Below are 72089 nucleotides of genomic sequence, written 5' to 3' on the forward strand. Positions count from 1 at the left end.
ACGAGTGTTTTGGCAAGTCCCTGTTTTAGACACGTGACCAGAAAATTGTGTCGGAAAGGCTTGCAGAGGTTAGTCTGGTCTAGAGAGGGTTTCCAATCTCGAGGAAAGCATAACTCCTATAGGTGGCGTGTGGCTGAACATGGTATAGTCAGTGTATTCAGTGTCAGCTGTCCGTCGAAGTAGATCCCTGGTGCATCTTGTCTTGCTGGTCTTCACTTGTCGAGAGGGGTGAGAGAGAGAGAGTAGAAGCACAGAGGAGAGTGCCTAAGGGTGCTATAGTGCGAGTGCAATCAAACAAGTGTTGGGAAAGTCAACTCAAACATCAAGATGAGGCAGGTAATATAACCGCATGCTTGCTGCTTAAAGCAAAGGCGCAACCCCATGAACCCTTTTGGTTCGTCACACCCCTCCCGGTGGTCCCCGGTACCCTCCCGGCACTCTCGGTACACTACCGATGAGCCCGAAACTTTTCCAGTGACCAAAACAGGACTTCCTATATATCAATCTTTACCTCCGTACCATTCCAGGGCACCTCGTGACGTCGTGGATCTCATCCGGGACTCCGAAGAACCTTCTCTCACCAAGACATATAACTCAACTATACTGAAACGTCACCGAACCTTAAGTGTGCACACCCTGCGGGTTCGAGAAATATGCAGACATGACCTGAGACACTCTCCAGTAAATAATCAATAGCGGGACCTATATGTCCATATAGGCTCCTACGTATTCTACGAAGATCTCTATCGGTTGAACCTCTATGTCAAGGATTCAGTTAATCCCGTATGTTGTTCCCTTTGTCCATCGGTATGTTACTTGCCCGAGATTCGATCGTCGGTATCTCCATACCTAGTTCAATCTCGTTACTGGCAAGTCTCCTTACTCTTTCCTTAATACATGATCCCGTAACTAACTCCTTAGTCACATTGCTTTTAAGGCTTGTTGCGATGTTGTATTACCGAGTGGGCCGCGAGATACATCTCCGTCACACGGAGTGACAAATCCCAGTCTTGATCCATGACAACCCAACAGACACCTTTGGAGATACCTGTAGAGCACCTTTATAGTCACCCAGTAACATTGCGACATTTGATACACACAAGGTATTCCTCCGGTGTCTGGGAGTTGCATGATCTGATGGTCATAAGAACTGATACATTGACATGCAGAAAAACAGTAGCAATAAACTGACACGATCATATGCTACGTTTATAGTTTGGGTCTTGTCCATCACATCATTCTCCTAATGATGTGATCCCGTTATCAAGTGAAAACACTTGCCTATGGCAAGGAAACCTTGACCATCTTTGATCAACATGCTAGTCGACTAGAGGCTCACTAGGGACAGTGTGTTGTCTATGTATCCACACATGTATTTGAGTTTCCAATCAATACAATTCTAGCATGGATAATAAACGATTATCATGAACAAGGAAATATAGTAATAACCAATTTATTATTGTCTCTAGGGCATATTTCCAACACATTGCACATGCATCCTTATGCAAGAACCTCGGGGAAACATACAAGCTGCTAAGCTTGAACTGGGATGCTACAAATCAAATGTCCAGCTAGATCATCCAATGGACTGGGTAGTGCATTTCTATATTAGGGAAACACATAGTATACCAATCCAATATCTTGCTTCCTTTCTACGAATCCGATCAAGTGATCCATCAATCCGGTCGATCACCATTGGACCCATCACTCTCAAAAATCAGATATTAATGGGGTTCTACATGATCACTTAGAATCCTCATAATTCACATATTACTTCAAGAATTACAACATAGTATATCCACCAACTTCCAATATCATGACCAACTAATCTCCAAGGCCATGCTTATACAGGTTCATAAGTTATTTCTACAACTCCAATTACTTCTACTCGTTATCCACCGAGAAACATGGTGTCATGATCGAGATCATCACGCTAAAACCAATTTACACTGAACCATGTGGTCTCTGTCATTATTGATACTCTATTGAGATTACCTATTTTAATCCAAGACTCAAGTCCAATAAGAACTCTTACTCGATACTCCAAGTCATAATGGTAAAAGCATCAAACCACATCAACTACTTGTTAAAGTCAATTATACCACCAAGAATTATTTCTCGCGATCATAATCGTCCTACTGAATCTGACTTACTCCAATAATATGTAGGTCTTGCTACTATATAAATTTGTTCCACCAAATTCACCTATCTTTATGAGGGTCTCATGATCCACCAAGATAGTCTAGCTATATCCTCCAGAAAAACTTTCGTCATCACAACAATCTTTAGTCTAATAATTTTATATCCGAGAACGGACCTTCTTATGGCATTTGGGTTATGGTGCTAGCTTAAGAATGAAGGATACTCGTTCATCGTGATCACTTGTTCCATAAGGAACCCGGTGCTAAGTAGGGGTTTATCGGGAATCTATGAGTGTTTTGGCAAGTCCGTGTTTTAGACACGTGACCAGAAAACTGTGTCGGAAAGTCTTGTAGAGGTTAGTCTGGTCTAGAGAGGGTTTCCAATCACGAGGAAAGCATAACTCCTATAGGTGGTGTGTGGTTGAACATGGTATAGTCAGTGTCTTCAGTGTGAGCTGTCCGTCGAAGTGGATCCCTGGTGCATCTTGTCTTGCTGATCTTCAGTTGTCGAGAGGGGTGAGAGAGAGAGAGTAGAAGCACAGAGGAGAGTGCCTAAGGGTGCTATAGTGCGAGTGCAATCAAATAAGTGTTGGGAAAGTCAACTCAAACATCAAGATGAGGCAGGTAATATAACCGCATGCTTGCTGCTTAAAGCAAAGGTGCAACTTATATCAAAGCACAAACAACAAAAACAAACATCACACAACATGGTCCCATCCAAACCACTTCCCGGACTCGACTTCGTAAATGGGGGGGGGGGTTTACGACCCTTCCTATTCTAGAGGTTCTCGGATTCGACAGTCGTGCTTGCTTCTTGTCACGAAGAGGAGTCTGCTAAGTCTTGTGGATCTTCACATGGTGTTGCCACGTCTCTTGTTGCTTCTCGCCGAACATATCGAGTTGAGTTGAGGGAATTCTTGATGACTTCTCGTGGGGTGAGTTGCCGATGAAGTTGGTTCTTCATGGCTATCGTTGATAGGGCCCTTTGTCATCTTCATAATCTTGTCATTGTCTTCTTGTCTTCTAAGGCTTCGAGAGTCCCAAGTGGACGACCTTTATGCAATGACACCATCATGGCATGACAGAGTTTCGACCCGTTAGTCACGTTGATCACGATATCGACACCTAGAGCAAGGGATGAAGAGAACAGTTTTCTTGCTCACTGAGGTGAGGCGGACCAAATGGCGAGGTTCTCCTCCACCAGTGGTGGTCGACAAAACCTTAATGTTGACAGGGTCGCTCTATTAGCGATGCAGGTCATGGTCATGCACACATTGCGTCCTGATTATCGTAGGTGAAGGTGGCATTTCTACGGAACAATGTCGAGGGTGTCGCCATCTTCTAGGTCTCGATGTCCTTGTTCCTCACGGAAGTTCTTCTGTTGTTGTTGTCTGGTCCTAGCATTGTCATCCTTTCCCTTCAGTACATGGGTGGTTGCTTGGGAAGGTTGCTTCCTTCTAAGTTGCCCTAGAGGATTCTAAATAATCCCATGGTCAGGCATAAGGGTGCTAGCGGCCATTTGCAGGTTTTGAAAAAGCAGACGCGGAGTGCCAAGAGAATAAGTGTGGAAGTGCTAAGACAAAAATCTTGCTTCCTTTGGAAATTTAGGAGAGGTGAGAAAGATACAGGTTTGTAAGTACTTTTGAAGGGTCTGGAAAGCAGTTTTATCCTAACTAACGTCCGTGTTAACTAAGGGCTTCCTACAATCAGTATGGCTCTCATACCAGCTCTGTGGGGACCCTGACTTACGAGTCGATATCGCCGAATGAACGTGCTCAGTTATCCCAGAGATCAATGCTCACCGAACACACATATACTAAATATTGAGAGTCTTACATCCAAGTAACGAATTATTACATCACATGACCAAATGGTCAAGTTCACAAGGTAGGGCCTATAAGGCCAAATCACACTGATACAACTAGTAGCGGAAACCTAGGGCTAGGCGGGTGCCCATGCCATCAGCGTACACCAACAGGCATTCTGGCTGGGAAGCGTCCTAGTTCGCAGGGCCGTCTCCAAAGACGTACTCTTCTCCAAACTTAGGTCCTTTCATGTCTGGTCAATAGTATAACCAGTGGCAAGCCAATGAGTACTTTTGAATGTACTCGCAAACAACCCATGATATGAACAATGCAATGGATAGGATAACAGGTAATATGCATCTTTGGTGGATAACAACTTGGTTGTAAATAAACATGATCATGGATGTGCAACATAAGCTAAATGTTGATTTGAAGAACGGGTCACAGATATCAACATATCTGTCAAGGGCTGAACACACCGGGTTCACACTATATGCCAAGTCATCAAATTTGGTCATATCAACTGTTTTTGAGATAACACCTTTGAACACACACACAGTCACACTTGGTTTATGCAGAAACTACTTGACGTAGTTTAAGAAGCACCACTCAACTGTCCTTGACTGTGGACACGGCTATTCGAATAGTTTTACACTTTGCAGAGGTAGTACACTGGACCCACAAGATCCGGGAAACTTCTGTCTCATCCACGAATCGCAGTATATAACATACCCGAGGTAAGTACCCGATCAATCCCTTTCCCCTGACGATACTACACAAAGAGGTCCACTCGATTGGTACCTAGCCCACATGATGTACATCTTACGAGCACCGAGTCTGGACAGTATCATCCATGCGGGGACGAATGGTGTGCCTGGAACATGTAAAAATGGCATAGTCGCCCTACCTGCCACGACCCCATCACGAGAGTGACCACTCATCACTCCTGCCACTAGTAATGTGGCTCTTTGCTAGCACCGACAAGAGTAATCAACAAAGCCCCGTCCCATAAAGGGGTAACGTGGTCGTACATGTAAGGTTGGGACGGTCGACACATCATAAATCTATTCCCATTTCCGAAACCATACACACACAAAATACCCGGTGCACCACTTCACCAAAAGTGGCCACCTATCTCATCATCACGCCCGTGCATTAGTGGCACCCGACGGGGTTTTCATAAACCTTTGATTTGTACCATAATCATGCTCATGCTTCTGTGCTTAGCTGTACTTGTCAACATGATATTAGCGTGACCCTCATAGGTGGTAGGATCATGCTCAAAATGCAAGTGCTCCGGAGGAGCCATCGGTAACATCACTTCAATGATTTACCGATGCTTATGATCACATGCAACGGAAATATTTGCTACACTAGCATGCAATATAACAAATGCTCAAACATGGTCAAAGGGCTTCTTGCCTTTGCTCTCATAGTTCTTGGGTCTTCGAGGTCTTCCGATCCAACTCCGAGAACTCCGTCTACTCGTCAACTATCGTTGGAAACAATCACAGTCAACTAGACAGCTAGCAAAACAGAAGTGCTATATAAAATAGAAGTTTTATTTTTCTTGGACCTCTCTGGTCATAAGAAAAATACCTTAAGCTTGATAAGGGAGAGTTGGACCATCATGGATTTTTGAATGGGTGAGAGGAGGAGTAGGGGATCCTTTATGAAGCCCATAGGAAATATTATGATAAAAATGAGTGGAGGCACTCATTTAACAGAGAACAATTTTAGAAATATTTAGGAAGTGGTTTCACTGGATTTGGAGTTGATGTGAATATACTAGGGATTTTCTAATAGTGGATAAATAGCAATAGGAAGCTGTTTATTTATTGCAACAAAAATATGTCACACAAAAATGTTGCCCAAGGCTTAAAAAATAGGATACAATATTGCAAGGCTCTGGAATTTGGAATCACTCCAATTGGAGTTGATTTGAACCTTCTAGGATTTTTCAAATGGGGCTAGAAGCACTCAAATCTTTATTTTAAATACAGATACAGTATAAAAGTGGTTTGGAAAAATGTGCAAAGCACACTTCTGGATATAGCCTAAATTGCGGGGCCTCTAGAAATTCGAATCAATCAAATTGGAGTTAGAATGATTTTAATACAGATTTGTGAATATTACAGATAAAATAAAAGGTGGAAAATGGAGGGGTTATCCTACGCTCTCGGCACCAGATAGCAATTGGGCCAGCCCAGCCGTGCGGGGCGGGGGGGGGGGGGGGGGGGGTGATGACGCTGATGGCGCACTTCGGGGGAGGCGACTTCGCCATAGAGAGGAGGAGTTGGCGCGAGGTTCTTTCACCTAAACGGTGGCCCCGGCCCTTCGCTCGCTAACAGGGGGGCCCTGGCCACCGGTCATCCCCTACCTCTTGCCCATGACAGAGGAGCTAAGGAGAGCGAGGTTGGGCCCGAGCCGGCACCTGTCCCGATGGCTCCGGCGAGGGCTGGCGGTGCTGCGACCACCCACGGACTCGGGGAAGGGAGCCGCGCCCTCCTAGGCTGCTCTGCCCTGCTGGAAGGCGCCGGAGAGCGCTAGCCCCTGCCACGGTGAAGGCGATGGTAGTGGCCCCAGGAGCTCTACTCCGTCCACTAGAAGAGCGGGAGAGGAGAGGGAGGAGACTGCGACGATGCAGGGGCTCGTCTCGGACCAGAGAGAGAGAGAGAGGAGGGAGGCCCTGCGTGCCCGGATTTGAAGCTGCTCCCGGCGAAGAGCTTCGGCCATAGCCGACCGTGGAGGGGCAGCGAGCTCAAGAGGAGGAGAGGGAGCTCAGGGGATTGCTGGGAGGGAGGAGGAGCTGAGTGGGAGCCAGAGAGCTCGGGAAAGAGGAGATAAGAGGTGGGGCAGTGCGAGAGAGCTCGGGAGCTCTTTGGATGCTCCTGGTGCATGGATGCCACATGCTCCATAGGGAGCTTGGAAGTTAGCTGATGGATGGAAATGCTTGGAACGGTCAAAAGGAGGGCTTTGACAAGCTGAGACAAGGTTTGGCTGCTAGGTTCAGGTTGTGGGGTAAGGTTAAGGTGCAGAGCACCAGTTCTGCATGCCAAGCAGGTGGTTCCCATGGCCACTTATGTCTAAAGTAGCATTTTGACCAGTCAAGGATGTCCTATAGGTAGGGCATACATGCAGGAGAATGACTCTGAAGTTTGGTAGCTAGTGAAGCTGGTTTGAATGGCTTTGGACTCTGATTAAGTTTGCAACAAGAAACTAGGGGCTGGCAAAAGTGGTTTCCAGAGGGGAAGTTTTGGGGTGAAACCATGTCTAGCAGCATCTGGTATGGAAGTACTACGCCAGTGCAAGGTTTCAGCTCAAGCAAGGGAGGGTAGCTAGTACTTGCCGTACAAAGCTACATTTCAGCGAGAAATCTAGTTGTAGATGTGCTGCTCATTTTCTCCACATGAGCATGCCATCTCTTGGCTTGAAATGATGCCTTGGGATGCTAGGGGCCCTTCGGAAAGAGATGGGGACTTTGGCTTAAGAAAAAGTGGGGCAAGAGGGGTAAAAATGGTGATTCCAAGGGTAAAATGAGGAATAGTTACATAGAGTCTCCCTCCAACAATTGTCTAGAGGCCATGGAAAGGCTACTGGAGGTAAAATGTAACTAAATAGGGTCGTGGTAGAAAGTTGAGCTCAAGGGTAAAAGTGGAAGGGGGCAAAGTAGCCACTTTAGTGAATGCACACAAGGTGTTTGATGAGTGTCAGGGAAACGACATGAACTTCAGTGGATATGAAACTTAACAAAATCAAACAATAGATGAAAATAAGCTTGGACACCAAATTTGCGATTTGGTGGAGAAGGTTTCCAATGTAGACTTGGAAAACACATGAAACAGGCAGAAATGGCCTTCTGCTTACAAAGTTATTCAAATCAATTCCCACAAATCCAATATTTGGTGTGGGGGCATTATTTGAGCATTAAAGCATGCCCACAACGTTTGGGGTGAATTGGAGAAACTTTATAATGTAAAGTGTCCCAAAGTCAGAAATCAACACAAAATGTTTTGAGAGTCTTGGGACAAGTTCTTCTATTCTCCTTGATTCACCACTTGGTGTGGATGCATTATTGCAGTATCAGAACATGTCTACCAAATTTGAGCACAATTAGAGCTACTTGACAATGTAGAGTGGCTCAAATTTGGATCTGGACAGATAGGGTTTTAGAATAATTAGGGGAGTCAAATCAACTTAGATTGAGATGAAACTGGGCAAGATCATCACATATATCATATGTGACATGCTATAATTTTACATGAATTTATTGAGAATATTTCTTGTAGTATTATTCCAAAAGCTTGAAATTGGCAGGAAGAGTTTTGGAGGGGTTTGCCCAATATTTTGAACATGACCATGTGTTGAAACTCATATATATGGAATATATATGTGAAGTGAGTTTCCCTAAAGTTTCTCAAATGTTTTGAAAGCAATAAAAATAACTTTCTATCATAAGAGACCATTTTTGGCCTCATAGGAAGGCATTTAAATAAAATAGTGAAATAAATTTTAAAATAATAATATTGTGGTTTTGGGAAGCCTATTGATAATAGGTTTTAAATAAAATAACCGGTGCAAAATAAATTCCCTAATTTGAGGACTTGTAGTACAAATCTCATCTTAGGGGTTTTGAAAGCTTAGTTCAAAGAAAGGGCTTTTTGGTGGAAATAATATTTGGTAAAAATAGTTTCTTGTCCTAAACACATGGCATGATCATTAGGCACGAGTTTTGGGCTAAGGAGGTGAGTCCGGAGAGTAACAAGAATTATTTAGAATCAAACACATGCATACCAGCAAGCAAGCAAACAACACTCACTTCAAGCATTACAAGCATTCACAGAAAAATCTGGTCCTAATTTTTGAAATAAGTTAATTAGTCAGGAAAGCTAATCATAGGGTGTGCAACACTAGAGAAAACTAACCGTCGCCGTTGCTCGAGGTTGCTTGGGGTGGTTTCACCTGGAGAAGCTTGCCCTGGAGAAGGGTTATGCGATGCGGCTCGGGAGTAATTCTGCACCAAAGATCATTTGCAATGTCTCATTAGCATGATGACTCTAAAAGGTTAATAATAGTAACTAACGACCATTCAAATGAAATTCACCATTCCTACCGTAGAAATGACTCGCATCTGGGGAGGGGTCTGACCGGTCTTCTCGCACATATACTCAACATTTGGTTTTGATGAGTCAGTCATATTAGTTAGTAATGAAACGGATATTACATGCATGATTTGGCTAATATGAAAAAGAAACTTACCACTAGGAGCTCGTACATGGCTCGGTTAGCCGCCTCATTTCATGCCCTCTCCTCCTCGAACAACCGAGCAGTCTTCTCCTCTACGGCTAGAGCCGTCTCCGCCGCCACCCGGTCCCTGTCGTGCTGAATCTCGTGAAGAGCAACCTGGTTCTCTCTCTCTCTCTCTCTCTCTCTCTCTCTCTCTCTCTCTCTTTAAAGAGCATCCTGCAACACCACTCCTCTTTAGAATTTTAATCATCGATGGCCACACACACAATGTAATGGAGAAACTTTTCCTGAGTCTGTATAACTAACCTCGATGGCGAGATCGACTGGCCGTGGACGAGGCCTTATCTCATGATAGGAGCTCGTTTGGCGTGCCTTGATCTCCGGGAGAGTGAGAGGACAACGTATCAGCCCATCTCCAATGGCTATCGAGCCATAGGGCCTCCCGCCAGCAAATAGCATCAATAGCTCTGGATCCAAAGGTTGTTGGCTGAGGTTAAAGTCTCCCCCTTTCCTCGCCTTCCCCACCTCCTTGTAACTCACGAGCTTGTGGTGGGAGGACATGTTGGTAAACTTCTCTGGATGACTCAGGTCAGACTAAGAGAAGGCCTTGACATTCTTGTAAGAGGCAGTATGTGCCATGACATAGAGGTCCTACACCTCTGGCATGTCCGTGTTATTACGATGCACCTAAAAGAGACCCGCAAAGTATTGATAAAGGGATCAAGCTAGCTTGAAGAATGAATTGCATGAATCATGAAGCAAACCACATACCGAGTTTCAGTCAAACTGAAATAAGTTGGTGCTGCCTTGATGGCGTGGCATACCAACCATTATGGCACGCCAGTCCTTCGCATTGTCGTGGATGGCTCACCGTTGGCATGTGCACCACTCATCCACCGATGCCTCCTAACAATCCATCTTATCCGCACACGATCTCAGGGTCACGTATAAGTTAGTAAAGAAAAATTTGAGCACTACTCCTGTGAATCAAATCAAGGAAGTTAAGTACAAGGCCTGAAGAATAGGTAATTACCTTCATGTACTCCTCCTTCCTTAGAAACTTTTCGCGACACGACGACTTGTCCTTCTTAATACTTAGTGACGCATAGTAGTCTCGAACAGCGTGTAGCCGAGCCTCATGGCGTAAGTTCTATAATAGGCGCTTGCACTCGGTATCGATAACCTTGGCCGAAGCCTCCTCGTATCCCTCCTCAAACCTGTAGAAGGTATGCAATCAAACGAGACAACACTGATTAGTACAATAACTATATATATTATTAAATTAGATTGTGTAAAAGTAGAAATTACCCAAAAGCTGTTATCACCATCTCGGCCCTCGTGTGGCACAAGACACCATCGATAGTCTCCTCCGATGGGGCCCAGGCAACCTTGTAGTGCTCCCAGCTAGATCGTAGTTGATGAAGTTGACCCTCACCGGGCAACGTGACAAACCAAGGTAAATTTTGCTGGCAAAGCACACCAAGGATGGTGTTCGGCTTGCAAACTCCATGAGGGTTATCCCAACCCGTGAAGTATGACAAGGTCAATGCACTAGATATTTTGAGAAGTGTGAAGGTAAAAGGTACAAAAAGAGTAATTGCACTTACTTCTCCTCATGAGGCTTAGTCACTAACCTCTGCTCGCGGGTCACCGGCTTGGGAGGGAGATGCGTACAACCACACTGGTACACTGTGACCCCCTAAATCAACTTGCCCTCACTATCAGTAGACTCATCCCCGCCACCATCAGCATGGTCACCCGACCCCTCGGTCTGATCCGGCTAGGTACCCCATCCAGACATCTCCTAGGACGTATCCCCCGGATCCCGAGTCTCGTTGGCCAAAGCCTCTGGGACCGAAGTCTCCTTGGACATAGTCCCTAGTACATGAGTCTCACGAGCTGAAGCGTTTGGGAACAGAGTCTCATGGGCCAAAGGCCTGTCGACCTGACGCTTGTGGTCCGGAGTTAGTGTAGCCTCCACCCCAAAAGGCTCCACACTAGTAGTCTCGTGCTCGTGTGAATGAGCTGGGGTGGCGGCGAGGACGGCGTAGTAGTCCAGTTACATCTCCCGCGACCATGTCCATTACCCTTCGCCTTCTTTCCTACCCGACCTCCTCTCCCGGTGGGCAATGACGCTTATGAAGAAACGCCCATGGGTGTCCCTAGATTGTCTACCAATGCTCTATGGAGATAATGGGGTGGAATGGAAGTACCCCTCCCGCGGGCCGTCGACGAAGATGTACCCACGGAGCGATCTGGACCCGCGCCCACCATCTTTCAATGGCTGCCATGACAAAGAGTAAAACAATTTAGTACAACATAAAAAATTGAATACATGACATGAATAATAATGTGTACGTAATTTAAGTTGGGACGCATACAAACTAATACTAGTCTAAATTGTCTATATATGCTTCGGGATCATAAATGCATCATCATCATCACCATCACGCGTGTCATCATGAATGACGTGCTCATCGGGTTCAGTGGCATCAACATGTGGAAGGCATTTTGTAGTCGGTTAAGCATTGACCGGTCATCCACATCAGTAACCTCTTCTAGTTCCAGCTGTGCTGGTTCCGGCTCAAGGGTGAAGTCATATTTACTATTGCTGTCTACTTCCATGTTCTGGGGGTGAACTAGAGCAGTTCTTGAAACGTTTCTTCAAAAGACATGTTTCCTGGAAGAATTCTTCGTCATATGTATCTAGGTTAATGTGAGGTTCCTAATCCTATTCATTCGGGGGCGGTGGTGTATCATGTGGTGGCACTTCATAAACAATGTCCCAACCATTCACATTCTCTTTAGTTTGGCAGGCCCACAATAGATAGAAAACTCGGGTCGCCTGTTGGGCCACAATATAGACACCGGGAACATCTAAATGGGTGCTTTGTTTGATTTCTACTAGCCCTATATGTTCATGACTCCTTCTAGTCTCCCTCGCCTGGAACCAATAACATTTGAAGACTACGACGTTCTGTGGGTTTTCTCCAAAGAATTGAAGTTCATAAATTGCCTCAATTCTTCTATCATGCTTGGTACCTCCTTCGTCGATAGAAGAGATACCACAATTTTTAGATTACGAGTTGTCCATAGATTGCTCTTTGCCAAAGGTACGAAAGCGATACCCGTTGATGTTGTATTTCTCAAATGAACGGACCTTATAGTCAAAACCATTAGCGGCTTGTCTCAATTCGGCGTCCATAAATTATGAATTTTCCTACAAGTTTAATACGAAAGGATTGTTGCATTAGCCGCAAATTAGAGCAAGAAATGAAATGGTCCATTAATGATAATTACCGTTTGTCTCAAACAAGAGATGAAACCGGGATAGCCGCCTCCATACTTCGCCAAAAGCTCATACTCTTCGACGGAATCCTTTTGGATCACCGGTCCATCCGATAATTTTGCGATGTATTGATTGTATCAAATATCCGGGAATAAGAGCAGTTCAAAGGAATAAGAAGTTGCGGAAAAATGTATCAAGAACTTACTCGATGTACGGCCACACTTTTGTTAGGTTGTTGAAGATATACAACAAAATGGTCTGACATTCTTCAACATCCAACACTATTGGTTTCGAAGCATCAGCTGGTGCGAGCTTCCCTTTGAATAGGCTGAGGTTGGATCCACCTTTTTTAGTGTTGCCAGCATTGTTTTGAGGCTTTGGATTATGCAAATGATGATTTCTGGCTTCATAGTGTGCTGTCACAAAGTTTGCCACCTCCTTAGTAATGAATTCCTCGGCCATGGATGCTACAATTCTACGTTTATTTTTACATTTTGCTCGAAGCGTCTTCCGCACCCTCTCATTTGCAAAGCACCAACGATTTTGCACGCCCCCCCAATATTGCCTCGGTCAGGAGATGTAAAATCAAATGTTGCATTGGATTAAAGAAGCCCGATGGAAAGATCTTCTCTAACTTGCAGAGCAACTCCGGAACCAACTCCTCCATGTCATCTATCACGCTAGGAGATAGTTCATTCATAGAAATAACACATAAGAAATAGCTCAGCTCTACCAGTACTAGCCATTCATCCTCAGGAATAAAGCCACGTAACATCATCGGCATTACCCGCTCAAGCCATATGTGCCAATCATGACTCTTGAGACCAAATATTTTCAATGTTTCCAGACTCACTCCCCTCTTTAGATTTGATGCATACTCATCGGGGAACATCAACTGCATTTTGACACACAAGGTAATTTCCCTCATAGCTCCCCTTTTTAGATTGAACCAGGCCTTTGGCTTTGACTAGTTCTGCTTTCCTTTCGATTGCCGCATGTTTTGTAACAGTCTATCACATATAGCCTGTTGATCGACTCTAGCCTTAGGATAATTCTTTGACTTCCCCTCTATGCCAAAAACGTAACAAAAATGGCCTCTCCAATATTATTTTCAGTGTGCATCATGTCGATGTTGTGTGGAAGAAGGAGGTCTTTGAAGTAAGGTAGATCCGACAAGCATGTCTTGTGAGTCCATGCCTGTTCCGAATTATACCCGCTGAAATACCCTGGACGTTCTCGATCAAGCTCAAGAGCGTTTAACTGATCCAGGATCTGTTGGCCTGTCGACGAGGTGGTGCCGAGTTTTTGAGAACTTTACCTTTGATAAAGTTCTTCTTGTCTTTTCTGAACTAATGGCGAGGATCTAGGAACTGTCTATGCAAGTCGAAGCAAGAATACTTCTGACCCGCCTGCAACCAATGAAACTGAAGAGCTACCTTGCAAGTGGGGAACGAGAACCTTCCATGCCCACACCAGCCAGCGAATAGCGCATACAGCAGCAAGTCATGCATCAAGTACATGTACCAGACATTCATTTTGAAGTTTTCTTTTCTAGCGGCATCGTATGTCTTGAACCCATTATCCCAAGCTTCTTGCAATGCATCCATAAGTGGCTGCATGTACACATTCATATTCTTCCCTCGATCGTTGGGACCTGGAATTATCAACGTTAGGAATATGTTCTTTCTGTGCATAATCTGTCTGGGGGGGGGGAGATTGAGTGGAATTACAAATACAAGCCAACTACTGTATTCGGTTGCCTTCATACCCAAGGGGTTTAACCCATCCGTGGAGACGCAAACTCGAGGATGCCTTGGATCTGCCGCTGAGTGTAATTCATCGGAGTGCTTCCACACAAAAGCATCCAATGTGTGTACCAAACATCTTATTCCCATCTACATCTAGTTCGGTTCTTTTTTCCAATGTGTGCCATGTCATCTTTCTGGCCATTTCTTCGACCATGAAAATACATTAAAGTCTTGGTATGATTGGCATATACCGAAGAACATTAACGGGGATTTTGGTATGCCTCTTCTCACCCATACCGTTGTCTACCACAACATACCTGGAAGACTTGCAAATGGGGCAATAGTTCAAGTCCGCAAACTCAAGCCTAAATAAGGCAAATCCTTTCTCACCGGCTTCTATCTTTTCATAGGCAATCTTAAGTACATGGAGTATTTTGTCCGACTGGTACAGGTTTGCAAGCATGACATGGCCTTCGGGTAGAAAGCATCCAAATAGTGTCATCCTAGCATCATAGCTTTCTCTGCCCAAGTTGAATTGAGCCTTCACAACCATTACTTCTGCAATGACATCCAACTGACAAACTCAGTGTCCTCATGGAGAGGACATTTTGAAGACTCCAACATCTCATAGAAGGCCTTTGCACATTCCTCCATATCATCATCTGAATACCGAGCATCATCAAAGTCTTGCACCATGTCTTCGATCCGGTACCATGCTTGTCGGTGCAACGACGAACCACATCAGCTCTGGTACATACGCTGGGAAGACTCACCATGAAATTTTCACACCATATAATCACACTTAAAACCCCTCTACTATAGGTGTTTACCCATTTCATCTTGTGTCATCTTTTTAAAGTTGTCGCATCCAGGACAGGGGCACCAGGTTTTACTCTAGCCATTTGCAAATGGGGCTTTGACAAACCCCTTGGTTTTTGTTAACCATTCTTTGGTCATCTATTCCTCACTAGTCTGACTGGTGTACATCAACGCACGATCACCCATGATGGTACTTGCACTCACAGTAGGTGCACCAAATTCATATTCATCAAGTTATGTAGAATGTAATTGCGACTAGATACAAAACTAATTACTTTTGTTATATATTTTACAACACAATTTTACTTTTTACCATACAAAAGGGAAATGGGCGTTCATGGATTTAATCTATCTCCAATAGGTAAAGATGGGTCCTAATCTCACTCGAGTACATGTAGATTGGGTTCATTTCCCATACTCTGTTCCAGATCCAAAGTAAAATTTTGGCAGCACCTCCCCACTGTTCTCCTGATAGACGTCTCGGCAAAAATCCGAGAGAATGTGTACCCAACAATGGGGTGGCTCAACTTTTTTTTTCTCATACCAAAGTAGAGCATGGGGAATGAAACCAAATCTACACGTACTCGGGCTGTCCATGGATAACATGGACAATTCGAAAGGACGATGGTTATAAATATGCAAAGGCATGCATCTCTATAGATGCCACCCTCTCGAACGGGTGACGCCTAGGTTACGAGACTTGACATGAAAATAGAATGAAGTGACTTTGGCATGACACCGAAACAGAGAAAATAGGTTAGGGTCGGGGATGATATGGCAATAGTTCTCACCACTAGACCATGTAGGTGAGATAGTCGTATGGGAAGGTCATCAAACACATAACCCTCGAAGCGACGAAACAACTGCACATTTAAATCCACACGATCAAAACAAATATCATATCCCCATAGAAAAATCTCTCTCTCTATAGCTACTTTTCCACTTTTATTTTCATATTTTTCTCCTCTATTTCTTCATCTTCTCCTCATCTTCTTCCATTTCTTCTCTTGTTGTTGTTGTTGTTGTTGTTGTTGTTCTTATTATTATTTTTATTTTTATTCGTCTTCTTCTTCTTCTTCTTCTTCTTCTTCTTCTTCTTCTTTTCTCCTCCTCCTCCTCTTCTTCTTCTGCTTCTTCTTCTTCTTCTTCTTCTTCTTCTTCTTCTTCTTCTTCCTTCTTCTTCTTCTTTTCCTTTTTCTATTCTTCTTCTCCTCCTCCTCCTCTTCTTCTTCTTCTTCTTCTTCTTCTTTTTCTTCTTCTTCTTATTCTTCTTATTCTTATTATTATTATTACTATTACTATTATTATTATTCTCTGTCTTCTTCTTCTTTTCTTCTCCTCTTTTTCTTCTTATTTCTCCTCTTCTTCTGTTTTCCTATTCTCCTCCTCCTCCTCCTCCTCTTCTTCTTCTTCTTCTTCTTCTTCTTCTTCTTCTTCTTCTTCTTCTTCTTCTTCTTCTTTTCTCCTCCTCCTCCTCCTCCTCTTCTTCTTCATCTTCTTCTTCTTCTTCTTTTCCTTTTTCTATTCTTCTCCTCTTCTTGTTATCCCATTTTCCTCTTCTCTTCTTCTTCATCATCATCATCATCATCATCATCATCATCATCATCATCATCATCTTCTTCTTCTTCTTCTTCTTCTTCTTCTTCTTCTTCTTCTTCTTCTTCTTATTTTCTTCTACTCCTCGCACTACAGGAATCACCTTCTTTGCCATCTGCCATTACAGACGGCAAAGACAAATACCCGGACGACAAAGACAGTACCACAGACGGCAAAGATTGTCACGGCCGGCAAATTTTCTGCGTCAGCCTACGACGGCATAGGACATTCTTTGCCGTCTGCCCCCCCAAAGATCGTCCTCTTCTTCTTATTCTTCATCATCATCATCATCATCTTCTTCCTTTTTTCCTTTATCCTCTTCTTCTCACAGTAACCTAATTAACACTAAACTAAGATTAACCTAACTAACCTAAACTAACAGTAACCTAATTAACACTAAACTAAAAGTGACCTAATTAACAAAAACTAAGAGTAACCTAATTAACACTAAACTAACAATAACCTAATTAACCTAAACTAACAATAACATAATTAACACGAAAAATAACCTAAACTAACACATGCAATTAACCTAACTAACCTAACTAATGCAAAAAACCTAACTGATGAAAAAAACATAAGGGGTGGGGCTGGGGCACGGGGCTCACCGTAGGGGAGTTGGGGCACAGGGCAGGGCAAAGGTGTTGGGGCGAGATAGATGGCGGCCGGCGCCAGGGAAGAGGGCGGCAGCGCGGGGCGTCTGGGCATAGGGCGGCGGCGGGTGGCTGCGTGGCAGGGAGGGGGAGCGTGGCGCTGGAAGGGCGGGGGAACGTTCGGGCGGCAGCGGCGAGGGGCGACAGCGAGAGAACGAGAGAGATAGAGAGAGCGGGCCGGTGTGGTTTGAGGGAGAGAGAGATTGACGGGGCTGGCCGTTAGGGTTAGCTAACGCAACTCTTTGGTGGGGCCCACCTCCCTCTTTGCCATCTACCATTCTGCTCTTTGAAGTCCGCTAGCAGATGGCAAAGAGGGGGACCGTTAGGGTTTGACAATACAATTCTTTGGTGTGCCCCACCTCCGTTTTTGATGTTTTCCATTTTGCTCTTTAACATCAGCTCATGGATATCAAAGAGGGGGACTATTAGGAATAGCCAAAGCAACTCTTTGGTGGGGCCCACCTCTCTGTTTGCCGCCTACCATTTTTCTCTTCGCCGTTAGCTGGCACACAACAAAGAAAGAACTGAGGGCAAAAATAGTCTGTCCATGCGTCCTTTCTTTGCCGTATGGTTATGTCAAGATGACGGTAAAGAAAATCTTTGTCGTCACCTCACAGATGGCAAACAACGAGTAGACAGCAAATATTCTGTTTCGGGCAGTGCATCCTTTGTTTGTGTTCTACGACCAGACCAAGACGTTATAGAACCCCACTTTCATCAATAAAGCTTTTCTCTTATCTTTGCAATATCCCGATTGCAATTCAATTTATTCCTTGTTCTTCGTTTGTGTGCATGAAATAGATCCTCGTGGTCAGGTTGATCGTGCTCCGTCGTGGTTAATAATCTCTCGGAGTTGGTTTAGCGATTGCTAAGGGGTGACATCCTCACATGTTCGTAGTCAGATTATGAAAGTCCACTCCACCAAAAATGATCGACACATCTCATCGAAAGACATGGACACCTTAGCCTCTATCACGTTCATTGTGTTCCTAAGAAACGAGGTATAACCATTGTTCCTAATGATAAAAATGAACTTATCCCACAATTTTTTTAATTGGTTATAGGATGGTAATTGATTTCACGAAATTAAATAAAGCTATCAAAACAGATCATTACCCCTTTCCTTTTATTGATCAAATGTTAGAAAGGTTATCAAAGCACACACACTTTTTGTCACACCCTCTCTTTTGACTCTCCTGACTAGATTAACATATCTCAAAAATCAGGACCAATCAATCTTTTTGCGAGTTCTTGTGATACTTGATGTGATTGTTGTTTACTTGCTCGGTTGCTTGTGTTTTAAATCACAAAAGTTCCTACTACTCTTTAGGCTCAGCTCATTCCCCAAAGTCTTTTCCCAATAATCATACCATGTATATAGGGCCTTAAAATATTTTTCCAAATAATATTTGACCAAAAAGCATTTATTTAATTTAGGCTTTCAAAAACCCTTGAATTAGGATTTGTACTACAAATCCTCAAATTAGGGAAGTTGTTTTGCCCTAAATATTTTATTTAAATCCCATTATCAAAAAGACTTCCCAAAACCACAAAATTATTATTTTAAAAGTTATTTTACTATTTTATTAAATACCTTTTTCTAAGGCCAGAAATGGTCTTTTATGAACGAAAAATTATTTTTCTTGCTTTTAAAATATTTGAGAAAATTTAGGGAAACTCGGTGGACATATATGTTCCATATATAAGAGTTTCAACACATGGTCATGTTCAAAATATTGGACAAAACCGTTCAAAACCCTTTCAAGTCTACATTGGAAACTTTCTCCAAAAAATCCCAAATTTGGTATCCTATCTCATTTTCTCCTATCATGTGATCGTGTTAAGTTTAATAGCATGTGGACTCCATTTTCTAGCCCTAACACCCATCAAACACCTTCTGCTCACTAACCAAATTTGTTGCTTTGGTCCCTTCTACTATTCTCCTTAACCTTAAATTTTTACCACGACTTTTTCTAGACCTCTACCACCTCCACTAACTTTGCCAAGGCCCCTGATCAATTATTGAAGGCTAACCGCCTCTCTTTCCCTCTCCTTTCCACCATGGCATGACCTCTTTTACCCCTCTTCGATTATTTGTTCTCATGCAAGTGCCCCCAAGTCTTTTCACAACACGTCTAGTGTGCTAATGCACCATATCATGCAAACATATGACATGCTCATGTGGAAAATATGAGCAACCCTTCTAAAACTTGATTTTAGGCAGAAATGAAACCTTGAACTACAAGTGCTAGCTACACTCGTCTCCCTGAGCTGAAACATAGCACTCTTGCAGTTCCTCCATGCCTATGACCACTAGACAAGGTTTCATTTCAAAAGCCTCCCAATAAAAACCCATGATGTGGCCCCTAACTTTGCTGCTAAAACGTACCCTAAGTAGAAAACAGTTCTACCGAGCTCCACATGGGTCCAAACTTCACTAGAGCACTTAAGCAAGCATACCTTGCATGCTAGACAATGTGTCCTGGCCAGAGGGTAGTCGTGGTCAAGCCTTGGCATGGTGACCACACCCCTGGCCTGAAGAAACAACACTCTGCCGAACAAAGCTGCCGTGTAGTCGACGTTTGGCTGTGGCATCTCCCTTCAACCTTGATCGCCGCTCCCCAACACCAGCTTGCTTCCAAATCACGTGTGGTGCGTGCTCTCCATGCCCAGGGCATCCGAGGCTTGCTGGGCCTCCCTCTAGTTCCCCCTCCCTAAATGCTCTCCCCAAGCGCCCTCTCCGCTCCCTCTCGCTCCCCTCCTAAGGCACCCCTCGGTCGACCCGCTCTCCCTCCCGCGTCCTCTTTCTTCTCCAGCAACCGATGGTGGCCGTAGTGGTCACGATTGATTTACACGCGTCCTCAAGCACTCCATCGACCATGGCACCCCCATGACCCCTCCTAGCCTCCACACAGCCCCTCCGCACTCCACACCCCCTACTCTATGGCCAGGGCATCATGCTCAACGTCCCCATCGGCCACCACCACCTCGGCCAATGCCACGATGGACCTGGGCCTCCCCCATGGTCAAAAACCACCCGGGCGAGTGCGGCCAGCCCCCCCCAAGCCCATCTATGGCCAGAGCTCCATCGGGGCTGGCTAGAGCCTGTCGAGCACGCACCAGCACTAGCTCGGCCGACCTCCCGTGCCCTCTTGTGTTTCGAGCGGGATGAGGGGGATGGAGCTCATGAGTAGGCCCCGCATGTAAGTGGCTCATCGGCCGCCCCCCACTTAAGTGGAGGTGACTCCCGCCTCTGTGCCTCCCAGTGAAGGAGGCGTATTTGACCGAATGCGCCTCTGAGGCCTCTCGCGCACTCATCTGGGCCGACCCGTTTGCTATTCTACGCCCGGTGCGGTTTAGCCCTAGTATTTTCCACTGTCCATTTGTTTTTTCGAGTGAGACCATTTAATTCATCATTAAATTATATGAACTCCAAAATAATTGATTCAAATTTAGAGGAGTTTCTAAAATCACTACCTATCCAAATATGTGCGTTGCACATTTTTCCACAGACCTTTTTTGTAGGGATCAAACTCAAAATTGAATTTGATCTATTCAAGCACCTCCTTGCAAAATTCCTAGAGAGCTCAAATCAATCCAAATGGATAGATTCCAATTTCTAGGTGCTCTAAATATGATGCCCTATTTTTCTAGCATTAGTCAACATTTTTCTCTGCAATATATCTGTTCCACCAAATATATAGCCTCCTTTTGCCGTTATTCCATATTAGGAAGTCTCTAGAATATTCATACCAACTCCAAATCCAATGAGACCACCTCCTAAATGCTTAAAAATCTTGCCCTATTAAATGTGTGCCTCAACTCATTTTAAATAAAATATTTTTTGTAGACTCCTTACAGGATCATAAAGTCCTCCATTTCCACCATTCAAAACTCTCAAGTGATCCATATCCCTTAGAACAAACTTTACCGTTTTTTTTCTTATGTCTAGAGATGTCCAAGAAAAATAAAGTCTTATTTGTTGAGCACCTTGTTTTTATGCTTATTGTGTGGCTTATTGTGATTGTTTCTGGTGATAGTTGACGAAGTAGACAAGCTGGTCAGAGTTGGACGAGAAGCATGAGAAGACCTCGAAGACTTTGCGGAACCAGGCAAGCAGCCCTTTGACGATGTCTGAGAAAATACTTTTGTGCATGTCAATTAGCAGTTCGTTTTGATGCATAAAATCATGTTGAGTCACTCACCACCTTAGTGGGTTGTCTTCGGAAAATCCTCGATGCTACTTGCACGTGGGCATGACCCTACCTTCCTATGAGGGTTGTGCCGGTGGGAAGTAGTTAGGTTGCTGGTAGTGCTATGCATGGGATTGGGTACATGCATGGAGACGGTTAAAGTAGGTGATTTCAAATGTTTTACGAAAACCCCGTCGGGAGTGACTTATGCCCGAGTGTGATGTGTTGAGCTAGGTAACCACTTGATGAGGGAGTGGTATACCGAGGCCAGTTGTGTGAGTGGGTTCCTAAAAACCAGATTAGATTTAAGATTTGTCGACCGTCCCAACCTTACATGTATCACCACAATACCCCTTATGGGACGGGGCTTTGGAGATTACTATGGTCGGTGCTAGTAGAGAGCTTGCATTACTAGTGGCGGGAGTGGCGTGGTCACTCTCGAGATGCTGTCATGCCAGGATAAAGGGCGACCATGGGCTGTTTTTACCAACACCGGGCACACCTTTGTGTGCCCTCGTGGATAATATGTGTGATGTACATCATGAGGGACTGTCACCAATGAGTGGACTCCTTCTAGTATCGTCATGGGAAAGGTTATGTTCGGGTACTCACCTCGGGTAAGATAAATAGCGCAAGTCGCGTTCTGACACGGAAGTTTCCCGAGACTTGTGGGTAAAGTGTGCAACCTCTGCAGAGTCTAAAACTATTAGAATAGCCGTGTCCACAGTCAAGGACACTTGGGTGGTGCTGCTTAAACTACGGCCAGGAGTTTTCATATAAACCAAGTGTATTTGTGTGTGGGTATGGTGGTAGTATGAATGAGGAGCTAAGACAATTGACTTGGCATGATGGATGAACGTGTGTTGTTCAGCCCTTAAATGATATTGATATATGCGGCCTATTCGTATGGATATCATTTACCTATTGATGCATGCTTTTACAAGCTGATTCATCATGATATTGCACTCAAAGTTAGCTTTCTGCAAATTACCTACTTAGTGCTATATCATGCATTGTTATTACCTCGTTCCAAATATGTGTTGCTTGCATGTACATTCAAATTAGTCATTGGCTTGCAACTGGTTATTTTATTGACCAGGTAAGAGAGAACAAGAGATGGTGATGAATACCTTGGCGACGTTCCTGCGAGCTAGGGCGCTCCCCAGTGATAATGCCCGTAGGGTTAAGGCAGATTGATGGGTTCACGCTATCTTTGAAGATTTTCGTTGCATCATATATGAAGACTTGTCCATAAGGTCCATATCCAAGTTAAGCGGTATGTAATGTATGTAAGACTCTTGTTATTCGGCTTCTGTGTTCAGTGAGCATTGATCTCTGGGATCACTGTACACATGCATTCGATGTTCACGACTTACAAGTCGGGGTCCCCACAAAGCTGGTATGAGAGCCATCATGACTGGAGGAAGCTCTTAGTTAGCATGGCCGTTAGTTAGGACAAAAATGTTTTCCAAACCCTTCAAAATCATTTGCAAAACCGAAATATTACTCACCTCTCCTAAATCATCGAAGGAAATGAAGGTTTTTGGCTTAACACTTCCACCTTTGTTCCTTTAACTCTTCCCATCTGGATTTCAAAACTGGCAAACGGTCGCTAGCACCCTTATGATCCTAAAAAATGGTTTCCTCGAAACCTTGGTGTGTAACTTGAAAGGAAACAACCTTGCCAAATGACCACTCACATGTTTGGAAGACAAGATTTGCAACACTACGACCAGACGACACCAACAAAAACTACTCTCTCGAGAAATGAGGACATCGAGACTCAGAAGATGGTGACCCTCTCGACACCGCCTCAAAGTGGTGCAATCTTGGCCTACGATGATCAAGACATAAGATATGCAAGATCATGATATGCATCGCTAATAGAATGACCCTGTCATTACCGTTGTTGTGTCGAGAACCACAGGTGGATGAGAACCTCGCCATTTGGTCTGCCTCACCATAGTGCGGAGGAAAAATGGTTCTCGTTGTCCCCCACTCTTGGTGTCGACATTGTCAACAACATAACCGACAAGATGGAACTCTACCCGGCCCTTCTGATGTCATTGCATAAAGGATCATCCACTTGTAACACTCGACGCCTTGGAAGACATGGAGATATTGACGGGATTACGAAGACAACAGAAGGCCCTGTCAAACGATGAAGAACCACTTTCGCCGACAGCTCATTATATGTGAAATTGTCAAGGACTCTTTCCAGCTCAAGCAGAGATGTCTTGACGGAGAACAACAACAAGCATACGACACATGAAGAAGACCTAGAAGACTAGCGGACTTCGCCAACAATACACGAAGTAAGCACGACTATTGAGTCCGAGAAACCCTAGGGTAGGATGAGTCGTGTATTCCCTATGCGAAGCAAGTACACATGATGTTTGAAATGGCACCATATTGTGTGTTGCTTGTTTTTCTGTTTGTGCCTTGATATAAGTCACACTTTTACCCAGGAAACAAGTACACGACTATATCACCTGCATCATCTTGGTGTTTGTGTTAAGCCTTTCAGCACTTGTTTGATTGCACTTGCACTAAACCACCCCTTGGACACTCCCCTCTATGCTACTTTTATCTCTCCCTCACCTTCCTCGACAAACAAGGGCCAACAGGACACGATGCACCAAGGATCCACCTCGACAGACTACTAACAGTAAAGATTCTCACTACAACGTGCTCAACCAGACGAACCCCGTAGAGTTAAGCTTTTCCCTCAAGGTTGGGAACCCCTCCCTAGACCAACCTAAAAACCTCGCAAGCTTCCCCATCTTAGACGTGTGATCTCATGTTCAATACATAGGTTGCGAGAGCAACTGTTGAACTCCAATAACCCCTGCTTAACACTGGATTCATCATGGAACAAGTGATCTCAGTGAACAAGTATCCTTCATCTTAAGCTAGCCCATCACCTTGATGTCATAGGAAGGATCATACTAAGAATATAGGATTTGTACACAATGATTTGATGTGACCACAATAGGTGTTTTGAGGGCATAGCTAACTCCTTAGGTGGATTACGGGGACTTTCAACGGGATAGGTGACATGATGGAGTAAGCTGATAAAGTAGCATAACCCACATATTCCTAGAGTAAGTTGGATTCAGTGGGACAACTATGATTACGAGCTAAAACTCTTGGTGGTATAATAAATTAACCTTGTGAAATAGGAGTCATGGATTAACAATGACTTGGAGTAGCAAGTAGGATCCCGTTGAACATGTGTTTTGGATTTAACTAGCTAACCTTAATATAGTATCGATGATGAATGAGATCACATGGTTCAGAGCAAATTGGATTTACTCCGGTGATCTTGATCATGATACCATGTTCCTCCATGGGTGACAATAGAGTCAATTGGAGTTGTCGAATTTGATTTACGGATCTATATAAGCTTGAACTTGGAGATTAGTTGGCCATGATATTTGAAGTTGGTGGATATACTATGACATAGCCCTTGCAATGATATGTCGATCATGAGGACTCTAGGAGAATAGGTAGAAATCCATCTATATTAGATTTGTAGGAATGGTGGGTTAAGTGATGATTGATAAGACTGATGTACCACTTGATTGGGTCCATAGGAAGGAGGCAAGATCTTGAATTGTTATATTACGTATTTCCCTAGCATAGAAGTGCAGTACATTAGACCTTGGATAAATTAGCAAAGCGCTTGGATTTGTAGTGTCTTGGTCAAGCTTAGCTGCTTGTATGCTTCCAGAGGATTTTCACATAGTTATATGCATGAGCTCATTATAACATACTTATGAGGTTTTGGTTTAGTCCTTCTCTCAAACCATGGAGTTGCGTAGCATAAGTGATGTTGGAGTTAACTTATATGGCATGGTACCTTTTATGATATTGGATTCGGTTTGGAGGATTTGGTAGGACTATTAGCAACTAACAAAGTGTACTCAAGGGGAATGTGATGGATGTTCACTCACATCCTCAGTTTCTTGAAACCCCGAAGCTCTCCCTAGCCATAAAATGGCCGGATTGTGACCGTAGGTCTTGGCTCTAAGTTGTTAGATTATAGCCAATACTCCACCTCGACCACTACTAAACCCCTAGGCAAGTGACCACTCAGGGCAAGTACCTGCTCCCACACATTCCATGAGCATAATGCTTGTGTTATGATTGGAGAAAAATGGTGTTGTCCTCATGTATGACAAGCTTATTATCAAAGAAAAGTGAGAAGCACCTTAGTCCTATTTGGATAAGCCCTCAGAAACACCAATCGCCATGCCTTTGAAGCTTAAGATTTTACCTTGGCAGAGATGGACTCCTCGAAGCACCCTCCAAGCAGCAGAAGGCAATCCCACCCCAGCAAGGTGAGGAACCACCACGACTGAGTGGCCACGACAATGAAGATGCAATAATAGGAGTCAACCACCAGTCCTGTGCCGGCTACATCAACTATGTCAAGAAACATCGATGTTCAAGCAATGAAGCCTTTAGACACCAAGATAAATCAAAGAGCTCTTTTGGTCCAATCAAGGACGTAAATCCCGACTCGACCATGATGAAACCCCTGCAAAAGGAAGTTCACTTCGCTTGCCAAGCCTCAAACCTTGGGGACTAGGTGACTATTCCATACCTTTGGGTAGCCATCTCATCTAGCACCCCACAAAAACTTTCCTAGATGATGGGACCCATTTTACAGAACCTGTCTCTAGGCTTAGTCTTATGGATGAGACCCAACCCAGGCTCTTTCATATGTATCCACAAAGTGGCTAGAAGGCCGAGCATCCAAAGACACCCGGAAACGTGCTCCCACGACGACAAAGACAAATGTCTGAAGAGAAATGAAGGGCATACTTGGGCCACTGCTCAAGTAGAAGATCTCGATGAGAAGCCTACAACGACACATTTCAACACTCTCGAGCAAGGAGACCACCTACGATGATAGATCACCTGCTTTAAGGGAGTCAAGGACTTCCCCGTCAGCAGGGAGGTACACGAACACCTTGACCCTCCTATTTTAATGCGAGACATCTAGGTGTTGCTAACCAACATGAATAACCCCCAGGACTAGCACACACACACACACACACTACTTTGTCATGTATTCTAACCTTGGGATACACATGCGAGCCAGGCCCTTGCCCGAACCTCGATCACCAAGCCCCTTGCCCTTAGTCAAGCCTAGCTCATCGCAAGAACCATGTTCACTCTCAAATGAAGTAAAGAGAAGCATTCAAAGTTGTATCATCAAGCACTTCAAGACCCCCTAGAGCAATCACATCGAAGAATGAACAACATAGGAACATGTATACTACCTTGGACCCAAATTTCTGTATCTCTCCAACGCCCAGCCCTGGAATCTTGGGAACGAGATTCTTGTAAGGGAGATAGGTCTATCACGCCATATGTTTTGACTCTCATGACTATATTAACATATATAAAAAATCAGGACCAATTAATTTTTATGCGAGTTCTTGTGATACTTGATGTGACTGTTGTTTACTTGCTTGGTTGCTTGTGTTTTAAATCACAAAAGTTCCTACTACTCTTTACACTCACCTCATTCCCCGAAGTCTTTGGCCAATAACCATACCATGTGTATAGGACCTAAACATATTTTTCCAAATATTATTTGACGAAAAAGCATTTATTTAATTTAGGCTATAAAAAACCCTTGAATTGCGTTTTGTACTACAAATCCTCAAATTAGGGAAGTTGTTTTGCCCTAAATATTTTGTTTAAATACCATTATCTAAAAGACTTCCCAAAACCACAAAATTATTATTTTAAAAGTTAGTTTACTATTTTATTTAAATACCTTTTTTTGAGGCCAGAAATGGTCTTTTATGAAGGAAATTAATTTTCTTGTTTTTATAATATTTGAGAAAATTTAGGGAAACTCAGTGGACATATATGTTCCATATATAAGAGTTTTAACGAATGGTCATGTTCAAAATATTGGACAAAACCTCTCAAAACCCTTTTTGCCTATTTCAACCTTTTGAAATATTTGTACGAGAAGTATTCTTAATATTATAAAACATGATATATGTGATGATCTTGCCAAGAAATATTTCTATAATAAATTCCTAGAAAAATATAGCCAGTCACACATGATATATGTGATGATCTTGCCAAGTTCCATCTCAATCCAAGTTGATTTGGTTAACCTAAATATTGTAAGACCTATCTATACAAAACCAAATTTGAGCAACTCTACATTGCCAAGTGTCTCCAACTATGCTCAAATTTTGTGGACATGCTCGTATACTCTAATAATGTATTCACACCACGTGGAGAATCAAAGGGATCAGATTAACTTGTCCCAATACCCTCAAAACCAATCTTGCTTATTTCTAGAATTTGGAAACTTTACATTATAAAGTTCCTCCAATCGACCCCAAACTTTTTGGGCATGCTCTAATACTCAAATAATGTCCCCACACCAGGTGGTGCATTAGTGGGGATTCATTTGCATGGATTTACATTCAGAAAGAGACTTCTCCCAATTTCTTGGGTTTTCAAGTCTACATTGGTAACTTTCTCTAACTAATCCCAAATTTGGTATCCAATCTCATTTTCACCAATCATGTGATCATGTTAAGTTTAATAGCAAGTGGACTCCATTTGCTAGCCCTAACACCCATCAAACACCTTTTGCTCACTTCCCAAATTTGTTGCTTTGGTCCCTTCTACTATTCTCCTAAGCTCAAATTTTTACCACAACTTTTTCTAGCCCTCTACCTCCTCGAGTAACTTTGCCAAGACCCCTGTTCAATTACTGGAGGGTAACTCCCTCTCTTTCCCCTCTCCATTCCACCATGGCAGCACCACTTTTACCTCTCTTCCATTATTTCTGCTCATGCAAATGTCCCCAAGGCATTTCACAACACCTCTAGTGTGCTAATGCACCATTTCATGCAAAGATATGGCATGCTAATGTGGAAAATAGGAGAAACCCTTCTAAACCTTGATTTTTGGCAGAAATGAAGCTGTGAACTACAAGTGCTAGCTACACTCCTCTCCCTCAGCTGAAACTTGGCAATATTGTATTTCCTCCATGCCTATGACCACTAGACAAGGTTTCATTTCAAAAGCCCCCCACTAAAAACACCTGCTCTGGCCCCTAAGTGTGCTGCTACAAACTTACCCTAACTAGAAAACACTTCTACCCAGCTCCAAATGGGTCCAAACTTCATCAGAGCACATAAGAAAGCATGCCTTGCATGCTAGAAAATGTGTACTGGGCACAGGGTTGTCCTGGTCAAGCCTTGGCATGGTGACCACGCCCCTGGCCTACACAAATATCGCTCTGCCAAAGAAAGTTGCCATGTAGCCCGCGTTTGGTTGTGGCAGGTTGTCCTCACGCGACTGGCATCTCCCTTCGACCTCCCTTGCCGCTCCCCAACACTAACTTGCCTCCAAAGTACATGTGGTGTGTGTGCTGTCCATGCCGAGGCTATCCGAGGCGGGCAGGGGCGCCCTCCTGTCCCCCAGCCGAAATGCTCTCCCCGAGCGCCCTCTCTGGTCTCTCTCGCTCCCCTCCTCCTAAGCTACTCCTTGGCCGACCCGCTCTCCCTCCCATGTCCTCTTTCTTCTCCGGCTACCGATGGTGCCCGTCGTGGTCATGCTCTAGTTGCGCGCGTCCTCGAGCGCTCCCTCGACCCTCGCACCTCCATGAACCTATCTCACCTCTGGAGAGCCCCTCCGCACTCCAGGCCCCGTCCTCCATGGACATGGCATCATGCCCAATGTCACCATCTTCCACCTCCGCATCGGCCAACACCACGATTGACCAGGGCCTCCCTCGTGGTCAAAAATCACCCGGGCGGGTGCGCCCCCCCCCCCCCCCGAGCCCACCGGTGGCCGCACCTCCGCCGGGGCGGGCTATAGCCACACGAGCACACACCAGCACTGGCTCGGCCGGCCTCCCCTTTGTTGGAAATATGCCCTAGAGGCAAGAATAAATTGGTTATTATTATGTTTCCTTGTTCATGATAATCGTTTATTATAAATGCTAGAATTGTATTGATTGGAAACTAAAATACTTCTGTGGGTACATAGACAACACTATGTCCTTGGTGAGCCTGCGATGGGATAGCTCGTTGTCAAAGATGGTCAAGGTTTTCTGTCCATATACATGAGTTTTCATTTGATAATGGGATCACATCATTAGGAGAATGATGTGATGGACAAGACCCAAACTATGAACGTAGCATATGATTGTGTCAGTTTATTGTTTTCGTATTCTGGGTGTCAAGTATCTGTTCATATGACCACGAGATCATGCAACTCACTGACATCGGAGGAGTGCCTTGTGTGTATGAAACATCGCAACATAAATGGGTGACTATAAAGGTGCTCTAAAGTCATCTCCGAGGTGTCTATTGAGTTGGAATGGATCAAGACCGGGATTTGTCACTCCATGTGATAGAGAGGTATCCTAGGGCCCACTCGGTAATACAACATCACAACAAGCTTGCAATAAATGCGACTAAAGAGTTAGCCACGGGATCTTGTATTACGAAACGAGTAAAGAGACTTGTCGGTAACGAGATTGACCTAGGTATGTAGATACCAATGATCGAATCTCGGGCAAGTAACATACCGATGGACAAAGGGAACAATATAAGGGATTGATTGAATCCTTTACATCATGGTTCGACCGACAAAGATCTTCATAGAATATGTAGGAAGCAATATGTGCATCGAGGTCCTGCTATTGGTTATTGACCGGAGAGTGTCTCAATCATGTCTGCATAGTTCTCAAACCCGTAGGGTCTACACACTTAAGGTTCGGTGATGATTTAGTATTAATGAGTTATGTATGGTGGTAACCGAAAGTTGTTTGGAGTCCTGGATGAGATCTCGGACGTCACGAGGAGCCCTAGAATAGTCCGGAGGTAAAGATTGATATAGGGAAGTTGGTATTCGGATTTCGGAAAAGTTCTTGGATTTATCGGTTTTTTGACAGAAGTTCCGAAAGTGTTCCGGGATCCACCGCGAGGGTCCATCTACCATGGAGGGCCCCATGGGTTGTGAGAGGTGGCGCACTAGTCCTTGGTGGGGTAGGCGCCCCTCCCACCTGAAGGCCCATGCGGCCAAAGGTCTAGGGCAGCCCAAGGTGGGGTGCCACCCCTTGCCTTGGGTGGCAAGGCACACCACCCTTGGCCGCCGCCCCTCCTAGGGGAAACCCTAGGACAGCCACCTCTCCACCCTTACCCTATATATATGGAAGGAGAGGGAGCGCTAAAATACAAACAAGCCACCACGCAGCCTCTCCCCCCTCTAATTCAGGCCTTCTTGTAGTTCGTCACGGTAGTGCTTGGCGAAGCCCTGCAGGGACAACTCCACTACCATCGCCGCCACGCCATCGTGCTGCCGAAGAACTGATCTCCTCTCCGCCCTTTCTTTTTGGATCAAGGAGGCGAAGAACTTCATCAAGATGTACGTGTGTTGAACGCGGAGGTGTTGTCCGTTCGGCACTACACCGGGACGGATCATGATGGGATCGCGGGACAGATTGCAATTTGGATCACGAAGACGTTCGACGACATTAACCGCGTTATATACGCTTCCACTTAGCGAACTACAAGGGTATGTAGATGCACTCCCCCTCTCGTAGATGTTATTTTCCATAGATTGATGTTGGTGAGTGTAGGAATTTTTTATTTCCCATTTGATGTTCCCCAACACCCTGCGCTCCTCTATTTCGAGCGGGAGCAAGGGGATGGAGCTGACAAGCAGGCCCCGCTCATAAGTTGCTCATTGGACGACACCCCTCTTAAGTGGAGGCGACTTCCGCCTCTGCGCCTCCTCGTTAAGGAGGCGTATTCGTCCGAATGCGCCTCCAAGGCCCCTCGCACACGCAACCATGGAGCTGGCCCGACCCGTTTGTTATTCTCCACCCGGTGCGGTTTAGCCCTGGTATTATTTCCTGTCCTTCTCTTTTTTCAAGTGAGGCCATTTAATTCGTAATTCAATCCTATGAGCTCCGAATTAATTGATTCAAATTTCTAGGAGTTTCTAAAATCACTACCTATCCAAATTTGTGCATTCCACATTTTTCCACAGACCTTTTTTGCGGGGATCAAATTCAAAATTGTATTTGATCTATTCAAACCCATCCTTGAAAAATTCCCAGAGAGCTCAAATCTACTCCAAGTGGAGGGATTCCAATTTCCAGGTGCTCTAAATATCATGCCCTATTTTCTAGCATTAGTCAACATTTTTCTCTGCTACATTTCTGTTGCATAAAATATACAACCTCCTTTTTCCATTATTCCATATTAGGAAGTATCTAGAATATTCATTCCAAATCCAAATCCAATGAGACCACCTCCTAAAGCTTAAAAAAACTTGCCCTATTAAATGAGTGCCTCCACTCATTTTTAGTAAAAGAGTTTCTATAGACTTCTTACAGGATCATAAAATCCTCCATTTCCACCGTTCAAAAAATTTGAGTGATCCAAATCCCTTAGAACAAAATTTAGGAAAAAACTTCTTATGACCAGAGTCGTCCAAGAAAAATAAAAATCCTATTTGTAGAGCACTTTGTGTTTTTGCTTATTGTGTGTCTTATCGTGATGTTTTCCGACGACAGTTGACAAAGTAGATTTGCTGCTTGGAGTTGGACGAGAAGCATGAGAAGACCTCGAAGACTTTGTGGAACGAGGCAAGCAACGCTTTTGTGCAAGTCAATTAGCACTTCGTTCTGATGTCTGAGAAACTACTTTTGTGCAAGTCAATTAGCACTTCGTTCCGATGCATTGAATCATGTTGAGTCAGTGACCACCTTGGTGGGTTGTCCCCGGAAACTCCTCGCTGCTACTTGCACCTAGGCATGACCCTACCTTCCTATGAGGCTTGTGCATGTGGGAAGTAGTTAGGTTGCCGGTACTTCTATGCATGGGATTGGGTACATGCATGGAGACGATAAAAGGAGGTGATTTCAAATGGTTGATGAAAACCCCATCGAGTGCGACTAATGCCTGAGGGTGATGTGTTCAGCTAGGTAACCACTTCATGAGGGAGTGGTATATCGAGGCCATCTATGTAAGTGGGTCTCTAAAAACCGGATTAGATTTAAGATTTGTCGACCAACCTAACCTTACATCTACGGCCACAATATGCCATATGGGACAGGGCTTTGCTGATTACTATGATCCGTGCTAGTAGAGAGCCCGCATTACTAGTGGCGGAAGTGATGTGGTCACTCTCGGGACAGGGTCGTGCCAGGATAAAGGGCGACCATGTGCTTCTTTTACACACACTGGGCACACCGTGGCGTGCCTGCGTGGATGATACGTGTGATGTACATCACGAGGGACTGTCACCAACGAGTGGACTCTTGTTAGTATCATCATGGGAAAGGTGATGTTTGGGTACTTGCCTCGGGTATGATAAATACCATGAGTCATGTTCTGACATGGAAGTTTCCTGAGTCTTGTGGGTAAAGTGTGCAACCTCTATAGAATGTAAAACTATTCGAATAGACGTGTCCACGGTCAAGGACAGTTGGGTGGTGCTTCTTAAACTACGTCTAGGAGTTTTCGTATAAACTAAGTGTGTGTGTGTGTGTGTGGGTACGTTGGTATTATGAATGATGAGCTAAGTCAGATGACTTGGCATAATGGGTGAATGTGGGCTGTTCAGCCCTCAGATGATATTGATATATGTAGCCTGTTCGTATGGATATCATTTACTTCTTGATGCATGATTTTACAAGATGATTGATCATGGCATTGCACTCAAAGTTATCTTTCTGCAAATTAACCAATTAGTGCTATATCATGCATTGCTATTGTCTCGTTCCAAACATGGGTTGTTTGCGAGTACATTCAAAGTAATCATTGGCTTTCCACTGGTTATTTCATTGACCATGTCAGAGAGAACTTGAGATGGTGAAGAATACCTTGGTGACTTTCCTACGAGTTAGTGTGCTCCCCTGTCGGAATGCCTATAGGGTTAAGGAATATGGCATGGGTTCACGCTATCTTTGAAGATTTCCGTTGCATCATATATGAAGACTTGGCCATAAGGGCCATATTCGAGCGAAACGGTACGCAATGGATGCAAGACTCTTGTTATTCGGCTTCTGTGTGTTCAGTGAGCACTGATCTCCGGGATTACTATACACATGCATTCGGTGATCACGAGTTACAAGTCGGGGTCCCCAATCTTTTGTTTCATGGTTGCATATTCTGGCTTTTCTCAAATACCTGTTCCGAAAGTAGATCAAGAGAAAACTATTGTTACTTGTACGTTTGGAACTTATGCTTATAGATGTATGCCTTTCGGTTTATGTAACGCACCTGCAACCTTTCAAAAATGTATGGCCGGTATATTCCCCGACTTTTTTGAAAAGATTGTTGAGGTATCCATGGATGATATTTCCATGTACGGGGATTCTCTCGATCATTGCTTAAGAAACCTTGATCTAGTTTTGGAGAGATGTGAAGAAACTAATGTCGTATTGAATGGGGGAAGTGCCACTTTATGGTAAAGACCTTGATATGGGGCAATCCTGTGGGTGGCCTGATCTTCACAGATTGGATGTGGATTCAATGAAGAACACGGAGAACACAAGGAGAAAACATTGAGAAATCAAAGGGGGAAACACTCTATTGGACAAGATCCACACCAAGCATCCTCAAATAACAAGAAATACGTGAGGTGCATCAAGATGCACGAACAACAATGGAAGTAAAGATACATGGGTAGTTCATCCCGAATCCCATAGAGAGATGATGTCTTGTATCCACAAGGGATCTTCCCTATGGTAGGGTCCTTGACATCCACTTGGATCTTCTCACATAGAGGTCATCTCCATGGAGAAGGAGGAAGTGGAAGCACCAATGCTCAACTAACCATGAGATAAACAATTGCTAACCCTAGAAATGAGGACGTGGAGGACTATATATAGTCTAGTCAATGAAGGGGTAAGTGGGAGGGCAATACATGGGCCTCAAGCATGTAGGCGTACTTAGGCGTCGGATGTTAGACTGTGGGGGAGGATATCCGTCCTCTCATGAGGTGTTGGATGTCCGGCCCAAGCGGGGTCACCTTCGGTTGGCTTCTGTTATCCTCTCGCCACAATACCGCCGGAAAAGAATAAGACTAGTAGCGGCAAGCAAATTGACAAATCATCGCCCACAACTTTTGTGTTCTACTCGTGCATAGAATCTACGCATAGTAAACCTGGCTCGGATGCCACTGTTGGGTAACGTAGCATAAATTCAAAATTTTCCTACGCATATTCAGATCTTCCTATGGAGAGACCAGCAACGGGAGAGCGGTAAGAGCATCTTCATACCTTTGAAGATCGCTAAGCGGAAGCGTTACTAGAACGCGGTTGATGGAGTCGTACTCGCAACGATTCGGATCGCGGTGTGAATCCGATCTAGTGCCGAACTACGACACCTCCGCGTTCAACACACGTGCAGCCCGGTGATGTCTCCCGCACCTTGATCCAGCAAGGAGGAGGGAGAGGTTGGGCAAGAACTCCAGCAGCACGACGGCGTGGTGTCGATGAAGAGATGAGGTCTCCCGGCAGGGCTTTGCCAAGCACCGGCAGAGAGGAGGAGGAAGAAGGGCAGGGCTGCGCCGAGGGAGAGGCAAAAGTCTGTCTCCCAAGGGCCAAAATCCCTCTCTATTTATAGGAGGAGGGGAGGGGGGTGCGCCACCCCTAGGGTTCCCCCCTAGGCGGTGCGGCAGCCACCAGATGGGAAAGGGGGGCGGCGGCTAGGGTGGGAGGGGGTGGCGCACCACCTGGTGGGCCTAAGGCCCACCTGCGCCTAGGGTTGCCCCCTCTCCCCACCACTTGCGCATTGGGCTGGGTGTGGGAGGCGCACCAGCCCACCTAGGGGCTGATTCCCTCCCGCACTTAGCCCATTTAGCCTCTTGGGGTCGTTGCCCCCCTTCGGTGGACCCTCGAGGCCACCTCCGGTGGTCCCGGTGGTCCCCGTACGTTACCGGTGACGCCCGAAACACTTCCGGCGTCCAAAACCATCCATCCTATATATCAATCTTTACCTCCGGACCATTCCGGAGCTCCTCCTGACGTCCGGGATCTCATCCAGGACTCCGAAGAACTTTCGGTAACCTCGTATAACAACTCCCTATAATCCTAGCGCCATCGGACCTTAAGTGTGTAGACCCTACGGGTTCGGGAGACACGCAATCATGACCGAGACACCTCTCCGGCCAATAACCATCAGCGGGGTCTGGATACCCATAGTGGCTCCCACTTTCTCCACGATGATCTCATCGGATGAACCACGATGTCAAGGATTCAATGAATCCCGTATACGATTCCCTTTGTCGCTCTGTATGGAACTCGCCCGAGATTCGATCGTCGGTATACCAATACCTTGTTCAGTCTCATTACCGGTAAGTCTCTTTACTCGTTCCGTAGCACGTCATCGTGTGACTAACTCCTTAGTCACATTAAGCTCGTGATGATGTTCTACTGAGTGGGCCCAAAGATACCTCTCCGTCACACGGAGTGACAAATCCCGATCTCGCTTCGTACCAACCCAACAGACACTTTCAGAGATACCCGTAGTGCACGTTTATAGTCACCCAGTTACGTTGCGACATTTGATACACCCAAAGCACTCCTACGGTATCCGGGAGTTGCACAATCTCACGATCGAAGGAAAAGATACTTGACATTAGAAAAGCTTTAGCATACGAACAACACGATCTAGTGCTATGCTTAGGATTGGGTCTTGTCCATCACATCATTCTCCCAATGACGTGATCCCGTTATCAATGACATCTAATGCCCATGATCAGAAACCATGATCATCTATTGACTAACGAGCTAGCGAACTAGAGGCTTGCTAGGGACATATTGTGATCTATTTATTCACACATGTATTACTGTTTCCTGTTAATACAATTATAGCTTGAACAATAGACAATTATCATGAACAAGAAAATATGATAATAACCATTTTATTATTGCCTCTAGGGAATATTTCCAACAGTCTCCTACTTGCACTAGAGTCAATAATATAGTTACATTGTGATGTATCGAACGTCCATAGCATTATGGTGTTGATCATGTTTTGCTCGTGGAAGAGGTTTAGTCAACGGGTGTGCAATATTCAGATCCGTGTGTACTTTACAAATATCTATCACTCCACTCTAGACATGGTCCTGGATGGAGTTGTAGCGGCGTTTGATGTGCTTAGTCTTCCGGTGAAACCTGGGCTCCTTGGCTATGGCAATGGACCCAATGTTATCACAGAAGAGTGTCATTGGACCCGACGCGTTTGGAACCACTCCAAGGTCGATGATGAGCTCCTTCTTCCGAATTCCTTCATGAGCCGCTTCTGAAGTAGCTATGTACTCCGCTTCACATGTAGATGATGCCACGACTTCTTGCTTGCTGCTGCACCAGCTCACTGCCCCACCATTCAACACATATACGTATCCAGTCTGTGAGTTAGAGTCATCCGGATCTGTGTCGAAGCTAGCGTCGACGTAAGCCTTTACGACGAGCTCTTCGTCACCTCCATAAACGAGAAACACTTATTTGGTCCTTTTCAGGTACTTAAGGATATTATTGACCGTTGTCCAGTGTTCCATACCGGGATCACTTTGGTACCTCCCTACCAAGCTTATGGCAAGGTTTATATCACGTCCTGTACACAATATGGCATACATTAGAGAGCCCACGGCTGATGCGTAGGGGACATAACTCATCTTCTCTCTATCTGCTGCCGTGGTCGGCCAGTGAGTCTTACTCAATCTCATACCTTGCAAAACTGGCAAGAACCCTTTCTTTGAGTTTTCCATATTGAACTTCTTCAATATCTTGTCAAGGTATGTGCTTTGCGAAAGACCTATGAGGCGTCTCGATCTATCTCTATAGATCTTGATGCCTAATATGTATGCAGCTTCTCCAAGGTCCTTCATCGAAAAACTCTTGTTCAAATAGGCCTTTATGCTCTCCAACATTTCTTTATTGTTCCCCATCAATAATTTGTCATCCACATACAGAGCTCCCACTCACTTTCTTGTACAGACATGCTTCTCCGTAAACATGTATGAACCCAAACGCTTTAATCACCTCATTAAAGCGAATGTTCCAACTCCGAGATGCTTGCACCAGCCCATAGATGGAGCACTGGAGCTTGCACACTTTGTTAGCATCCTTAGGGTCGACAAAACCTTCTGGTTGCATGATATACAACTCTTCCTTAAGGTTCTCGTCAAGGAGTGCTGTTTTGACGTCCATTTGCCAAATTTCATAATCATAAAAGGCGGCAATTGCTAACATGATTCAGACTGATTTCAGCTTCGCTACGGGAGAGAAAGTCTCTTCGTAGTCAACTCCTTGAATTTGTCAGAAACCCTTTGCGACAAGTTGAGCTTTATAAACGGTTACATTATCGTTTGCATCAGTCTTCTTCTTGAAGATCCATTTATTTTCTGTGGCTCGCCGGTCATCTGGCAAGTCCACCAAAGTCCATACTTTGTTCTCATACATGGATCTTATCTCGGATTTCATAGCTTCAAGCCATTTGTTGGAATCCGGGCCCACCATCGCTTCTTCATAGTTCGAAGGTTCACCGTTGTCTAACAACATGATTTCCATCACAGGGTTGCCGTACCACTCTGGTGCGGAGCGTGCCCTTGTGGACCTTCGCGGTTCAATTGTAACTTGATCCGAAGCTTCATGATCATCATCATTAACTTCCTCTTCAGTTGGTGTAGGCGTCACAGGAACACCTTCCCGCGCTGCGCTACTATCCTGTTCGAGAGGGGGTGTAATTACCTCATCAAGTTTCACTTTCCTCCCACTTACTTCTTTCGAGAGAAACTCTTTCTCTAGAAAGGATCCGTTATTGGCAACAAAGGTTTTACCTTCGGATCTAAGATAGAAGGTATACCCAATAGTTTCCTTAGGGTATCCTATGAATACGCATTTCTCCGCTTTGGGTTCGAGCTTTTCTGGTTGAAGTTTCTTCACATAAGCATCACAGCCCCAAACTTTAAGAAACGACAACTTAGGTTTCTTGCCAAACAATAGTTCATACGGTGTCGTCTCAACGGATTTAGACGGTGCCCTATTTAAAGTGAATGCTACAGTTTCTAATGTGTATCCCCAAAATGATAGCGGTAAGTCAGTAAGAGACATCATGGATCGTACCATATCTAATAAAGTGCGATTACGACGTTCACACACTCCATTGCATTGTTGTGTGCCAGGTGGCGTCAGTTGTGAAACGATTCCACACTTCCTTAGGTGTGTGCCAAACTCGTGACTCAAATATTCTCCTCCATGATCAGATCATAGATACTAGATTTTTCTGTCCCGTTGATTCTCGACCTCACTCTGAAATTCCTTGAACTTTTAAAATGTCTCAGATTTGTGCTTCATCAAGTAGATATACCCATACCTACTCAAATCATCGGTGAGAGTGAGAACATAACGATAGCCACCACGAGCTTCAACGTTCATTGGACCACACACATTAGTATGTATTATTTCCAATAAGTCGGTTGCTCTCTCCATTATACCTGAGAATGGAGTCTTAGTCATCTTGCCCATGAGGCACGGTTCGCATGGGTCAAATGATTCAAAATCAAGAGACTCTAATAGTCCATCAGTATGGAGCTTGTTCATGCTCTTAACGCCGATATGACCAAGGCGGCAGTGCCACAAGTATGTGGGACTATCATTATCAACTTTACATCTTTTGGTACTCACACTATGAATATGTGTAACATCACGATCGAGATTCATCAAGAATAAACCATTCACAAGCGGAGCATGACCATAAAACATATCACTCATATAAATAGAACAACCATTATTCTCTGACTTAAATGAGTAGCCGTCTCGCATTAGGAAAGACCCTGAGACAATGTTCATGCTTAAAGCTAGTACTAAATAACAATTACTAAGGTTTAAGACTAATCCGGACGGTAGATGTAGAGGTAGCGTGCCGACGGCGATCACATCGACCTTTGAACCATTCCCGACACGCATCGTCACCTCGTCCTTGGCCAGTCTCCGCTTATTCCGCAGTTCCTGCTTTGAGTTGCAAATGTGAGCAACAACACTGGTATCAAATACCCAGGAGCTACTATGAGCGCTGGTAAGGTACACATCAATAACATGTATAGCACATATACCTTTAACGTTGCCGACCTTCTTGTCCGCTAAGTATTTGGGGCAGTTCCGCTTCCAGTGACCCTTTTCCTTGCAATAGAAGCACTCAGTCTCAGGCTTGGGTCCATTCTTTTTCTTCTTCCCGGCATCTGGCTTATCGGTCGCGGCAACAGCTTTGCCGTCTTTCTTGAAGTTCTTCTTACCCTTGCCTTTCTTGAAACTAGTGGTCTTGTTGACCATCAAGACTTGATGCTCTTTCTTGATTTCTACTTCTGCAGACTTGAGCATCGAGTACAACTCGGGAATGGTCTTCTCCATCCCTTGCATGTTGTAGTTAAGCACAAAGCATTTGTAGCTTGGTGGGAGAGTCTGGAGGATTCTGTCAATTATAGCATCATCTGGAAGTTCGACTCCAAGTGAAGTCAGACGACCGTGTAACCCACACATTTTGAGTATGTGCTCACTGACAGAATAGTTCTCCTCCATCTTACAGCTAAAGAACTTGTCGGAGACTTCATATCTCTCGACACGGGCATGAGGTTGAAAAACTAGCTTCAGCTCCTGGAACATCTCATATTCTCCGTGTTGCTCAAAACGCCTTTGGAGCCCCGTTTCTAAACTGTATAACATGCCACACCTAACCAGAGAGTAGTCATCACTCCGCGTTTGCCAGACGTTCAGAACGTCCTGGGCTGCTGTGGGAGCAGGAGGGTCACCTAGCGGCGCATCAAGGACATAAGACTTTTTAGCTACTTCAAGGATAAGCTTCAAGTTGCGAACCCAGTCCGCATAGTTGCTACCATCATCTTTCAGCTTGTTTTTCTCTAGGAATGCATTGAAATTGAGGTTGACGTTGGCCATCTACAATATTTATAAAGACAACTTTTAGACTAAGTTCATGACAATTAAGTTCATTTAATCAAATTAAGTATGAAGTCCCACTTAAATCGACATCCCTCTAGTCATCTAAGTGATACATGATCCATGTTGACTAACCCGTGTCCGATCATCACGTGAGACGGACTAGTCACCATGGTGAGCAACTTCATGCGGATCGTATTCAACCATACGACTCATGTTCGACCTTTCGGTCTCTTGTATTTGAGGTCATGTCTGTACATGCTAAGCTTGTCGAGTCAACCTAGGTGTTTCGCGTGCGTAAATCTGGCTTACACCCGTTGTATGCGAACGTTAGAATCTATCACACCCGATCATCACGTGGTGCTTCGAGACAACGATCCTTCGCTACGGTGCACACTTAGGGGAATATGTTCTCGAAATTTTAAGAGGGATCATCTTATTATGGTACCGTCGTTCTAAGCAATAAGATGAAAAACATGATAAACATCACAATGCAAGTGACATGATATAGCCATTATCATCTTTGCCCTTTCGATCTCCATCTTCAGGCATCGCATGATCATCATCGTCACCGGCGTGACACCATGATCTCCATCATCATGATCTCCATCATCGTGTCTCCGTGAAGTCGTCACGCCAACTACTACTATCACTACTACTATAGCTAACCGTTAGCAATGAAGTAAAAGTAGTAAGCACATGGCGTTGCATCTCATACAATAAATTAAGACAACTCCTATGGCTCCTGCCGGTTGTCATATTCATCGACATTCAAGTCGTGAAACCTATTACAATAACATGATCATATCATACATCATACATCATACATGCAACATCACAACTTTGGCCATATCACATCACATGTCAAACCCTGCAAAAACAAGTTAGACGTCCTCTAATTGTTGTTGCAAGTTTTACGTGGCTGATTTGGGTTTCTAGCAAGAACGCCTTCTTACCTACGTGACAGCCACAATGATTATATGCCAAAGCTATTTACCCTTCATAAGGACCCTTTTCATCAAATCCAATCCAACTAGAGTAGGAGAGACAGACACCCGCTAGCCACCTTTATGCACGGTGTGCATGTCTATCGGTGGAACCAGTCTCACGTAAGCGTACATGTAAAGTCGGTCCGGGCCGCTTCATACCACAATACCGCCGGAAAAGAATAAGACTAGTAGAGGCAAGCAAATTGACAAATCATCGCCCACAACTTTTGTGTTCTACTCGTGCATAGAATCTACGCATAGAAAACCTGGCTCGGATGCCACTATTGGGTAACGTAGCATAAATTCAAAATTTTCCTACGCATATTCAGATCATCCTATGGAGAGACAAGCAACGAGAGAGCTGTAAGAGCATCTTCATACCTTTGAAGATTGCTAAGCGGAAGCGTTACTAGAACACGGTTGATCGAGTCGTACTCGCAGCGATTCGGATCGCGGTGTGATTCCGATCTAGTGCCGAACTACGACACCTCCGCGTTCAACACACGTGCAGCCCGGTGACGTCTCCTGCACCTTGATCCAGCAAGGAGGAGGGAGAGGTTGTGGAAGAACTCCAGCAACACGAGGGCTTGGTGTCGATGGAGAGATGAGGTCTCCCGGCAGGGCTTCGCCAAGCACCGGCAGAGAGGAGGAGAAAGAAGGGCAGGGCTGCGCCGAGGGAGAGGCAAAAGTCTGTCTCCCAAGGGCCAAAACCCCTCTCTATTTATAGGAGGAGGGGGAGGGGGTGCGCCAGCCCTAGGGTTCCCCCCTAGGTGGTGCGGCAGCCACCAGATGGTAAAGGGGGGTGGGGGCTAGGGTGGGAGGGGGTGGCACAACACCTGCTGGGCCTAAGGCCCACCTGCGCCTAGGGTTGCCCCCTCTCCCCAACACTTGCGCATCGGGTTGGGTGTGGGAGGCACACCAGCCCACCTAGGGGCTGGTTCCCTCCCACACTTAGCCCATCTAGCCTCTTGGGGTCGTTGCCCCCCTTCGGTGGACCCTCGGGGCCACCTCCGGTGGTCCCGGTAGTCCCGGTACGTTACCGGTGACGACCGAAACACTTCCGGCATCCAAAACCATCCATCCTATATATCAATCTTTACCTCCATACCATTACGGAGCTCCTCGTGATGTCCGGGATCTCATCCAGGACTCCTAACAACTTTTGGTAACCTCGTATAACAATTCCCTATAACCCTAGCGTCATCGAACCTTAAGTGTGTAGACCCTACGGGTTCGGGAGACAGGCAGTCATGACCGAGACACCTCTCTGGCCTATAACCATCAACGGGGTCTGGATACCCATGGTGGCTCCCACTTGCTCCATGATGATCTCATCGGATGAACCACGATGTCAAGGATTCAATCAACCCCGTATACCATTGCCTTTGTTTGTCGGTATAGAACTCACCCGAGATTCGATCATCGGTATACCAATACCTTGTTCAGTCTCATTACCGGTAAGTCTCTTTACTCGTTCTGTAGCACGTCATCGTGTGACTAACTCCTTAGTCACATTGAGCTCATGATGATGTTCTACCGAGTGGGCCCAGAGATACCTCTCCGTCACACGGAGTGACAAATCCCGATCTCGATTCGTACCAACCCAACAGACACTTTCAGAGATACCTGTAGTGCACCTTTATAGTGACCCAGTTACGTTGCGACGTTTGATACACCCAAAGCACTCCTACGGTATCCGGGAGTTGCACAATCTCACGGTCGAAGGAAAAGATACTTGACATACTTCCTTTGTTCACGCCCCATCGATTGACGTACTTCCTTTGTTCACGCTCATCAGAACCACCCTCCATGAGTGCTCGTACTCATCACACGCTGCAGCCCATGGAGTTTAAGAGGGCTTGAATACACATAAGATATTGACGTGAGATCTTTTCCTGGGCGCCCCATGATGTCTACTACGCAACCTTCTCCTTGTAGACGTTGTTGGGCCTTCAAGTGCAGAGGTTTGTAGGACAGTAGCAATTTTCCCTCAAGTGGGTGACCTAAGGTTTATCAATCCGTGGGAGGCGTAGGATGAAGATGGTCTCTCTCGAGCAACCCTACAACAAAATAACAAAGAGTCTCTTGTGTCCCCAACATCCCAATTAAATGGTAAGTTGTATAGGTGCACTAGTTCGGCAAAGAGATGGTGATACAAGTGCAATATGGAAGGTAGATATAGGTTTTTTGTAATCTGAAATTACAAAAACAGCAAGGTAACAAAAGGTACAAGTGAGCACGAATGGTATTGCAATGCGTGGAAACGAGGCCTAGGGTTCATACTTTCACTAGTGAAGTTCTCTCAACAATGATAACATAATTGAATCATATAACTAACCCTCAACATGCAACAAAGAGTCACTCCAAAGTCACTAATAGCGGAGAACAAACGAAGAAATTATTGTCGGGTACGAAACCACCACAAAGTTATTCTTTCTGATCGATCTATTCAAGAGTCTATAGTAAAATAGCACGAAGCTATTCTTTCCGTTCAATCTTTCATAGAGTTCATACTAGAATAACACCTTAAGATACATATCAACGAAGACCCTAATGTCACCTCAAGTATCCGTGCGCCTGATTATACGATATGCATCACATAATCTCAGAATCAACTATTCAACCAACACATAGAACTTCAAAGAGTGCCCCAAAGTTTCTACCAGAGAGCCAAAACGTGTGCCAACCCCTATGCATAGGTTCCCAATGTCACGAACCCGCAAGTTGATCACCAAAACATACATCGAGTACTCACATGAATCAAACGTGTGCCAACCCATATGCATAGGTTCCCAATGTCACAAACCCGCAAGTTGATCACCGCAGATAGACACGTCCAAGACATAGATCAAGTGTTCTCAAAGACTCAATCTGATAAGATAACTTCAATGGGGAAACTCAATTCACTACAAGAAGGGAGAGGGGGAAGAACATTATAAGATCCAACTATAGTAGCAAAGCCCACGGTACATCGAGATCAAGACATCTCAAGAACACGAGAGAGAGAGATCAAACACACAGCTACTGGTACATACCCTCAGCCCCGAGGGAGAACTACTCTCTCCTCGTTATGGAGATCGCCGGGATGATGAAGATGGACAACGGAGATGGATTCCCCCTCCGGCAGGGTGCCGGAACGGGCTCCAGATTGGTTTTTGGTGGCTACAAATGCTTGCAGCGGCGGAACTCCTGATCTAGGTTTCTTTCTGGGGGTTTCTGAATTTACAGGAATTTATGGCGGTGGAATTGCGTCAGTTGGGCCAACGAGGAGGTCAAAAGCCTGCACGGTGCGGCTTGGGTGGGGGGGGGGGTGTGTGGCCACGGCGTTAGGGCTTGTGACTTCCTCGTGGCTCTTCTGACCTTCTTCCAAAGCTTCGGGGGTCTCTTTTGGTCCAAAAAAAATCATTGTAAAGTTTCATTCCATTTGGACTCCGTCTTAAAAAGGGTCAAAAACAGGGAAAAACAGAAACTGGCACTTGGCACTGAGTTAATAGGTTTGTCCCAAAAAAGATATGAAATAGCATATTCATGCATATAAAACATCCAAAGTTGACAAGATAATATCATGGAACCATGAAAAATTATAGATAAATTGGAGACGTATCAAGCATCCCCAAGCTTAACTCCTGCTCGTCCTCGAGTAGGGAAGTGATAAAGAATGAATTTTTGATGTTGCATGCTACCTAGCATAGTTGTCCTTCGTAACTTCTCTCACGTGACATGAATGTTCAGATCCGTTAGATTCAAAACAATAGTTTGCTATTGATGTGGAGACAATAATACTTCAAGCAAACTAGCAAGGTAATCATGAACTTTGAAAATAATAAGGCCAAAAGAAAGTTATCCCTACAAAATCATATAGTCTGGCTATGCTCTATCATCCTTGCACAACGAATTTAAATCATGCACAACTTCGGTATTGGCCAAGTAATTGTTGTCACACCTTTACTTTCTCAAACTTTTCAACTCTCACGCAATACATGAGCGTGAGCCATGGTAATAGCACTATAGGTGGAATGGAGTGGTGGAGGTTGTGAGACAAAAAAAGGAGAAGATGGTCACATTGACTAGGCATATCAATGAGTTATGGAGATGCTTACCAATAGATATCAATGTGAATGAGTAGGGATTGCCATGCAAGAGATGCACTAGAGCTATGAGTATGTGAAAGCTCTTAAGGAAAACTAGTGGGTGTGCATCCAACTTGCTTGCTCACGAAGACCTAGGGCAATTTTGAGGAAGCCCATCATAGGAATATACAAGCCAAGTTATATAATGAAAATTTCCCACTAGCTATATAGTGGTGACAAAACGAGAAACTCTCAATCATGAAGATCATGGTGCTTAATAAGCACAAGTGTGGAAAGGAGATAGTAGCATTGTACCTTCTCTCTTTTTCTCTCATTGTTTTTGGTGGGCTCTTTGGCGTCTTTTTGTTATATTTTTTTGTATTTTTGTGGGCATCTTTGGCCTCTTTTTGTAAATGGGCTTCGCTGGCCTCTTTTATTTCCTCACATGGGACAATGCTCCATCAATGATGATCATCACACTTACAACTCAAAACTTAGTGTAATGATGACTCTATATGTAATGCCTTCGGTAGTGTACCGTGACAATGATCGAGCATGCCATAGAAATCAATGGAAACATCATGCTAGCTATCTTATGATCATGCAATGTCAATGTAGAAGTGGTGGCACATGTCATGGTGGTAGTTGCATGGCAATATATCTCGGAATGGCTTTGAAAATTCCATAGTAGGTAGGTATGATGGCTGTTTTAACGGAGGCTATATGATAGGTTTATGCACCGGCGAAAGTTGCACGGTACTAAAGAAGATAGTGATGGTGGAAGGTGAAAGTGCATCTAAACCATGGACTCAACATTAGTCAAGAATAACTCATATACTTGTTGCAAAAGTTTTATTAGTAATCGAAACAAAGCATTCAACGCATACTCCTAGGGGAAGGGTTGGTAGGTATAAACCATCGCGCGATCCCGACCGCTACACAAAGGATGACAATCAATAAACTAATCATGCTGAAACTTCATCACATAACGGTTCACCATACGTGCGCTACGGGAATCACTAACTTCAACACAAGTATCTCTAGATTGACAACACCATACTAACATAACTTAAATATTACCACAACCACATCTCAAAACTAATTGAGAGGAATCAAGCTTCTCTTTCTACTCAATGCACATGAAGATGGAAGTTTCCGCAACCCTTTGGATAACTACCACCTTTGGGACTACTTTCATACCATAAGACAACTACTTTTCTAAAATATATAAGTGAAGAACATAGAGAAAAATCAACTAACTCTAAAGATATAAGTGAAACACATGTGAGGTGAATGGCCTAACTCAAAGGATATATGTGAAACTCGAAAAAATCACGGTGAGTGCATGTCTCTCTCTCTAGGTTTGCAGCAAGGAAGATTGTGACACAACAAAAATAAAAGACTCCTATGATACAAGATGCTCCAAGCAAAACACATATCATGTGGTGAATAAAAATATAGCTTCAAGTAACATTACCGATGGATTGAAGACGAAAGAGGGGATGCCTTCCCGGGGCATCCCCAAGCTTAGGCTTTTTCGGCATCCTTGAATCAACTTGGGATGCCTTGGGCATCCCCAAGCTTGAGCTCTTGCCACTCTTTATCTCTTTCTCCATAAGAACTTCACCCAGAACTTGAAAACTTCACAACACAAAACTTAAACAGAAACTCGTGATATCATTAGTATAAGAAAGCAAATCACCACTTCCTTAGGTACTGTAGCAAACTTAAATTCTACTTATGTTGGTGTTGAGTTGCTGTATTTTCACTTTTCCATGGCTAGTACCCTCCTATACTATCCATAGTTTCATCAAAATAAGCAACTAACTCAACAAAAATAGAATCTGTTAACAGCAGACCAGTCTGTAGCAATCTGTATACTTCGTATACTTATGTTACTTCAAAAAAATTTAAAACTTACGATAGTCTGAAGAAATTGCCTAGAAATCAGCAGCAAAAAGAATCAACTCAAAAGCTCTTACATAATAAAATGAAAATTCTTTTCGTGAGCAGAAACTTTCTGTCTTTTTCCAGCATGATCAAAAAATCATCACCAAGACTAATCATAACGGTTTTGCTTGGCACAAACATAAAAAGAAATAGAAAAGACACAATCATAACAGAACTATGATGGTGTGGAGAGAACAAACCAGGAAGGAAAAAAGCAAAGAAAAATTTATTCATTGGGTTGCCTCCCAACAACTGCTATTGTTTAACGCCCTTAGCTAGGCATTGATTTCAATGATGCTCACACAAAAGGTAAGGATTGAAACAGAAAGAGAGCATCATGGAGCAAATAGCTAGCACATTTAAGTCTAACCCACTTCCTATGCATAGGAATTTTGTGAAAAAACAATTTATTGGAGCAAGAATCAACTAGCATAGGAAGGCAAAACAAGCATAGCTTAAAAAATTTCAACATTTGGAGAGGAAAGTTTGATACTATTGCAATAAGTAGAAGCATATGATCCTCTCTCATAGTAATTTTCAGTAGCATCACGAATGAATTCAACAATATAACCAGCACCTAAGGCTTTCTTTTCATGATCTACAAGCATATGAATTTTACTACTCTCCACATAAGGAAATCTATTCTCAAGAATAGTAGTGGGAGTATAGTAAAACACTTGAGAACTACAAATTGTGTCCACAATGAAAAAGCAAGGTTTAGCAAAGGGGTTCTCGATAGTATGACAAGTTTTATCATCCCTGTTCTTTAAAGAATAAGTATCCTCACAATAATCATCATAGATAGGGGCATGCTTTCATCAAAATAATTTTGATCATTCAAAGTGGAAGAACTAAAAAGATCATCTTCATCAAATATAGCATCCCCAAGCTTGTGGCTTTGCATATCATTAGCATAGTGGGTATTCAAAGAATTCATGCTAAGAACATTGCAATCATGCTCATCATTAACATATTCTATGCCAAGCATTCTATGTAATTCTTCTTTCAGCACTTGAGCACAATTTTCTTTCCCATCATGCTCACGGAAACATTGAAAAGATGGAGCATATGAGCACGAGAACTATGCAGACATGACCGAGACACTCTCCAGTTAATAACAAATAGCGGGATCTAGATGCCCATACTGGCTCCTACATATTCTACGGAGATCTTTATCGGTCAAACTATAATGTCAAGGATTCAAGCAATTTCGTATATTGTTTCCTTTGTCCATCGGTATGTTACTTGCCCGAGATTCGATTGTCGGTATCTGCATACCTAGTTCAATCTCATTAACGAAAAGTCTCTTTACCCTGAGAGAAACATGTAGAGCACCTTTATAGTCACCCTGTTACATTGTGACATTTGATACGCACAAGGCACTCCTCCGGTGTTAGTGAGTTGCATGATCTCATGGTCATAGGAACATATAATTTACATGCCGAAAAAATAGCAATAAACTAACACGATCATATGCTACGTTCATAGTTTGGGTCTTGACCATGACATAATTCTCCTAATGATGCCGTTATCAAATGACAACTCATGTCTATGGCTAGGAAACGTTAACCATCTTTGATCAACGAGCTAGTCTAGTAGAGGCCCACTAGGTTGATGGTGTTTTCTATGTATACACACATGTATTTGAGTTTCCAATCAATACATTATAGCATGGATAATAGACAATTATCATGAAAAAGGAAACATGATAATAACTAATTTATTGTTGCCTCTAGGGCATATTTCCAACAGCCTCCCACTTGCAACATCACCATGTGATTAACACCCAATTAGTTGTGGGGTTTGATCATGTCTTGCTTGTGAGAGAGGTTTTAGTCAACGGGTCTGCAACATTCAGATCATGTGTACTTTACAAGTATCTATGTCATACTGTAGATGTTGCTACCACACTCCACTTGGAACAATTCCAAATGACTGCTCCACTATACAAATCCGGTTTGCTACACAGAGTCATCCATATTGGTGTGAAATCTTGCATCAACGTAACCCTTTACGACAAACTCCTTTATCACCTCCATAATCGAGAAACATTTCCTTAGTCCTCTACTTACCAAGGATAAATTTGACCGCTGTCCAATAATCTACTCCTGGATCACTCTTGTACCCCTTGAAAAACTCTTGGCAGGGCACACACTAGGTGCAGTACACATCATGTCATACTATAGAGACAACGATTAAGGCATAGGGGACGACCTTCGTCCTTTCTCTTTCTTCTGCTATGGTTGGGCTTTGAGTCTTACTCAAATTAACACCTTACAATAAAGGCAAGAACTCCTTGTTTGACTGATCCATTTTGAACTCCTTCAAAATCTTGTCAAAGTATGTATTCATTGAAACTTTTATGAAGCATCTTGATCTATCTCTATGGATCTTGATGCCTAATGTTCAAGTAGCTTAATCCATGTTTTCCTTTGAAAACACCTTTCAATCAACCCTATATCCTTTACAGAAATTCTACATCATTTCCGATCAACAATATGTCAACCATATATACTTATTAGCAATTCTATAGTGCTCCCACTCACTTTCTTGTAAATACAAGTTCCTCATAAACTTTGTAATAACCCAAAATCTTTGATCATCTGATCAAAGCATATATTCTAACTGCAAGGTGCTTGCTCGAGTCCATAAAAGGATTGATGGAGCTTGCATACTTGTTAGTATCTTTAGGAATGACAAAATCTTATGGTTGTATCACATACAACCATTCCTCATGGAAACCGTCAAGGAAACAATGCTTTGACATCCATCCGCCAGATTTCATACTCGAAAAAATGCAGGAACGGCTAACATAATTCCAACAGACTTTAATATCGCTACGGGTGAGAAAGTCTCATTGTAGTCAACTCCTTGAACTTGTCCAAAACCTCTTTGCGACAAGCCGAGGTTTCTAAATGGTGACATTTACCATCATTCTTTGTCTTCCTTTTAAACATCCATTTGTACTTAATAGCCTTACGACCGTCAAGTAGTTTTCCACAGTCCACACTTTGTTTTCATACGTGGATCCCATCTTGGATTTCATGGCCTCCAGCCATTTGTCAGAATCCGGGCCCACCATCGCTTTTGCATAGCTCGTAGGTTCATTATTGTCCAATGACATGACCTCCAAGACAGGATTGTCGTACCACTCTGGAGCAGTACGTGTCCTTACTGACCTATGAGGTTTGGTAGTAAATGGATATGAAGATTCATGATCACCATCATCAGCTTCCACTTCAACTGGTGTATGCGCCACAGGAACAACTTCGTGCTCCCTTCTACTCTCTGGTTAAAGTGACGGTTCAAAAGCTCATCAAGTTCCACCATCCTCCCACTTATTTATTTCGAGAGAAACTCTTTCTCGAGAAAGGACCCATTTTTGGCAACAAACACTTTGCTTTTGGATTTGATATAGGAGGTATACCTAACTGTTTTGGGTATCCTATGAAGATGCATTTATCCGCTTTGGGTTCGAGCTTATCAGGCTGAAGCCTTTTGACCTAAGCATCATAGACCCAAACTTTGAGAAACGCTAGCTTAGGTTTCTTGCCAAACCATAGTTCATACGATGTCATCTCAACGGAATTATATGGTGCCCCTTTTCAATTGAATGTGGTTGTATCTAATGCATAAACCAAAAACGGTACTGGTAATTTGATAATAGACATTATAGTATGCACCATATCCAATAGGGCGTGGCTACGACGTTCGGACACACCATCACACTATTGTGTTCCAGGTGGCATGAGTTGTGAATTTTTTTCCACATTATCTTAAATGTATACCAAACTCGCAACTCAGATATTCACATCTACAATCACATCATAGACATTTCATCCTCTTGTCACAACGATCTTCAACTTCACTCTGAAAATTTTCGAACTTTTCAATATTTTAGACTCGTGATTCATCAACTAAATAAACATGCATTGTCGGCGATGCTAGGTCGACACCTAAGGGGATCAACATGATACCCTTGTGATCGTAGGGCGGGGAAAACAACGTCAAGAGCAGACCAAATGATCAACACCCGCCAAGCCTTTTTACCGAGGTTCGAGCCGCTTACGCGTAAAACCCTACGTCCTGCTCGTCTGATCGTATTAAGCGTTTTTTTGTTGTTCGTTTACAGCGATGATAATCGTCTTCTTGGCCAATCTCCAAAAAGTCTAACCCCTTGTGAATGAGCTAAGGGCCTCCTTTTATAGGCAAAGGGATCACCTACAATGCTCAATGGTAGGTTCACGAGATGTTACAGTGAACCTACAGCGGTGCTTATCCATCTACCGTTGTTAGGTGCCTTAAATGGACGTCTTGTCCATGTCAGCTAAGTGCTGGTGAAGACATGTGTCCAGATGTTTCAACACCGGGGTGCCCCGCTGGCGCATGCGGAATGCGCTGGAACATGGGGGGCAGTGGTACTGTGGCAAGGGTGATCGCCTTCTGGTGCGCTGCCTCGTCATCCCGGCAAAAGGGGCTTGCCGGGGCCTTGGTGCTTCATCCCGGCTTCGGCTGTCTTCCCGGTGAGGGGGGGCTCGGCGGGGCCTTGTGCTAGGTTCGGTCATCACGTTCGTTGGACGGACGTGGCCTTGGGTGTCTTCCCGACAAGACATGCTTGCCGGGGCCTTCGATACCTTGGGGGCGAGTCTTGTCTGGATTCCGTCGTGCCCTACCGTCAGGGGCTCTTTGCACCCGTGCACAAGTCTAGGCCACTTGAGACCCCAGTCTTTAGTGCACTAACAGGAGCCCCTGGGCATGGGCCACACACACGCATTCAGATTGTTGGGCCAGGCCCAAAGAGGTGTGCGGGCTCTTGTGGCTGGATCTGCTGGCGCTTGCCTTTCCCCACACCGCGCATCGGATGCGCGAAGTGGGAGGTCGTGCGCTGAGTGGCCCCTCCACCTCCTGAAATACCTCTGCCACGCGCGTGGCATGCACATCCATTGATGGACATGTGGCACTGGAGGCCTTGAAAGGCATAGTAGTGGTTGGGCCTGCCCGTGCATGCATTGGCGCATCAGGGCGGTCCTCTGTTCGCCCGTGAGCTCGAGCGATTGGTCGTGGAGGGTGGTGGCTTTTGGAGTAAGGGAGGCTAGCCCCCGCGCCCCATCCTATAAATTGGGAGGGTGTGCAAGGGTGTTTTGCTCATCCAACTCCCTGACTCCACCAACTCCTCGACCTTGGTCTTCTAAATCTTCCTCTGTCCGCTGGTGGCGCTCGCCCTTAACCATGGTTAGGGGACGAGGTCAGCCACTGTCTGCCATGAGGGCAACGAGGGCATCCCGCTTGGATCATGCAACATCTTCTAGGGGTGCCGCGACGGAAGATGGCCCGGACGCCCGTGGCGGAGGGAGGGCGAGGGGCCGAGGTCGCCGCGGAGGTCGAGGCCGGGGGAGGCGGAGCGCTACTCCAACGCCTCCGCCTTCCCCAGGGATTGTTCCCATGGCGGCCCATGCCGCCCATTTCGGAAGGATCCCGATGGAGTTCCTTGTCCAGTTGTGAGGGCCCATCCGGTCCTGTCTTCGACTCCCTGGTGTCTTCGCCAAGGCAATGGAAGGAGAGGGAGGCCCGACCCGGTTGCTCCGCATGCACGGCTGTGGTAATGGTGCCGTGCCGGTGGTTGCAGAGCGCACTGGGCCTCGGACCCTGCTCCTCGGTCGCAGGTGGAAAAGCTTCGCCCGAGCCCACAGCCTTTGGGATAGGCATGTTCTCCGATTCAAGAAGGTGGCGGAGAACATGCTCTTTGTCAAGCTATATCGGAGCTCGGGTGCGTGTCTCGGTTGCTGTGAAGAGAGCTCAAGCGAGACTGAAAGCGTTTCCTCGTGTGAGAATAGCGAGGAAAGGACGGACGATGACGACAGCGGAAGCGGGTTAGGCCCCTCGTAGTCAATATCTACATGAGGGAGCCTGGCCCCGGGCTTACCGCCGGCCGCACTATCGTCGTCAGTCTGCCGCTCGCTCCCTTCCACGTCGGACCGACCGCAGCTGCCTCATCTTCCCGTCAATGCTCGGGCTTGTGCTCCTCCATCTCTTCGACTTCGTTCTCCCCTGCGCAATGCTGGTCGCGAGGAAAGCAGCCTGGATCACGCGGAGGGCCGCTCTTCGTCTTCCTGAGCTCTAGTCCAGCGAGCGTAGTCCCTCGCCAAGGAGAGAAGTTGTAGGTTAGAGTAGATCATGTCATCTATGTAATATGCTCTACAATCTTTCAAACAAATGAATGAAAAGTCTATTTTTCCCTTTTTCGATTCTGTTCTTTGTGCGACTTGCCCTTGCATATCTGGGAGCTTGCCGGCGACTACCGGCAAGACTCCTTGCCGCGTTCGATGCAACCATGGAAATCGCCAAGCCCAGCTTGACACGAAATCGGGTGCTACATAGCCGCTTGCTCTATTGATCAGGTTCGCAACTGTTTGAACAAGTTCAGGTCGTTTGAACAAGTTCGGAACAAAGACAAGGTGCACCGAGCTTTGGGAAGGTCCCAGTACGCGCGAACTCCTCGCACAAAGACTTGGAACTTCCGAAGGTAAAAAACAAAGGATCTATCTATTCCAAATCTGAACCTCAAACTCAAAAACTTATCTGTCTGTGCCGTGATCCGGCGCCTGAATCTTTTGCTGGGGCGTCGAAGCCTCCAGCAAGCAAGGAATCACCGCTCCTGGTGGTCTCTTCTCCGGGAAGGGCTTCTTGCCGACGGTCCGTGATCGTCGCTTGGAGGAAGATCCAGCCAGGGTGTAACCCTTTTGCTTTTCTCTTGCTAGGCCGTGCTTGCGGAGCTCCCGAGCACATCTTTTGGCAATGATGCGACGCTGTCAGGTCCTCAACCTTCGCACTGGAGTGCACGCCGGGGCTTCGGGACCGTGTGGTCCACCCTCAACGACTATGCATCGCTCCGCGGAGGTGCATCCGCTGGAGTATGCGTTGGGGCCTCTATGAAGCGCCCATGCACGCCCTCGACAGCTGCGCGTTGGCCCCCTCGAGCGACGCATCGACCTGACGATGCCACTCTTGGAGTCTCCGCCTCCCTTCCCTGCTCGCGCGTGTAGCAACGAGCTCGCCTAGGCCTTGGGAAGCCGTAGCAGAACAGGGTGCTCACCGAGGCACTCCGTTTTCGGAGGCGTGCAACATAGCGCCCACACTTTGATGGAGCCGGCGTTGAGCCTGCTCCAATTCACGCGTCTCTACCCGCACCCTACCTAGCGCGCCAAAGATGTCGACGATGCTAGGTCGACACACGTATGGGGATCAACGTGATATTGTTGTGATTGTAGGGCGAGGAAAAACAACGTCAAGTGCGGACCAAACGATCAACACGCGGCAAGCCTTTTTACCCAGGTTATGGCCGCTTACGTGTAAAACCCTACGTCCTGCTCGTCTGATCGTGTTAAGCATTCTTTTGTTGTTCGATTACAACGATGATAATCGTCTTCTTGGCCAATCTTCGAAAAGTCTAACCCCTTGTGAATGAGCTAAGGGCCTCCTTTTATAGGGAAAGGGGTCACCTACAGTGCTCAATGGTAGGTTCACGAGATGTTACAGTGAACCTACAGCGGCGCTTATCCATCTACCGCTGTCAGGTCCCTTAAATGTACGTCTTGTCCATGTCAACTAAGTGTTGGTGAAGACATGTGTCCAGGTGTTTTGACACTTGGGCGCCCCGCTAGCGCAGGCGGAATGCGCTGGAACACGGGGGCCAGTGGTACTGTGGCAAGGGCGGTCGCCCCCTGGTGCGCTGCCACGTCATCCCGGCAAAAGGGGCTTGCCGGGGCCTTGGTTCTTTGTCCCGGCAAGGAAGCTTGCCGGGGGCTTTGGCTGTTTTCCCAGCAAGGGGGGGGGGAGGGCTCGCCGGGGCCTTGCGCTAGGTGTGGTCATCACGTCCGTTGGACGACCGTGGCCTTGGTTGTCTTCCCGGCAAGACAGGCTTGCCGGGGCCTTGGATACCTTGGGGGCGAGTCTTGTCTGGATTCCGCCCGTGCACAAGTCTGGGGCACTGGAGACCCCAGTATTTAGTGCACTGACATGCATGTATTCAAATCATCTATGAATTAGAAACATAATGATATCCACTGCGTGCTTCAACACTGATTGGACTACATACATCAAAATGTACTATTTCCAATAAGTCACTTGCTCGTTCCTTCTTAGTGGAAAATGAGGCCTTCAGTCATCTTGCCCATGTGGCACAGATTATATGTCTCAAGTGATTTGAAATCAAGTGAGTGCAAAAGATCCATCTGCATGGAGTTTCTTCATGCGTTAACACCAATAGGCATGGTTCACTTGTCTCAAACGATTCAAAATTGAGTGAGTCCAAAGATCCATAAGTATGGAGCTTCGTCATGCATTTTATACCATTATGACCTAAGTGGTAGTGCGACAAGTAAGTGGACCTATCATTACTACCTTTGTATCTTTTTGGCTTACATACTATGAACATGTGTATCAATACGATCGAGATTCAATAAACCATTCACATTGGGTGCATGACCATTGAAGGTATTATTCATGTAAATAGAATAACCATTATTCTCTGACATAAATGAATAACCATATTGTAATAAGCACAATCTAATCATGTTTATGCTCAACGCAAACACCAAATAACATTTATTTTGGTTCAACACTAATCGGGAAGGTAGAGGGAGCGTGCAATGGTGATCACATCAACCTTGGAAATACTTCAAACACACATCGTCACCTTGCCATTAGCTAGTCTTCGTTTATTCCGTAGCTTTTATTTTGAGTTACAAACATTTAGCAACTAAACCAGTATCTAATACCTATATGATACTACGAGTACAAGTAATGTACACATCAATAACACCTATATCTAATATACTTCAGTTGACGTTGCCAGCCTTCTTATCTACCAAGTATCTAGGGTAGTCCCGCTTCAGTGACTGTTCCCCTCATAACAGAAGCCGTTAGTATCGGGTTTGGGTTCAACCTTGGGTTTCTTTATTCGAGGGACAACTGACTTGTCATTCTCGAAGGTTCCCTTCTTTCCCTTGCCCTTCTTGAAACTAGTGGTTTTACTGACCATCAACACTTGATCCTCCTTCTTGATTTCTACTTTTGCGGTGTCAAACATCGCGAATAGCTCCGGGATCATCTTCTCCATCCCTGGTATGCTATAGTTCATAACGAAGCTCAGTAGCTTGGTGGTAGTGACTTTGGAGAACTATGCCATTCCCTATCTTATCTGAAAGACCAACTCCCACTTAATTCAAGCGATTGCAGGACCCAGACAATCCGAGCACATGCTCACCGATTGAGCTTTTCTCCTTCATTTGGTAGGAAAGGAATCTTGTTAGAGGTCTCATACCTCTCAACACAGGCACGAGCCTGAAATCCTAATTTCAGCTCTTGGAACATCTCATATGTTCCGTGACGTTCAAAACATTTTGGAGCGTCAATTCTAAGCTGTGAAGCATGACGCACTGAACTATCATGTAATCATCAAAACATGTGTGTGATATATTCGCAACATCCACAACCGACGGTTGGGGGAAGGGTAGCACAGCGAGCGGTGCATTAAGGACATAAGCCTTCTGTGCAGCACTGAGGATAATCCTTAATTTCCGGACCTAGTCCGCATAATTGCTACTATCATATTTCAACTTAGTTTTATCTTGGAACATACCAAAATATAGGAGGGCTATAACACAAGCTATTGATCTACACCATAATTTTAAAAGACATTTTGACTACGTTCATGATAATGAGTTCAGTTAATCATATTACATAAGAACTCCCACTCAACTCAACATCCCTCAGGTTGTTCGAGTGTGACATGATCCAAATCCACGAAACCATGTCTGATCATCACATGAGATGAGGTGGTTTCAATGGTGAACATCTCCATTTGATCATATATAATATATGACTCATGTTCGACATTTCGGTCTCCTGTGTTCCGAGGCCATGTCTGGACATGATAGGCTCATCAAGTTTAACCCGAGTGTTCCGCATGTGCAGAACTGTCTTGCACCCGTTGTGTGTGAACATAGAGTCTATCACACCCGATCATCATGTAGTGTGTCAAAACGACGAACTGTCGCAACGGTGCACACTCGGGGAGAACACACTTTTATCTTGAAATTTTAGTGTGGTATTACCTTATAATGCTACCATCTTCCTAAGCAAAACAAGGTGCATGAAAAGGATTAACATAACATGCATATCATAAGTGACATGATATGGCCATGATCTTGTGCTTTTGATCTCCATCTCCGAAGCACCGGCTTGATCTCCATCGTTACTGGCACAACACCATGATCTCCATCATCGTGTTGCCATCAAGGTTGTCACGCCAACCATGCTTCTACTACTATTCCTACCGTTTAGCAATAAAGTAAAACATTACATAACGCTTAATGATTGACACGTAGGTCATACAATAATTAAAGACAACCCTATGGCTCCTGTCGGTTGCCGTAGCATCGACAAGCAAGTCGATATTAACTATTACAACATGATCATCTCATACATCAAATATATATCATCATGTGCTTGGCCATATCATATCACATCATACCCTGCAAAAACAAGTTAGATGTCCTCTAATTTGTTGTTGCATGTTTTAGTGGCTGCGACGGGTATCTAGCAAGAACACTTCTTACCTATGCAAAACCACAACAGTGATACACAAGTTTCTATTTAACCTTTTACAAGGGCCGCCTTTGTCGAGTACGATTCAACTAAGGTGGGACATATAGACACCCGCCAGCCATCTTATGCAACAAAGCTACATGTGTGTCGATGGAACCGGTCTCTCGTACGTGGACGAGTAAAGTTGGTCCGGGCCGCTTCATCCCATAATACCGCAGAATTAAGAAAATACTAAGGAGGGAAGAAATCTGAATATCAACGCCCACAAACTCCTTTGTGTTCTACTCGTGATGGCATCCACGCATAAACCTAGCTCATGATGCCACTATTGGGGAACGTCACATCGGAAACATATATTTTCCTACGTTCACCAAGATCAATCTATGGATACTAACATCTATGAGATGGGGAGTACATCTACATACCCATGTAGATCGCTAAGCCGAAGCGTATATAATGTGGTTCATGTAGTCAAACGCCTTCATGATCCAAATTGCAATCTGTCCCGCGATCTCATCACGATCCGTCCCGCAATCCCATCATTACCCGCCCCGATCTAGTGCCGAACGAACGGCACCTCTGCATTCAGCACACATTCAACTTGATGACGTCTCCATCTCCTTCATCCAGCAAGTGAGGGCGGTGTGGTTAATGAGTTCCTTGTCAGCGCGATGTCGTGATGGTGGTGGTCGTGTAGCTGTCCCGCCAGGGCTTCGCCAAGCACTACCAAAATATCTAGAGGAGGAGACTATCTAGAGGGAGAGGATAGGCTGCACTGTGGCAATGGTGTGTTGCATCTCTCTCTCCCCTCACGTATATAACAGGGAGGGGTGGAGGCGCATACCCCTAGGGTTTCCCCTTTGAGGTGGCGACCAAGGGTGGAGGCGTACTAGAGGTGGCTTGCTACCCACAGAAAGGTGGCGCCACCCCTAGGGTTGGCCCTCTAACAAGCGCAACCGCATGGGCCTAAGTGGGGAGGTGTGCCCAACCCACCAAGGGCTGGTGCGCATTCCTCACAGCCCATGTGGCCCATCCGGGGCTGGTGGCTCCTTCCGGTGGACCCCCGGAACCCTTCGGGCACTCCCGGTACGCTACCGGTGATGCCCGAACCTTTTCTGGCGACCAACACAGAACTTCCCATATATCAATCCTTACCTCCGGACCAGTCTGGAGCTCCTCGTGACGTCCGAGATCTCATCCAGGACTCCGAAAAACTTTCGGTTACCACCACACATAACTCATTAATACCCAATCGTCATCTACCCTTAAGTGTGTAGACCGTGCGGGTTCGAGTACTATGCAGACATGAGTGATACACTCTCTGGTCAATAACCAATAGCGGGACCTGGATGCCTAGACTGGCTCCTACATATTCTACGAAGGTCTTTATCGGTCGAACCACGATGTCAAGGATTAAATCCATCCCGTATATTGTTCCCTTTGTCCATCAGTATGTTACTTGCCCAAGATTCGATATCCGGTATCTGCATACCTAGTTCCATAGTACAAGATCTTGTGGCTAACTCTTTAGTCACATTGCTTGCAAGCTTGTTGTGATGTTGTATTACCGACTGGGCCCTGAGATACCTCTCCGTCATATGGAGTGACAAATCCTAGTCTTGATCCATGCCAACTCGACATACACCCTCAGAGAAACATGTAGATCACCTTTATAGTCACCCTGTTATGTTGTGACGTTTGATACACACAAGGCACTCCTCCGGTGTCAGTGAGTTGCATGATCTCATGGTCATAGGAACAGATACTTGACATGTAGAAAAAATAGCAATAAACTGACACGATCATATGCTACATTCATAGTTTGGGTCCTGTCCATCACATCATTCTCCTAATGATGTGATCCAGCTATCAAATGACAACTCATGTCTATGGCTAGGAAACCTTAGCCATTTTTGATCAACGAGTTAGTCCAGTAGAGGCTCAATTGGGACAAGATGTTGTCTATGCATCCACACACGTATTTGAGTTTCCAATCAATACAATTATAGTATGGATAATAAACGTTTATCATGAACAAGGGAAATGATAATAACTAATTTATTATTGCCTCTAGGGCATATTCCATATTTGTTGAGTTTACTTTGTCTACATCATGTCATCTTACTCCAAGCATTACTTTGTTTGTCATCAACTTAATGTAACACCCTATGTTTAACTCTCCTGTCTGATTTAACTTATCTCAAAATTAGGACTAATTAAATTTTTTGTGAATGCTTGTGAGGCTTGATGTGATGTTTGCTTGCTTGCCTATTGCTTGTGTTTGAATCCAATGCTCCTCCTACTCTCAAAACTTAGCTCCTTGACCCAAACCCTTGCCTAGTGATCATGCCATGTGTGTAGGACCAAACAACTATTTTTACCAAATATTATTTTCACCAAAAAGCATTTCCTTGATTTAAGCTTTCAAAACCCCTCAGTGGGATTTGTACTACAAGTCCTCAAATTAGGGAATTTATTTTGCACCAAATGTTTCATTTGAAATCCATTATCAAAATTACCTCCCAAAACCACAATATTATTATTTTAAAAGTTCTTTCACTATTTTATTTAAATACCCTTCTCCTATTGGAAATATTCCCTAGAGGCAATGATAAAAATAGTTATTATTATATTTCGTGTTTCAAGATAATCGTTTATTATCCATGCTATAATTGTATTGAATGAAAGCATAGTTACACGTGTGGATATATAGACAAAACAATGCCCCTAGCAAATCTCTAGTTGGCTAGACAGTTGATCAAGGATGGTTAAGGTTTTCCGACCATACGCAAGTGTTGTCACTTGATAACTGGATCACATCATTAGGAGAATCATGTGATGGACTAGACCCAAACTATGAACGTAGCATGTGATCGTGTCATTTTGTTGGTATTGTTTTCTCCGTGTCAAGTATTCATTCCTATGACCATGAGATCATGTAACTCACTGACACCGGAGGAATACCTTGTGTGTATCAAACATCACAACGTAACTGGGTGACTATAACGGTTCTCTATAGGTATCTCCGAAGGTGTCCGTTGGGTTAGCATGGATCAAGACTGGGATTTGTCAGTCCGTGTGACGGAGAGGTATCTCGGGGCCCACTCGGTAATACAACATCACATACAAGCCTTGCAAGCAATGTGACTCAAGTGTGAGTCACGGGATCTTGTATTACGGAACGAGTAAAGAGACTTGTCAGTAATGAGATTGAAATAGGTATAGGGATACCGACGATCAAATCTCGGGCAAGTAACATACCGAAGGACAAAGGGAATGTTATACGGGATTGTATGAATCCTTGGCACAAAGGTTCAATCGATAAGATATTCGTATAATGTGTAGGATCCAATATGGACATCCAGGTCCCGCTATTGGATATTGACCGAGGAGTGTCTCGGGTCATGTCTACATAGTTTTCGAACCCGCAGGGTCTGCACACTTAAGGTTCAATGATGTTTTGGTGACCCAAGGTTGAGTTATATGTGTTGGTGACCCAAGGTTGTTTGGAGTCCCGGATGAGATCACAGACGTCACGAGGGTTTCCGGAATGGTCTGGAAACGAAGATTGATATATAGGATGATTTCATTTGGTCACCGGAAAGTTTTCGGGCATTACCGGCAGTGTACGAGGAGTGATGAATGGGTTCCGGGTATTCACCGGGAGGGGGCCACCCACCGGGGAGTGAGATCAGTGACCCTAGGGTGGTGCACCAGCCGTTAGTGGGCTGGTGATGCCAGCCCAAGAGGGCTATGGCACCACAAGGGAAAAATACCAAAGGAAAAAAAGGAAAGAGGGAGGTGGGAAGGAAGGAGTGGACTCCTTCCCCCAAACCAAATTCGGGTGGGAATCCACCTCCTCCCTTCGGCCGGCGCCCTTGGGGCTCCCTTGAGCCCCAAGGCTAGCCCCTCCCCTCCTCCTATATACATTGGTGGTTTTAGGGCTTTTGAGACACAACTTTGCCACGTGCAACTCAAACGTATACCACGTAGTTCGTCTTCTAGATAGGATTTCTGCACAGATCGGGCGGAGCCCTGCACGAGTAGATCATCACCACCACCGGCGCGCCGTCACCCTGCCGGGGAACTCATCTAGTTCTCCGTCTCTCTTTCTGGATCAAGAAGGCCGAGATCGTCATCGAGCTGTATGTGTGCTGAACACGGAGGTAACGTCCGTTCGACGCTAGATTCGAAACACGAAGCTGTACCGCTACATCAACCACGTTTCTTAACGCTTCCCGCTTAGCGATCTACAAGGGTATGTGGATCTGATCTCCTCTCGTCGATGAACATCACCATGATAGGTCTTCGTGTGCGTAGGAATTTTTTTGTTTCCCATGCATCGTTCCCCAACATCTCTGAGGCTAGAAATGGTCCCTGATGAAGGAAAGTTATTTTTATTGCTTTCAAAATAATTGAGAAAATTGAAGGAAACTCAGTGGACATATATATTCTATATATATGAGTTTCAACACATGGTCATGTTCAAAATATTGGATAAAACCCTTCAAAACCCTCCCTGCCTATTTCAAGCTTTTGGAATATTTCTATCAGAAATATTCCCCATAAATTCCTATAAAATTCTAGCATGTCACATATGATATATGTGATGATCTTGCCAAGTTTCATCTCATTCCAAGTTTATTTTATTCATTTAATTATTCTTAAACCCTATCTGTCCATATCCAAATTTGAGTAACTCTACATTGCCAAGTGTCTCCAATTGTCCTCAAATTTGGTGGACATGTTTTGATACTCCAATAATGCATCCACACCAAGTAGTGCATCAAGGAGAATACATGAACTTGTCCCAAGCCCCTTAAAACCCTCTTTGTTAATTTGTCACTTCGGGAAACTTTACATTATAAAGTCTCTCCAATTGATCCCAAACTTTTTTGACATGCTTTAATGCTCCAATAATGCCCCCACACCATGTTGTGGATTTGTGGTGATTTATTTGCATGGTTGTGTAGGAATAAAGTCATTTATGCCCATTTCATGGATTTTTCAAGTCTAGATTGGAAACCTTCTCCACGAAATCCCAAATTTGGTGTCCAAGCATATTTTCATCTATTATGTGATCGTGTTAAGTTTCATATCAACTAAAGTCCATCTGGTAGCCCTAACATTCATCAAACACCTTGTGTGCACTTACCAAAGTGGCTACTTTGGCCCCTTCCACTTATCTCCTTGATCTTAGATTTTTACCACAACTCTATATAATTACCTTTTACCTCCAGTAGCTATTCCAGGGCCACTGGTCAATTATTGGAGGGTGACCCCATGTAGCTATCTCTCCATTTTACCTTGGCATCACCATTTTTTACCCCTCTTGCTATACTTCTGCTTAAGCCAAAGCATCCACTTTCTTTCAGGGCATCCCTAGCATTCCAAGGCTTCATTTCAAACCTAGATATGGCATGCTCACGTAGGAAAAATGAGAAGGACATCTGAAACTTGATTTCTGGCTGAAATGTGGCTTTGAACATCAAGTACTAGCTACCCTCCTTTGCATGAGCTCAAACTTGGCATTATTGTAGTCCTTGCATAGCCAGGTAAGCTAAACAAGATTTCATCCCTAGATCCCTCCATTAAGTACCCTCTATTATATCCCTAAATTTGCTGCTCCAAACTAAACCACAAGCAAAGTCAAAGCCCAGCGTGACCATCTTCATATATTTCAACACACCTCAATCCCCTTCCTGCATGCATGCCTTACGTGTAGGACATGTTTGAGTGGTCGTAAGACCATTGTGGGCAAGTGTGACCGTGGTGACCACCTCCCTGGCATGCTGAAATGGTGCTATGCACCTTTTGCTTTTGATGCAGCTTGTGTCCGACTGTGGCAGCATGTCCCAGCTTGCCAAGGCATCTCCCTCTTCGTCTTAAACCCCCTCCCTGACACCAGCTCGCCTCCAAGCACCTCTGGCATGCTTGTTTCCTCATGCCCAGAACATTCGAGGCCACCGAGATCTTTCTCGTTACCCCTCCTTCATTTGACCGTGCCTCGAGCCCTTCTCCACCCCGGTCCCTTCCCCTTCAGTCCCTCTAACCCCCAGAGCATCCCATAGCTCCTCCTGGGCACTCCGTTCGCCCGAACGGCCGGCATGGCCGTTGCCTTGGCCGCAAGCGCGCGGCGTGTCATCCTGTCTCCCTCGCCTCTTGGACGATTCCAGGGGAGGCCAAGGACCCGTGGGGTCGCCCTCATCCCCTAGTTCCTTCCGGGCACGGCTGCAGGCCCCCGCCCGTATTCGCCATCGGGAGTGCTCGACCTGGCTGATACCCCTTTGCCCCTAAGCGCTCCGAGGTGGAGAAGCTCTCCGCCCCGAGCACGCTGGTAGTTCGAGGCTCGCCGGAGGTGGCTTGGGCCGCCAGAGTGACGCCGACGAAGTGCCCTGCCGCTCCCCCTATCTCTCGCCATCTAACGGGAGGTGGGAGACAATCCTGGCAGGTGGGCCCCGCGTGTCGGCCGGCCAAAGAGACGGCTAGGTGGGCCACGTCACTTAAGTGGACGCGCCGTGGGCGTTTTGCGCCTTCACCACACCGGAGGCTTATTCAGCGGGTGCGCCTCGTGCATGGACGTCATGCACGCAGCTAGGCCGGACCGAGGCCTATTTAGCGCCTTGGCGCAATCTAACTCTCTGGTATAGCTTCTTTTACTTTTTCTTTTATCAGAAACTTCAAAAACCCATATATAATTAATATTTACTCCAAAACTAATGATTAAAATTTCTACAGGTTGCTAAATTAAGGATCTATCCAGATATGTGCATTGCACATTTTTCCAAAAGACTTCTATGTGGGGTTAATATTCAAATGCCCATTATAATATTTTAAATCCCACCTCTCAAAATCCTAGAAGATACAAATCAACTTCAAATGGAGTGATTCCAATTTCGAGAGTCTCCTAATAATTTGCACAATATTTTTAGCCTTAGTCAACATTTTCATGTGGCATGATTCTGTTGCATTCAATAAATAGCTCCCTTTTGCTATTTATCCAATGTTTGAAAATCTCTATAATATTCATACCAACTCCAAATCCAGTGAAACAACTTCCTAAATGTTTCTAAAAATATGCCCTGTTAAATGAGTGCCTCTACTCATTTTTATGAGAATGTTTTCTGTAGGCTTCTTTAAGGATCACCTATTCCTCCTTTCGTCCATTCGAAAATCCCTAATGGTCCAAATCTCCTATAGAAAGCTTCAGGTATTTTTCTTATGACCAGAGACGTCCAAGAAAAATGAAACTCCTATTTATATAGCACATTTTTTTCTTCTTGCTGTGTGGCTTACTGTATTTGTTTCCGATGATAGTTGACAGTGTAGACGGAGTACTCGGAGTTGGACCGGAAGACCTCGAAGACCCCGAGAACTTACGTGAGCAAAGGCAAGCATCTCTTTGACCATGTCCGAGAAAACATTTTATGCATGCCAAGTTGAATACTTTATTCTGATGCATATAGTTAAGGCTATTCGGTGCACCCCGGCATGGTGTTACCGATTCCTCCTCCGGAGCACTTGCATTGAGAATGACCTTACCATCTATGAGGGTCACGCTAATAAATGTTGACAAGTAGATAGTAGTGCTACGCATAGCAAGAGCATGTGCATGATGACGGTGACACAAACTTGATATCAAAGATTTTACAAAAACCCCGTCGGGTGCCAGTTATTCCCGAGGGTGATGATGTTGAGTTAGGTGACCACTTGTGAAGAAGTGGTGCACCGGGAAATGTTTTGTGTGAGTGGTTTCGGAAATGGGATTAGATTTATGATGTGTTGACCGTCCCAATCTTACATGTGCGATCATGATACGCCTTTATGGGATGGGGCTTTGTTGATTACTTTGGTCGGTGCTAGCAAAGAACCCGCATTACTAGTGGCAGGAGTGATATGTGGTCACTCTCGTAACGGGGTCATACCAGGTAGGTTAACTATGTCGTTTTTACGTGTTCCGGGCACACCGTTGGTCCCCGCATGGATGATACGATCCAGAGTTGGTGCTCGTAAGACGACATCATGTGGGCTGGGTACCCATCGAGTGGACTCTTTGTCTACTGTCATTAGGGGAAAGGCCAGCAGGTACTTACCTCGGGTATGTTATATACCGCAAGTCGTGGATTACACGGAAGTTTCCCGGATCTCATAGGTACATCGTACAACCTCTGTAGAGTGTAGAACTATTCAAATAGCTGTGTCCATGGTCAAGGATAGATGGGTGGTGCTGCTTAAACTACATCCAGTCGTTTCCGCATAAACCAAGTATGTGTGTGTGTGTGTGTGTGTGTGCGTGTGCGTGTTTAAAGGTGTTATCTGAGAAAGATGATATGACAAGTTCGGTGACTTGGCATATAGGGTGAACCGGTGGTGTTCAACCCCCAACAGATATGTTGATATCTGTGACATGTTATTATGAATACCATCTAGATATGATGCATGTCCATACAATTATTTGATCATGCTTATTTACAATCAAAACCTTCTTTCATCAAAGGCTGCATATTGCTTTATTATCGTACCAACTGCATATCCATATCATGGGCTGTTTGTGAGTACATTCAAAGTACTCATTGGCTTGCCACTGGTTATTTTATTAACCAGGTATGAGAGAAGATGAAATGGTGAAGAGTAACCTGGTGATGTTCCTGCGAGCTAGTACGCTTCCCAGTCAGAATGCCTGTAGGTTAAGGCTGATGGCATGGGTTCACGCTTTCGACCAATATCTCCGCTATTGGTCAAGTTTGGTGTGCTGGCCTTCAAGGCTCTATATATGTAAGACTTGACCGCAATGATCATTTATTGTATCAAATGGTATGTATGGATGTAAGACTCTTGTTATTCAGTTTCCTTGTGTTCGGTGAGCATCGATCTCTGGGATCACCAAGCACGTTCATTCGACAATCTCGACTCGTAAGTCGGGGTCCCCACAGAGCTGGTACCAGAGCCATCCTGACTGTAGGAAGCCCTTAGTTAGCACGAACGTTAGTTATGACAAAACAGTTTTCCAGACCTTTCAAAAGTACCTACAAAACAAGTACCTTTCTCACCTCTCCTAAATTTTCAAAAGAAGCAAGGGTTACTGCCTTAACACTTTCAACCATATTCTCTTGACACTCCTCGTCTCGTTTTTCAAAACATGCAAATGGCCGCTAACACCCTTATGCCTGACCACGGGACTACAAAAGTCCTCATGAGTAACTTGGAAGGAAGCAACCTTACCGAGCAATCACCCACATACTCGAAAGACAAGGATAGCAACACTACGACCAGACGACACCAACAGAAGCTACCTCTAGGAGGAATAAGGACATCGAGACCCAGAAGATGGTGACACCCTCGACACTGTTCCAGAGTGATGCCACCTTCACCTACCACGATCAGGACATAATATGTGCAAGACCATGATCAACATCGCTAATAGAGCGGCCCTGTCAATATCAAGGTTATGTCGACCACCACCGTCGGATGAGAACCTCGCCATTTGGTCCGCCTGACCTTAGTGAGCAGGAAAACGGTTCTCTTCATCCCCCGCTCTAGGTGTCGATATTGTGATCAACGTGACTGATGAGTCAGAACTCTATCATGCCTTCTTGAGGTCATCGCATAAATGTTGTCCCCTTGGAACTCTCGACACCTCGGAAGACAAGAGAAGATCCTGTCAACGACAGCCATGAGGAAGAATCTTCGCCGGCAACTCCACAGGCGAGAAGTCATGAAGAACATTTTTCAGCCCAAGCCGGGTCGTTTCGGCAAACAACAACAAGACGCATGGCAACACCGTAAGAATACCGAGAAGATTGGGGGGACTGCTCTCCCGAGCATGAAGCAAGCACGACTGTCATGTCCGAGAACCCTAGGATAGGTGTTGGGTAACGTAGCATAAATTCAAAATTTTCCTACGCATATTCAGATCTTCCTATGGAGAGACCAGCAATGACAGAGGGGTAAGAGCATCTTCATACCTTTGAAGATCACTAAGCGGAAGCGTTGCTAGAACGCGGTTGATGGAGTCGTACTCACAGCGATTCCGATCTTGTGCCGAACTACGACACCTCCGCGTTCAACACACGTGCAGCCCGGTGACGTCTCCCACACCTTGATCCAGCAAGGAGGAGGGAGAGGTTGGGGAAGAACTCCAGCAGCACGACGGCGTGGTGTCTATGGAGAGACGAGGTCTCCCGGCAGGGCTTCGCCAAGAATCGGCAGAGAGGAGGAGGAAGAAGGGCAGGGCTGCGCCGAGAGAGAGGCAAAAGTCTGATCTCCAATGGCCAAAAGTGCCCACTGTATATAGGGGGAGGGAGGGTCTGCGCCCCCTTGAGGGTTTCCCTCTCCTGGGGGGGGGGGGCAGCCCTAGATGGGGGCTAGTGCGACGGCCAAGGGGGGGAGGAGGGCTGTGGCGCACCCCTGGTGGGCCTTAGGCCCACCTGGCTTAGGGTTTGCCCCCCCCTTTTCTCTCCCCCATGCATTGGGCTGAGTGGGGAGGCACACCTGCCCACCTAGGGGCTGGTTCCCTTCCCCACTTGGCCCACCTTACCTCCCGGGGTCGTTGCCCCCCTTCGATGGACCCCCGGGGCCACCTCCCGGTGGTCCCGGTACGTTAACGGTGATGCCCGAAACACTTCCCGTGTCCGAAACCATCCGTCCTATATATCAATCTTTACCTCCGGACCATTCCGGAGCTGTTCGTGACGTTCGGGATCTCATCCGGGACTCCGAGAAACTTTAGGTAACCTCGTATAACAATTCCCTATAAGCCTAGCGTCACCGAACCTTAAGTGTGTAGACCCTCCGGGTTTGGGAGACATGCAGACATGACCGAGACACCTCTCCGGCCAATAACCATCAGCGGGGTCTGGATACCCATGGTGTCTCCCACTTGCTCCACGATGATCTCATCGGATGAACCACAATGTCAAGGATTCAATTAATCTCGTATACGATTCCCTTTGTCTGTCGGTATAGAACTTGCCCGAGATTCGATCGTCGGTATACCTATACCTTGTTCAATCTCGTTACCGGTAAGTCTCTTTACTCGTTTCATAGCATGTCATCGTGTGACTAACTCCTTAGTCACATTGAGCCCATGATGATGTTCTATCGAGTGGGCCCAGAGATACCTCTCCGTCACACGGAGTGACAAATCCCGATCTTGATTCATACCAACCCAACAGACACTTTCGGAGGTACCCGTAGTGCACCTTTATAGTCACCCAGTTACGTTGTGACGTTTGATACACCCAAAGCACTCCTACGGTATTCGGGAGTTGCACAATCTCACAGTCGAAGGAAAAGATACTTGACATTAGAAAAGCTTTAGCATACGAACAATACGATCTAGTGCTATGCTTAGGATTGGGTCTTGTCCATCACATCATTCTCGCAATGATGTGATCCCGTTATCAATGACATCTAATGCCCATGATCAGGAAACCATGATCATCTATTGACTAACGAGCTAGCCAACTAGAGGCTTGCTAGGGACACATTGTGATCTATTTATTCACACATGTATTACTGTTTCCTGTTAATACAATTATAGCATGAACAATAGACGATTATCATGAACAAGGAAATATGATAATAACCATTTTATTATTGCCTCTAGGGCATATTTCCAACAGTCTCCCACTTGCACTAGAGTCAATAATCTAGTTACATTGTGATGTATCGAACACCCATAGCATTATGGTGTTGATCATGTTTTGCTCGTGGAAGAGGTTCAGTCAACGAGTCTGCAATATTCAGATCCGCGTTTACTTTACAAATATCTATCACTCCACTCTGGACATGGTCCTGGATGGAGTTGTAGGGGCGTTTGATGTGCTTCGTCTTCCGGTGAAACCTGGGCTCCTTGGCTATGGCAATGGCCCCAGTGTTATCACAGAAGAGTGTCATTGGACCCGACGCACTTGGAACCACTCCAAGGTCGGTGATGAGCTCCTTCATCCAAATTCCTTCATGAGCTGGTTCTGAAGCAGCTATGTACTCCGCTTCACATGTAGATGCCGCCACGACTTCTTGCTTGCCGCTACACCAGCTCACTGCCCCACCATTCAACACATATACGTATCCGGTCTGTGACTTAGAGTCATCCAGATCTGTGTCGAAGCTAGCATCGACGTAACCCTTTACGACGAGCTCTTCGTCACCTCCATAAACGAGAAACATTTCCTTAGTCCTTTTCAGGTACTTAAGGATATTCTTGACCTCTGTCCAGTGTTCCATACCGGGATCACTTTGGTACCTCCCTACCAAGCTTATGGCAAGGTTTATATCAGGTCTGGTACACAACATGGCATACATTAGAGAGCCCACGGCTGATGCGTAGGGGACAGAACTCATCTTCTCTCTATCTGCTGCCGTGGTCGGCGACTGAGTCTTACTCAATCTTACACCTTGCAAAACTCGCAAGAACCCTTTCTTTGAGTTCTCCATATTGAACTTCTTCAATATCTTGTCAAGGTATGTACTTTGCGAAAGATCTATGAGGCGTCTTGATCTATCTCTATAGATCTTGATGCCTAATAAGTATGCAGCTTCTCCAAGGTCCTTCATTGAAAAACTTTTGTTCAAATAGGCCTTTATGCTCTCCAACATCTCTATATTATTCCCCATCAATAATATGTCATCCACCTACAGTATGAGGAAAGCTACAGAGCTCCCACTCACTTTCTTGTACAGACAAGCTTCTCCGTAAACCTGTATGAACCCAAACGCTTTAATTACCTCATTAAAGCGAATGTTCCAACTCCGAGATGCTTGCACCAGCCCATAGATGGAGCGCTGGAGCTTGCACACTTTGTTAGCACCCTTAGGGTCGACAAAACATTTTGGTTGCATCATATACAACTCTTCCTTAAGGTTCCCGTTAAGGAACGCTGTTTTGACGTCCATTTGCCAAATTTCATAATCAAAAAAGGCGGCAATTGCTAACATGATTCGGACTGATTTCAGCTTCGCTACGGGAGAGAAAGTCTCTTCGTAGTCAACTCCTTGAATTTTTCGAAAACCCTTTGCGACAAGTCGAGCTTTGTAAACGCTTACATTACCATTTGCATTAGTCTTCTTCTTGAAGATCCATTTATTTTCTATGGCTCGCCGGTCATCGGGAAAGTCCATCGAAGATCATACTTTGTTCTGATATATGGATCCTATCTTGGATTTCATAGCCTCAAGCCATTTGTTGGAATCCGGGTCCGCCATCGCTTCTTCATAGTTCGAAGGTTCACCGTTGTATAACAACATGATTTCTATCACAGGGTTGCCGTACCACTCTGGTGCGCAGCGTGCCCTTGTGGACCTTCGCGGTTCAATAGTAACTTGATCCGAAGCTTATGATCATCATCATTAACTTCCTCTTCAGTTGGTGTAGGCGCCACATGAACAACTTCCCGCGCTGCGCTACTATCCTGTTCGAGAGGGGGTGTAATTACCTCATCAAGTTCTACCTTCCTCCCACTTACTTCTTTCGAGAGAAACTCTTTTTCTAGAAATGATCCTTTCTTGGCAACAAAGGTTTTACCTTCGGATCTAAGATAGAAGGTATACCCAATAGTTTCCTTAGGGTATCCTATGAATACGCATTTCTCCGCTTTGGGTTTGAGCTTTTCTGGTTGAAGTTTCTTCACATAAGCATCGCAACCCCAAACTTTAAGAAACGACAACTTAGGTTTCTTGCCAAACCATAGTTCATACGGTGTCGTCTCAACGGATTTAGACGGTGCCCTATTTAAAGTGAATGCTTCAGTTTCTAATGCGTATCCCCAAAATGATAGCGGCAAGTCGGTAAGAGACATCATAGATCGTACCATATCTAATGAAGTGCGATTACGATGTTCAGACACTCCGTTGCGTTACGGTGTGCCAGGCGGCGTCAGTTGTGAAACGATTCCACACTTCCTTAGGTATGTGCCAAACTCGTGACTCAAATATTATCCTCCACGATCAGATCGTAGACATTTAATTTTTCTGTCACGTTGATTCTCAACCTCACTCTGAAATTCCTTGAACT

The sequence above is a fragment of the Hordeum vulgare genome, chromosome 2H (genome assembly GCF_904849725.1).
Source record: "Hordeum vulgare subsp. vulgare chromosome 2H, MorexV3_pseudomolecules_assembly, whole genome shotgun sequence".
NCBI lineage: Eukaryota > Viridiplantae > Streptophyta > Magnoliopsida > Poales > Poaceae > Hordeum > Hordeum vulgare.